Source organism: Notamacropus eugenii, chromosome 2, assembly GCF_028372415.1.
Source record: "Notamacropus eugenii isolate mMacEug1 chromosome 2, mMacEug1.pri_v2, whole genome shotgun sequence".
In the NCBI taxonomy this organism is placed as follows: Eukaryota; Metazoa; Chordata; class Mammalia; order Diprotodontia; family Macropodidae; genus Notamacropus; species Notamacropus eugenii.
Window position 1 is genome coordinate 327,255,112 of NC_092873.1, and position 72,089 is coordinate 327,327,200.

At 38.7% G+C, this 72,089-nt stretch overlaps 1 protein-coding gene and 2 pseudogenes across 1 annotated transcript; all 3 read right to left on the reverse strand.

The window, feature by feature from the left end:
* Nucleotides 1-8,756: 8,756 nt before the first annotated feature.
* LOC140528011 (uncharacterized) lies at nt 8,757-44,640 on the reverse strand. Its single transcript, XM_072645416.1, has 5 exons — nt 44,333-44,640; nt 25,186-25,352; nt 17,782-18,093; nt 10,371-10,655; nt 8,757-9,167 (listed from the first exon to the last, which is right to left on the reverse strand). Exons 2-5 carry the CDS (start codon nt 25,259-25,261, stop codon nt 8,977-8,979), a joined length of 864 nt encoding a protein of 287 aa, XP_072501517.1. The 5' UTR covers nt 25,262-25,352; nt 44,333-44,640; the 3' UTR covers nt 8,757-8,976.
* Nucleotides 36,105-37,091, reverse strand: LOC140528012 (exosome complex component RRP43 pseudogene; annotated as a pseudogene).
* A 9,812-nt stretch (nt 44,641-54,452) lies between the features above and the next one.
* LOC140523029 (GDP-mannose 4,6 dehydratase pseudogene) lies at nt 54,453-56,163 on the reverse strand (annotated as a pseudogene).
* Between the last annotated feature and the right edge of the window lie 15,926 nt (nt 56,164-72,089).

The window sequence follows — 72,089 nt, forward strand, 5'->3', positions numbered from 1 at the left end:
TATCCTCTGGGATAGATCTTTCCTGTTGGTCTTCCAGGTTACCTTTGGCTAGAAATCTCTTATACTTTGTTGTTCTGTGGCTTCTGCTGCTCTAGAATTTGTTGAGAGTCATTTTTACAGGTATTTTGTGGGCTGTAGGGGAAGCACCAGAGTATATGTGTCTTTCTACTCTGCCATCTTGTCTTCCTGGTGCCTCTATTCTTTATGCCTTTTCCTTTGTTCTATCTTACTCTTGATGAAGGTGTGTTGGAGACAGAATGGCTAGGCTGTATGTGACTTGGTGAATTCTGAAAAGTCAAGAAAGTAATCAGAAACTAGAGTCCATACCCGAGCTTAAAATCTACTCTGTTTTCTTGCCTTCATTCAGGACTTTCGGAATGCCATCCCTGGGCTAAGGGATCCCTTTCTCCCAGGTAAATTATCATGCACCATAGATTTGCAGAGACATCTTTACCTACCCTATGTAGTTGTTGTTATTCATCCTTCATTTTCAAAGAGAACCAATGACATCATGAAGTTGATGTCTTGATTTGTGCATGAATTAGATTTATGTGAGGATTTAAGTGCAAAGTCATCAGACTCACTCTCTCTTCCAGAATCATTGACATCTAGTGGCAAAACAAAAATCAAGACTGGTGGTGACCCAAGATGTAGAAGATACCTTGGTATCTTCAATGTCTGAACAAATGTAGCACCAACGTGATATTTACAGTGCCTATGCAACTATGAATATGCCAGCACAATTCTGAACTGTGAAATATAACAGACTCTCCACATGGAAGACATAATGAAAGCCAAATCCATCATAGCAACAAAGAAATCCATATATAATAACAATGCAGAGGGGAACATCATCCCCAAGCCTTCCCTCTTAAGCTATCCACAAACCAGCTCCCTTAAAAAAAAAAAATCACAAACAGGCTTCCTTAAACAAAATCACAAACAAGCTCTCACACTCATGCTAGCTGACTGCGTGCTTTTTCCCTCTCAGTTCTGACTGCTCTGACCAATTTCCTCTCAGCTCTGCTCCATCCTTTCAGTAAAACTCCTACCACCATAAGCTCCATGTGACTCAGACTTCCATGTGACACAGACAGGTCACGTGAGCCTTTTAATGAATGGTAAAGATCTTCCCATTTAAATTACCATTACATTCTTTAAATTACCTTTACACCAAGCTCTACTGCCTGCTTCAATCACCTTCACGGATATTGGAATAAATTGTTTTCATCCATTCATTCCCCTGGGGAAGTCTTCATATGCTTCGGGTAGACCCCTCCCCCTCCAACTCACCAATATATTTGAATCGGTAGTAATTAGTTGTAGTTAGACAGCATAGAACCCCACAACTCCACCCCTTGGTCTTCCAAACCCTCTGTTAGAAAAAGTAATTTGAGTCATTCCGGGGGAAGAGAAGTCTTCCAATTGAGGGAGACATGAGTCATTTCCCTGGTCTTTCACGGGGCCTTCTAAGGAAACAAGGGTCTTGGGGTCCAACTGCCTCAGTGCAGGGGCTGGAATAAAGAAGATCCATAGAAGGTCAATAGAGTCTATATCTAAAAGTGCTCATATTTATTGGATTCCTTCCTTGGTTAGAGCCAATAAATCACTGGATTAGAAAGTCATTCCCCTTCCTAGAGTAGTGCCAATTCCACAGGGACATGACTTCTGGGATCTGGGACACCAGTCATAATGTCAAAGCTATTGTTTCAAGAATCTATTTCAAGAATCTATTCAGTGTTAAATAATGTCAACGTCCTAAGGATGTTAGAGGAAATGGAAAACCAAGCTAATGTAATGGTGGCAGGCCCAATCTCAGACCTTCTTCATGGTGGAGTGCCCTGATCAATGATAAGCCTATGTGGAAATAAAATATGGTCTATGAGAGCTTTGATGGTGGCTGATGTGGTAGCAGACTTGACAGAGTTCAGGGGAAGCTCTGTTGCCCGTTAAAGGCCTCAGGGGCAGAGAATATTTTATCCTCATCAGATATCACATCAATGTGTATGAAGATCTCATCTGTTCCTCAAGGCCCTCTTATACATCAGCCATGTGGCTCATAGCTCAGCTCTCTAAGAGGCCTTACCAGGACCTCCATTCCTTAGGGGATTTCTATTCCCAGAGTGATGGATGCCAAAGTCTACTTAGGTATGCCTTTCTTGTATTGTGTAGAAGACCAGTGAACCAGGCAAAATTGTCAATCAATTCTCAAGAACCAGATTCTCTTAGGAACTATTACTAGGACTAGGTCAGGAAGACAAGAGGTCAAATCTAGCTTAGACCTGTACTGGCCGTGTGACTTTGGAAAAGTCACTTAATCTCTGTCTGTTTCAGTTTCTTCAACTGTAAAATGTGGAAGACAATAGTACTTCCATGCCAGGGTTGTAAGGAGCAAATGAGATAATATTGGTGGTGGCCCATTAGGCTCATGGAGAAGGTAGGATGTCAAAGGTAGAACTGGATATCTCAACCTTTGGCAGAGTTGCAACTTGTTCATGAAGAGCACTAACATCTGAGGGACCTGGTCAAGTATCATATTGATTATACCATTTCCATTCAATAATGGTAGCCTGCTCTGCTCTACTCATTTTTTAGGGTAACCATCTTGCATCATCTAATACATGATAGGCAACTCTAGATGAAAGTTAATAATAAACCCTGTTATCATCCATTCAGTAGCAATTAAGGTTCAGTAAATGGGCATATTAAGTGCCTGCTTCAGGGAGCCTGCAGCTCCAGTAATCTAATGGTTGTTTGATCTGGCCACCTCTTGACACTTGCCAAAGGTTCCAGTCAGCTTTGTCTTTACGGACAGATATTTCCAAAATCAGAAACTCCATGTGATGATAAGGATCCAGGGGAAAAGAAAATTGGATGACTCATTTTAGGTCATATAGGATTGTATTGCAATGCAGTTGGGAGGAGTCTTTTTTCCACTGTCTACAAGGCTAGAGTCTTCTTCCAAAGGAGTCAGCACTAGCCTCCCATCACTGCATTTATGTCTGAAGGAGCATGGCAATTCTTTCATTTACAACTTCTGATAAAAGAACCATGCTGTAAGGAGAAGGGGACCTGCAATCCCAACCATGATCATGTGCTCATTCCCCAAATAAACCTGGAAATTAGCCTTTTCATTCTTTTCCACTCTAGGTGCAAGAAGCTGATTCTCCAACCTTGAGGAATTTCAAAAGCTAGGAGGACAAGCCACAGTAAATGCCACCTCTTAATTCCTTCTGTTTCTGTCATTTCTTATACATAATTATGATTAGTCATTGTCTCTGATTCAAAGATTTAAAGGAATTTCTAAGATTCCAAGTATAACAATAGAAGGGAATCTAAATAAATTGACTTTAAATTGAAACTGCTTTGAGTGGGCATAGGTGTTGTGTGTGTTCATCCTTTGTTGCCAAAGAAGACATCAGAGAAATAATGACATGACTTGCACTTGACTTTGTTTTGAGTGAGGGAGGGCTGGGCAGGTCACCAAGCCTCACTTATTCTCCAGAGTCATCTGAATACAATGACCAGATATTCATCAGGATGACTGGAGATGACCCAGGATGAAGCAATTGAGGTTAAGTGACTTGCCCAAGGTCACACAGCTAGTGAGTGTCAAGTGTCTGAGGTGAGATTTGCAGTCAGGTCCTCCTGACTCCTGCACTGGTGCTCTATTCACTGCACCACTTAGCTGCCCCTACAGGGCATAGATGTGAGATTAGCAGGAACACACAACTCCCAAAAATTATTTAAAACAATTCTTCAGCTGGATATGATGCAATTTTACAAGGAGTTGGAGCCTTTTTCAGTTACATAGAGGGATTGAAACAATGATAGACAGGAAAAGGGTGTACAGAGGTGATGTAGTATTTTTGTCTCTGTCCTCAGATATCTAAGATAGAAACAGACTCTAGGTAAAGAGTTTTTCTTTAAGTTTTATTGATGATTTTTTAAAAATAACATAACTGTTTGCCAGTAACCCTTATCCTCATTAAGCCCTCCCTTCTAACAAAGAGCTAAAATGGACAAAATGCAACAAAATTGATAATACTGCACCTAATAGTGTATGCAACGTTCCACTCTTGTAATCCCTTACTTCTCTACTAAAAGGATCAAAATGTGTTTTATCATAGATTTTCTGGGATCAGGATTGTGGACCTGGAATTTAGAAAGCAATATCTGATGAGTTCTAAAGTTTCTTCTAGCTCTAACATTCTATGACATAAGAGAGAGTAGTTGAAAAGTTGAATTTAATACTGATTTCTTTTCTTTTTAAAAAAACAACTAATTTTTTTTACATTTAAAAAAAATTTTGAGTTCTAACTTCCCTCCCTCTTATCAGTTCTTCACCTACCTGTTAAGGACGCAAGCAATATGATATAAATTATGCAGGTGAAGTCAGGCAAAACATTTATTTATTAGCCATGTTGCAAAACAAAAAAGAAGAAAAATAAAGTGAGTGAAAAAATATGTTTCAATCTATACTCAGAGTTCATTAGTTTTCTCTCTGAAGATAGGTAGTATTTTTCATCATGAGTTCTTTGGAATTGTCTTGATCAGAGCAATTGCTCATAATTGATCCTTGCTACATGGTTGCTGTGACAGTGTACACTGTTTTCCTGGTTCTGCTCATTTGAGTTTGCATTAGTTCATATAAGTCTTCCCATGTTTTTCTGAAACTCTCCTCCTTGTCATTTCTTAAAGCACAATAGTATTTCATCAAAATCATATACTACAGTTTGTCCAAACATTCCATAATTGATGGATATCCCCTCAATATCTAATTCTTTGCCACCACAAAAATAGCACTATAAATATTTTTGTACATATATGTTCTTTCCCTTTTTCTTTGATCTCTTTGGAAGACAGACCTAGTAGTGGTATTGCTGGGTCAAAAGTTATGTACAATTTTACCGCTCTTTGGGTATAGTTCCAAATTGTTCTCCAGAATGGTTAGACCACTTCACAACTTGATCAACAGTGCATTAATGCCCCAATTTTCCCACATCCCCTCCAGTATTTGTCATTTTCTTTTTCTGTCATGTTAGCCAATGTGATGGGTGTGTGGTGGTTTCTCAAAGTTGTTTTAATTTACATTTTTCTAATTATTAGTCATTTAGAGGATTTTTTCATATGTCTTTAGATAGCTTTGACTTCTTTTGAAAACTACCTTTTTATATCCTTTGAACATGAAATGGCTTTTTAAAACATAAATTGGGCTCAGTTCCCTATATATTTGAGAAATGAGGCCTTTATCTGAAAAAAATTTGCTGTAAAATCCACCCTACCCTCCCATCCCCAAGTTTCCTGCTTCCCTTTTAGTTTTGGCTACAGTGGTTTTGTTTGTGCAATTTTTAAAAATTTCACATGATCACAATTATACATTTGACCTCCCATGAGCCTTTCTTATTTGGTAATAAATTCTTCCTTTATCTCTAGATCTGATAGGTAAATTTTTCCATGTTTTCCTAATTTGATAATGATATTATCTTTATGGCTAAATCATGTATCCATTTTGACGTTGTCTTGGTATATGGTATGATGTGTTGATTTTATGCCTAGTTTCTGTCAAACTGCTTTCCAGTTTTCTCAGCAATTTTTGTGAGTTATTTTATTTTAATTTTATAAAAATGTATTTATTTTTATTTTTCACCAGACACTTCCGCAAGATTTTGAGTTCCAAATTCTTCCCACCTCTCCCTTCCACGCACACCAAGACAGAGTATATTCTGAGAACCATCTTCCCCTATCTGCCCTCCCTTCTATCACACCCTTTCCTTCTCTTATCCCTATTTTCTTGGGGTATAGAAATCTATCTTGCCCTACATTACCTGTATTTCTTATTTCCCAGTCGCATGATAAAACAATTTTTAATATTTGTTTTGAAAACTTTGAGTTCCAACTACTCTACCTTCCTCCCTCCCCACCCATCCCCACTGAGAAGGCAAGCAATTCAATATAGGTTATACATGTGTAGTTATGCAAAACACTTCCATAACAGTCATATTGTGAAAGACTAACTATATTTCCCTCCATCCTATCCTGCCCTCCAATTATTCTATCCTCTCTTTTGACCCTATCCCTCCTCAAAAGTGTTTACTTTGAATTACCCCCTCCTCCCATTTGCCCTCCCTTCTATCATCCCCCCTAGTCCTCGCTTATCCCCTTTCCCCTACTTTCCTGTAGTGTAAGATAGATTTTCATACCAAATTGGGTGTGCATGTTATTCCTTCCTTAAGCCAAATGCAATGAGAGTAAGGTTCACTCTTTCCCTCTCACCTCTTCCCTTCCATTGAAAAAGCTTTTTCTTGCCTCTTTTATGCGAGATAATTTGCCAATTCTGTTTCTCCTTTTCTTTCTCCTAATATATTCCTTTTTCACCACTTAATTTTATTTTTTTTAGATATCATCCCTACCTATTCAACTCACCTTGTGCCCTTGGTCTATACGTATATAATCCCTCCAACTATCCTAATACTGGGAAAAGTCTCAAGATTTACAAATATCTTTCCATGTAGGAATGTAAACATTTCAACTTTAAGTCCCTTATGATTTCTCTTTCCTGTTTACCTTTTCATGCTTCTCTTGATTCTTGTGCTTGAAAGTCAAATCTTTTATTCAGCTCTGGTCATTTCAACAAGAATGCTTGAAAGTCCTCTAGTTCATTGAATGACCATTTTTTTTACCCTGAAGTATTATTCTCAGTTTTTCTGAGTAGGAGATTCTTGGTTTAAATCCTAACTTCTTTGACCTCTGGAATATCATAATCCAAGCCCTGCAATCCCTTAATATAGAAGCTGCTAGATCTTGCGTTATCCTGATTGCATTTCCACAGTATTTGAATTGTTTCTTCCTGGCTGCTTTCAATATTTTCTCCTTGACCTGGGAGCTCTGGAATTTGACTACAATATTCCTAGGAGTTTTCCATTTGGGATCTCTTTAAGGAGGTGATTGGTGGATTTTTTTCATTATCTAATTTAATCTCTGGTTATACAATATCAGGGCAGTTTTCCTTGGTAATTTCTTGAAAGATGATGCCTAGTCTATTTTTTTCATCATGACTTTTAGGTAGATATTTTTAAATTGTTTCTCCTGGATCTTCCAGGTCAATTGTTTTTCCAGTGAGATATTTCACATTGTCTGCTATTTTTTTTCATTCCTTTGACTTTGTTTTATAATTTCTTGATTTTTCATAAAGTCATTAGCTTCCATCTTCTCCATTCTAATCTTTTAAGAATCATTTTTCATTGAGCTTTTGGACTTCCTTTTCCATCTGGCCAATTCTGTTTTTGTAGGACATTCTTCTCCTTATTGACTTTTTGGATCTCTTTTGCCATTTGGGTTAGTCTATTTTTTTTAAAGTGCTATTTTCTTTAGCATTTTTGGGGGTCTCCTTTTGCTTCACTTTCATTTCTCTTCCTAATTTTTTCTCTATTTCTCTTACTTGATTTTCAGAATTCTTTTTGAGATCTTCCCTAGTATGAGACCAATTCATATTTTTCTTAGAGGTTTTGGCTTTGCTGTCTTCTTCTGTTTATATACTTTCGTCTTCCTTGTCACCAAAGTAAGATTCTATGGTGTGATTCTTTTTCTGTTTTTTGCTCATTTTCCCATCTATTTACTTGACTTTTGAGCTCTTTATCAAGGTAGTTCTCTGCTTCCAGTGGAGGTGGTGGTGGGTATACTGTCAGCCACTCTATCCCTCCATAATCTGTGGGCCTAGAGCTCCAGAAACAGTTGCCATTGCTGCTGTTGCCACTGCCCCTGCTGCTGTAGGCTCTTCCCCCTGACCCCTGCCATTCTGGGACTCGACCACTCTACTCTCTCACACAGGTCACACTGGTTTTTTCCACTGACCTTCCAATTTGTCCTTGATTTTTGGGGGTCCTGAAGTCTGGAAACTGCCACAGGTGCTCAAGATTTAGTGCCTGCTCAAGTCCTGTCTGTGCTGGCATGGTCCACTGTGCTATGCGCCCAGCATAGCATGATAGACACTTTCCATTAACATTCCAGGCTATCTTTGACTGGAGATTTGCTTCACTCCATCTTTAGCTCCAGAATTTTTTTAGTCATTTTTTAACAGATATTTGGTTGGGTTTCGAGGGAGAGAGCTAGCAAGTCCCTACTGTTACTCTGTCATCTTGGCTCTGTCCCCCAATTTTTGTGAGTTCTTGTCCCCAAAGCTTCAATCTTTTAGTTTACTAACTACTAGATTAGCATGGTCATTTACTACTGTCTATAGGGTACCTAATCTATTCCCTGATCCACCACTCTATTTTTTTAGCCAGTACTAGATTGTTTTGATGATTATTGCTTTGTAATATTGTGTGAAATGTGGTACTCCTAGGGTACCTTCCTTCATATATTTTTCATTTATTTCCTTCATATTTTTTACCTTTTTATCTTCTGGATGAATTTTGTTATTTTTTGTCCCTACCTCTATAAAATAATTCTTTGGTAGTTTGGGTGGTATAGCACTGAATAAGCAAGTTAATTTATATAGTACTATCATTTTTATCATTGGTTTGGCCTACCCATGAGCAATTAATATTTCTCCAATTGCATGAAAAGTTAGAACTCAATGGATTTCTAAGTGAATTTTGCCAAATATTTAAAGAATAATTAATTCCAATACTATATAAACTACCTGGAAAAAAAATAAAGGAGTCATACCAAATTCTTTCTATGATACAAAAAATGATTTTGACACCAAAACCAGGGACAGCAAAAACAGAGAAAGAAAACTACAGACTACCTAATGAATGTTAATGTAAAAATTTAAACAAAATACTAGCAAGGAGACTATAGCAATATATCACAAAAATCACACACTATGACCAAATAGGATTTATATCAGGAATGAAGGGCTGGTTCAGTATTAGGAAAATTATAAGCATAATTGACTTTATCAACAGAAAATATATAGTTTGGGGAAGTATAAGAGAAAAAAGGGCAGGAAGCGTAAGACAGAATGATTAGTTACAAAGTCTGAAGTATCACAGATGATGGAAGATGGTATGATTGGACTACAGTCTTGTATGCAGGTCTAGTCAACGACAGTTTCTTTTTCTGATATATTTTGTAGGTCCCAAACAGAGCCACAATCAGAACAACAATGATTATTCCAGCTATAGGCCATTGTATATTGTTTTGAACTGTCTCTGAAGTATCTGTAATGAAAGAGAAGCAAAAATGATGAGTGAGCCCTGGACTGGGAATTCAAAGAACTATATTTGCATCCTTACTGGGCCAAAAAGTTGCTGTATTACTTTGGGCAAATCATTTAATTTCTCTGGGTCTTAGCTTCCTCAATTGTAAGGTTCCTTTTCCAGCTCAAATCCCCTGTGGTTCCATGAGCCAAGAAGGCTAAGGACTTGGTGAAGAAATTTGTCCACCCAAAGTGTACTCTTCTCCTTCAATTCCTGACTTGTTGTTCACAAAAGAATGTAAAACAATTATGGAATAAATTTACTTTTTGAATAAATCCACTTTGCCTCGAAATATGATTGGGCTGCTTTAATAAGAAAGTAAATTGTATTTTTAAAAATTCAAAGATTAGAGTTAGAAATAGTTTAGAGAAGCCACCTGAAAGGAAGACCAAAGAACTAATAGAAATGGATATGAAGAAATCTCAATGTGTTAATTTTTTTGGCCTTTGGAAAAGGGCAGATTTAAGCAGAGATAAATGCTGCTAGTTGGTGGTAGCCAGGATATGTCAAGATAAGTCCCAATACTATCCATCCTGTTGGACTTTGGTATAGTGTGTGTGTGTGTCTATTGCAACTTAACTCATAGGGGTGGAGGTGGTGACAACCAATATAAATTCCTCCTGAGATGTACCATATCTCACTAATGTTTAGGGTGGGAGAATCAAATTCTTTACAGTATCATAGTTGGATTCCATATCTCTGATATCATTGCCTTAGAATGGTATTCCTAGACTTAGGTAATATTTTATTGACTAGCCAACCAAGGAGAATCTGAGGGAGTTCTCATTTGGGAGAGAGGCTGGTACGGCAAAAATCCTTCATTTAGAGTTAGATGACCCGGGGCCAAATTCTGGTCCTTACAGTGATGATCTATATTCCCTTTCTCAGTCTCATTTTCTGTCAAATAGCAATGTGGGTAATAATATTCACTCAGCCTACCTCAGGAGGCTGTTATGAGAAAAGCAAACTGTGAATCTTAAAGTGCTTTAAAATTATTAATTATTAATATTTTTAAAAATTATTGCCTCAAAGTTTAGGATCCTGTGCCATATTTCTAAGCTTCTTTCCAGGTCCTATCCCAAATGCTACTGTGATTGCAATTGTTACCCTAAATGGTAAGAAAACTTCAAAAAGTTGCCTCTGACCCATTCTTCCAGACCTTACCTGAATTATTTCCAATGATAGGACTGGTAGTGACATAGCAAGTTTCTCCACAAAGTTCTGGGAAGCCCTTCTCATTCACGACATGACAGCATGGTGGATTACTATAGAATCTATCATTCCAAAGTTGAGAACTGCTGAGATTGAATAGGCCTGTGGCATCTCGAATGGATGTGTACTCTGTCTGTCCTGTTGTCAGGCTATTGGACCAGACGATTCTTCTCCCTGCCTTTACCAACATTGCTTGGCAGATCAGGCTGCCATTTTTCTTGGAGATCGTAGGGGGTTCTAGAAGAAGCAGAATCACATGAGGACAAATAAATGCCAGGAGGAGGAGTCCCTCTCAGGAGTGACAGGGGATTTAGACAGCAATGCATTAGGGAACTCTACTCCTTCTCTAGCCCATGATATCAACAACAACATTAACACCAGCAATGATAACAATGATGACAGCATTTCTATAATAAGCATTTATTATATATTATAATAATTATATTATAAGCATTTATATAAAAATATAATATATAAGATTTGCAAAATGCTTTACATACATTATTTCATTTGATCTTCATATCAATCCTGCCCATAAAGTGGATGTTCTTGTTATCTCCATTTTATGGATGAGAAAACAAAGGCTTAGAAGTTAAATAACTTGCCCAGGTCCAGTGCTCTGTCCACTGTTCACCTAGCTGCCTTCAAGAACTAGGTTTTGCCATAAAAAAGTAGCTTGGTCTAGAGGGAAAGGCAATGACTTGGGTTCCATTCTAAGTTGGAACTCATTGCATGACTTTTGAATTCACCCCCACCCCTACCAGTGTTTACAGAATGCTTACTATGTGCCAGGCACACACAGAGGCAGCTGTGTGGTACAGTGGATAGAGCATTGGCTTTGGAGTCAGGAAGATCTGAATTAAATTTCAGACTCAGATATTTACTAGCTATGTGACCCTGGGCAAGTCATTTAGCCTCTGTTTGCCTTTATGTACTGCAGAAGGAAACAGCAAACCACTCCAGTATCTTTTCCAAGAAAACCCCATGGACAATTTTGGGAAGTTCTAGTCCATAGAGTCACAAAAATTGGACACTACTGAACAACAGTGATGTGCCAAGCAATATGCTAAGTTCTTGACGATGATTATTTCATTTGGTCACATGATAATTTATGTAATGATTTATAATTAATTCATTGTGTGACTTTGAACAAGTAACTTTGCCTCCCTGAGCCTGGATTTCTTCATCTGTAAAATGAGGAGGTTGGATTAGATGATCTCTAAGGTCCCTTCCAACTTTGAAATTCTGTGAATGAGAAGATGGGATCCTTACTCTTGAGGGAACTTCCCATTTCATTGTGGAGACTGACCACCACCACAAAATGGCATGGAAACATTTACAAAATACTATATCCATGGAGGAATGGAAGTTAGTCATGGCAGAGAGGAAAGAGCACTTGATTTGGGGGCCAGAGGACCTAACCTTGCTATGTACTATCTATGTGACTATCGCATAAGGACTCTTGACTCTCTGGTATCTCCTGTCTGATGGGTTTCTATAACTGAAGCTGTTTCCAAGAGAATTTGTATGGTTAGTCTTCTTGAGAGTAAGGAGATTCCTGTAGGAATGTCCTCTGGCTTAGAAAAAATGAACTGATACAGGGGCAGTTAGGTGGAGTCAGGAGGACCTGAATTCAACTCCAGTCTCAGACACTTAGTAGCTCTGTGACCCTGGACAAGTCACTTAACCCCAATTGCCTCAACAACAAAAAGAGTCGACAAGCCTGTTCCACCCCCTTCCCCCCCTCCCCTTCTCCCCTTTGCTCTTATACTTTCCTTCAAGAGTTGGGGGAAGGGAGAAGGGGGCAGTAAAGGGACCTCTCTTCTCCTTCCCACCCAGTAGTTAATAGTAGATGACTTTTAGCAGAAGCACCCAGCAAGTACTAATTCTCCTCTGATGGCAGCAACATGTGGGCAATAGCAGAATATCAAGATTTCCTGTAGAAGCACATGGCAGAAGGAGATATGTGTTTGCCCATATGAATCAAGGAGGGAACTCATGTCTGTGGACCCCAACCTCCTGTGCTGAAAATGAGGTATTTTGACTTCCTAGACCGTGTGAACACAGAATCAATTTTTCTAGCATAGAAGGGAGATTTGTTGGATAGTGCCAGCTCTGGGTGTTGCCTCAAGAGTAACCCTAATTTCAGAGTTTTAGAATTGGATCTTCTGGAGGAAATAGAGTAGCATGTCTCTTGGATAAAGAAAAGGATCATTCATATGGTCCCCCACAGCTGGAGAAGCAGTGACAGAGATTAAAGCCACACATGGGAGGGTAAGCAGTCAGGACCTTCTGTCCCTCTCCCTTAGTTTCCTACCCTTGACTTTACAGTGAATTATTTGGATGATCTGTGAAGGGAAAGGAATTGCATGTACAGATGCTTCAAATTATGTTTACCTTCAAGGGGGCTCAAATAGTAAGAGGTTCTGTGAGTCCAGGGGACAGTGTAGGACCCTGTGGGAGAGCTAGAGCTTTACTGTAACATTGTTATATGGCCTTGATGGCAAACCTAAATTCACTTCCCTTTTAAGAAGACCTTATGGACTGTTCTAAGTACTTTAAGTGTTTTCTGTATTTGTTTATGGACTCCTGTGAATCCTTTACTGCTGGGGATGGAAGCTCAATTCCATGTGGACAGTCTCGGGCGGGTAAAGGTGTTGCATTCCTTCCTCTGGCCCCATAATCTCCTGTATTCTCCCTCCAAGGGGCCGTCCTGATTCTCTGCCAAAGAGTACACTTTCGGGGCCCTCGAGGGGCCCCTCACCCCGTTTCCCGACTTCCTACATTGTCTAGCTAGGTGACCTGGCTTTCCACATGAAAAACAAGGGTCCTGGCCCCTCCCTGTACTTATTTCTTTCCTACACTCTTTCTTAAGGTGTCCCGGTTTTCCGCAGTTAAAACATTTTTTCTCCAAAGAGATATTACTTAAGGCTGCGGCCAGGTACTTCCCTTGCACCTGTGCCAAGTAGACCTGACTTCCTACCCTGTCACATCTTTGTATCATTTCTTCAACAGATGCATTCTTTGGTAGTCCCAGCATTGCCTTTTTGCAGTCATGATTACAATTCTGCCTCAGCAATGTCCTCAACACTATCTCTGTCCCTTGATTCTCCTCTCCCATGTCTCGGCCTACTGCCTCCTGCAGCCTGGCCACAAAATTAGTAAATGGCTCAGTGTTTCCCTGCGTAATCCTAGTCATGGGAAACTCTCTCTCTTTCTTAGAGGCTATAACCTTCCAGGCGGCAACAGCCATTCCGGCAATCAAGACATAATCGGCGGCCGAGTACTGTAATTGATTTCCTGTAGCCTCAAACTGCCCTGTTCCTGTAAATTGCTGATAAGCCTGGAGGGCCTGAGCCCCCAGCCCACTGATAGTGCTCTTTACCCTCTGAGAAAATTCTGATACCCAAATCACATTCTGCCCAGGGGTAAGGCAGGCTCTAGCTAAGCTCTTCCAGTCATTAGGAGTCAGAACGAACTGACCACTGAGAGTCTCAAGCATGGCTATGACAAAGGGTGAATTAGGGCCGTGCTTGGTACAAGCCTCTTTGAGAGTCGCTACTCTCTTCCACTCTATAGGTATGTGGCTCCTCCGAACCCCACCAGGGACACTGGGGTCCGCTATTTCTAGCACAGGAAATGTCCCTATGTCTTCTCCATTCTCTATAGCCTTTCGTATTCCCTTTTCCAAACTGGACTGTGGCCCTGGACTGTCTGACCAATGGAGCATGCTATAAGGAGGCGCAGAGGGAAGACACGGCGTATGCTCCCCTGCTTCGCCTTTCCCATCAGCTAGATGGAGCTCCGAATCTATTTTTTCTCTACACTCCTTAACTTTCTGCTCACCAGGGTTCTCCCCTCCCCTCTCTCTGCTTCCACTCTCATTCCAATCCCGCCCTGGCCTCTCTGACCCTTCCAAAAGGCTCTTAATTACACCGTATATCAGGAAATCTAAATCCTCCAGCTCCCTGGGGCATTGTTGCTCATAAGCGGTCATTTGTTCTCCGACCGCTCCCCATCTTTCTCTTGATATTCCTGTCTGCTCGAGCCAAGGAGAAACTTTCCAAATCCTTTTACAAAATTCTCGGAGGTCGTTTAACTCTATAGTGACCCCCGCCTCCCTGCATTCCCTGTAAAGTATCTCAGCCCAGACCTCCTGTTCCTCTGGCTTTATTACTGGCAATTGATTCCCCATCCCTGCCCTTTTCCCATGGATGTGGGAAGCTACTCTCACTCTTTCTCTCCTTCCGAATCTAGGATTCGGGACTCGCGTCTTTCACAGCCCCTTCCGGGTGTTCCCAGGCACCCAGGATATCTGCGCTCCCTGTCCCTGTTCGGGCGCCAACTGCCAGGCCTAGAGGCCTGTGGGCTACCCGAGTCTTCTTACCTCACCTCTATCGGAGGTCTTCGGCTGGCCAAGCCGGATGCTCATATGAGAGAAAGGACGTTCCAGAGTCGAACAAGGGTTGAGCTTTATTCAGGGTTCTGGTTACAAGTGCAGGGAAAGTCTTCCTTAGGAGGGAGAGAGAAAGATCTCCCAAGGAGGCAAAGATCTTACAATAAGAGATTGGAAGTAGAAGTATAAGTGGGGAGAGAGGGGGAGGGGAGAGAAGAAAGAGGAAATGCGGAGCCTTCTGTCCACACACGTGGCCCCTCCACCCAAGAGAGCTTTCAGGCTTTCCTGATCCTACTTAAGCTCTCCAGCCGCATAGTTTGCATCTGAATACCGTGCTGTTAGATAACAATAGTGTGCCCAGATCCGGGACAATCTCGAGGGCGGGGAGAGCTCTCTCCCATCACGTTTCTCACGGGAAGAGGCGGAAATACACGAGATAGCTCGGTTCACCTCGATTCCCAGTCGTTTCCTGGGGGGCCTCGTGAGAACTCTAAGATTTAGAAGTTCCCACCTTTACCCGCCCGAGACTGTCCACATGGAATTGAGCTTCCATCCCCAGCACTTTACCTCTTTTCATTTTCTGTGAGGTAAAATAATGGCTATATCCTATATATATCTCCATTATCTTGAGTGCTTATGTGAGAGCTAGAGGCCCAGGTAAGTCATAAACTCTAGGTTAGAATATATGAGTCAAAGAGAAAATGACCTTTTGGGGAGATTTAGTTGTTCAGTCATTTTTCAGTCATGTCTGATTCTTTATGACTCCATTTGGGGTTTTCTTGGCAAAGATACTGGAGTGGTTTGCCATTTCCTTCTCCAGCTCATTTTACAGATGAGGAAACTGAGGCAAACAGGGTTAAGTGATAGTAAATGTCTGAGGCAGGATTTGAACTCATCTTCCTGATTATGTGTATATATATATGTGTGTGTGTGTATAATTAAAAATATGTATAAATGTGTATGTATCTATATCTATAGATTATAGATATAATCATCCTTATTCCAAGCTCAGTGCTCTATCCACTGCATCATCCACTTGCAGAACAGATACAGAATCACAGACTGACAGCCTGAGTCACCTAACTAAAGCCACCCAGCTTTTAGAACACCATATCAAAAGCTCCTCTGTCCAAATCCCATTGCTGCCAAAACTGTTTCAGTTTGAAAGGCTTTACCAGTTACCTGTGAAGACTCTCTCTCTGACCACAAGGGTGTCAATGAACTTCTTGGCAACACTACTCCCCACTAAAGAAGCAGTCTAGAAAACCTGAGTTCAAATCTAGCTTCAGGGAAAAGGACCCACATGCACAAAAATATTTATAGCAGCTCTTTTTGTGGTGACCAAGAACTGGAAATTGAGGGGATGCCCATCAATTAGGGAATGGCTGTACAAGTTGTGGTATATGAAAGTAATGGAATACTATTGTTCCATAAGAAATGACAAGTGAGCAGACTTCAGAAAAACCAGAAAAGATTTATATGAACTGATATTGAGTGAAGGGAGCAAAATCAGAACACTGTACATAGTAACAGCAACAATGAATTACAATCAACTTTGATAGTTCCCAGCAAAGAAAGGATCTAAGACAATTCCAAAAGACTCATGATGGAAAATGCTATCCACATCTAGAAAAAGTATTATGGAGTCTGAATGCAGATCAAAGCATACTATTTGTTCTCTCTCTCTCTCTCATTTCTTCTTTCTTGTGCTTCCTCCCATTGGTTCTAATTCTTTTTTACAAAATGACAAATGTGAAAATGTTTAATATGAATGTATATGTGAAGCCTATATTAGATTGCATACCATCTTGGGGAGGGGGCAGAGGAAGAAGAAGAAAATTTAAAACTCAAAATCTTATGGAAGGGAATGCTGAAAGCTAAAAATTAACTAATTATTTAAAAAATCCAGCTTCAGACACTTACTAACTAATATGACCCTGGTCAAATCATTCAGTCTCGTTTTTCTCAGTTTTCTCATCTGTAAAATGGGAAAAATAATAGCACCTCTCTCCCAGAGCTGTGAAGATAAAATGAGATATTTATAAAGTACTTTTGCAAACCTTAAAGTACCATGTGAATTGCTAGCTAGCTTTTATTAGAGGAAACCCAGTCCTCAGATGGGGTGGGTGTGGGGTGGGCAAGGGGAGTTGTTCCAACTAAACTGAAAGATGATTCTCATTGCTATCTGAAAGGGCTAGGCTTGTGTTATGCCAGGAGAAGAAGGACACCAAAATAATGGGGCTCAGATGGGTGGCTAGACAGCTGCTTATGGCACTCATTCCCAGGACTTAAAGGAGAATCAGCCTGCTCAAGAATGCAGCTATGTAATTAATGCACACTCCAGGACTTGATTATCTGAAGTTTTCTGAATAATATGACTCAGCAAACAAAAGAAGAAATTTTTCCCCTTGAGATAAATATCTGTCATTGCTTTAGATTATTAGGTGTCTGAGAAGAAACTCCCCCAACCAGGATAACCAGTGATATCTGTTCTGTCTTTGAGATGAAAAGCTATAGAGAGGAGGTAGAGACTTAGCCTTGGAATCAGGAAAATCTGGGTTCAAATCCTGCCCATGACATAAGCTAGTTGTGTGACCAAGGGCAAGTCTTTAAACCTGTCAATATATTCAGGAAACTTTAAGACCACAAGCTACAAATGAGTTGCCCATCAGAGGAGGGAGTTTCCACACCAAAGAAGTCATAGGTCCAGATCACTCAAAAAGTTACCAGTACTATAGTTATCTATATTGAGGTGTATAATAACTACATGTAAGCCCTAGGAGGTCAGGGATCTGTCACATCTAAACTTTGCATCTCCCTCACATTGTGCCTACTGTATATACATAGTAGGTACCGAATACATGCTTGTTGAATTGAATAGCTGATTTTCCAATGTAATAGAAAAAGATCTTATAATATTCCCTAACTTTATATATAAAAAACTTCCCATTCCTGACTTTTCCTCACCTGAAACATGTAGTGTAGTGAATTTATTTGAGGATCCTCCACCTGAAAGAACCCACCGGTAGATTCCACGATGGGAAAATTGGGTATTCTGAATTACCAGTGTGACTTCTTGGTTATTCCATTTCAGATGCATCCCATGCTGAAGGGGAAACTCTCCTACCGTGGTTGAGTTGAAGAGCAATGTTTCATTGTCCTCGTCACTACGGAAATACAGTTCTATATCATCAAGGACCATGGTGCTGCTGCAGATTATCTCAGCGCGGCCATTTTTGCAAACTGATACTTCTTTCTGGCATTTGAACGTTGCAAACTCTGCAATAAATGAACAAATTCCAAAATCATGTCATCATTATCATTACCATCATCATCATCATCATCATCAACACTTACCATGTACCAAGTCCTGGGGATATCAAGAGGCATAAGGCATTTACTGTCTCTGACCTTGAGAATTTGCTTTCCAATAACAACACATAAGTTCAGGGTCAAATGGATGATTGACACAGATATCACATACTCAAAGGTCAAAGGGTAGGAAGATGGGAGGAGCCAAGATGGCGGAGTAGAAAGATGCACATACGCTTAGCTCTTACCCCACAGCCCATAAAATACCTCTAAAGAAGAACTCTCAACAAATTCTAGAGCAGCAGGAGCCACAGAACAATAGAGTGGAGGAGATTTCTGTTCCAGAGAGACCTGAAAAACTGACAGGAAAGGTCTGTCACGCACTGGACCAGGAGCAGAGCCCAGCCCTGCCTTGGCCACGGGGCACCTAGAGGAGCAGATCTGAGCAGGCTTTAGGGATGGAATCTCCAGTGGCCACACAGGCCCCTCAACCCACAGATGCTAAAGGTCAGTGAGAGGGTCTTTTCAGCTGGCTGAGAGGGGAGCGGGGTGTCCACATGGCTCAGGCCCCCTCAGGAGGCAGCAGCAGAGGAGGCAACAGACAGGGGCTTCCAAAGCAGGCAGTAGCCCACATCCATTGTTGAAGGTCTCCTTGTAAACCCCCTGAGGGAACTGAGCCCCTGCAGTCCTGCCCTGACCTGAGCAGCTGAACTTAATCTCACACTGAATAGCAGCCCTGCCCCTGCCAAAAACCCCTAAGGCTTGGGAGCAGCTCATTTGAATCTCAGCCCCCAAGCACTGGCTGGGCAGAACTGGGGGTGAGGTGGTTGTGGAGAGGAAACTCAGAAGTCAAGTAACTGGCTGGGAAAATGCCCAGAAAAGGGGAAAAAAATAAGACCATAGAAGCTTACTTTCTTGGGGAACAGGTGTCTCCCCCCATCCTTTCAGGTGAGGAAGAGCAAGGCATACTGTCAGAGGAAGTCAAGGCCTCTGCCTCCAAAGGGAACTTAAAATGGGCTCAGGCAATAAAAGACCTTAAAAAACAAGTTAGCAGCTTACTAAAGGAGAACCAAAAAAAATGCTGGGGAAAATAACAGCTTTAAAAATAGGCTAACTCAGTTGGAAAAAGAGGTCCAAAAAGCCAATGAGGAAGGAGGTTTTAAAAAGCAGAATTAGCCAAATAGAGGAGAAGGTTCAAAAGCTCATTGAACAAAATAATTTGTTGAAAGAGATAATTGAGTTCAGGGAAATTAATGACTATGAGTTAAACCAAGAAGTTAGTAAACAAAACCAAAAGTTTGAAAAAATAGAAGATAATGTGAAACAATGCATTGGAAAAACAACTGAGTGGAAAATAGATCCAGGAGAAAGAATTTAAAAATCTTTGGATTACCTGAAAGCCATGATAAAAAAAAAAGAGCCTAGACATTATCTTCCACGAAATTATCAAGGAAAACTTCCCTGATATCATAAAATCAGAGGGCAAAATGGATATCGAAAGAATCTACCCATCACCTTCTGAAAAGACCCAAAAAGAGAAACTCCTAGGAATATTGTGGCCAAATTTCAGAGTTCCCAGATCAAGGAGAAAATACTGCAAGCAGCTAGAAAGAAACTATTTGAGTACTGTGGAAATATAGTCAGGATAACACAGGATCCAGCAGCTTCAACATTAAGTGATCGAAGGGCTTCGAGTGGGATATTTCAGATGTCAAATGAACTGAGATTGAAGCCAAGAATCACCTACCCAGCAAATCTGAATATAACACTTTGAGGGAAAAAATAGTTGAATTCCAAGATTTCATGTTGAGGAAAAGACCAGATCTGTATTTAAAAATTTGACTTCCCAAGACAAGAATCAAGAGAAGCATGAAAAGGTAAACAGAAAAGAAAAATCATAAAAGACTCTCTAAAGCTGAACTGTTTACATTACTACATGGAAAGAAAATATTTTTAACTCTTGAATCTTTTCTCAGTATTTGGGTAGTTGGAGAGACTGTACATACATACATACACACACACACACACACATAGATAGATAGAGAGTACAGGGTGTGTTATATCAGAAGAGATGATATACACACACACACACACACACACAAATAAAATAAAATAAAATAAAAATTAAGGGGTGAAGGAGGAAAATTCCGAGAAGAGAAAGGGAGTAATGAAATGGGGCAGGCTGTAACTCATAAAAGAGATAAGAAAAATCTTATTCAATGGAGATAAGGGAAAAGGGGAGAGGGGGAAAAAATAAAGCTACTCTCCCCATGTGTGGCTGAAGGAAGGAATAACATGCTCACTAAATTTGATATGAAAATGTATATACACCACAGGAAAGTAGGAGAGCAGGCGACAAGTGGAGCAAGGGGAATGTTAGAAGGGAGAGCAAATGGGAGAAGGGAGTCACTAGAAATAAACACTTTCAAGAAGGGACAAGGTCAATTGTAGGGGGGAAAATAAGAGGGGTATAAGGTAGGTCAGAGGGCAATATAATTAGTGTTACACAACATGATTACTATGGAAGTCTTTTGCAAAACAACACATATTTAGTCTATTTTGAATTGCTTGCCTTCTCAGTAAGGCTGGGGAAGGAGGGGGGGAGGGAGAGAAGATGGAATTCAAAGTATTAGAAACGAATGTTGAGAATTTTTATTGTATATAATCGGGAAGTAAGAACTACAGGGATAGGGGTATGGAAATTTATCTAGCCCTGCAAGAAAAGAGAGAAGATGGGGATAGGAGAGGGGTGGGGTGTGATGGAGGGGAGCGTACATTGAGGGAAGGAGTAATCAGAATGCAAGGTATTAGGAAGCAGGGGGAGGGGAGTGATGGGGAGAAAAATTGGACATGTTACAAAGTGAGGTAAAAGCAATTAGTATTAAAACAATAGACTGAATTAATTACTGAGAATAAATCAATGACATCTTCAGTTTGGAGAAAAGAATTTCAGTCTAAATTTCCTAGAGGAAGGTAACCTCAGGTAAAATTTGGCATTGATGGAAAAATCAAGGTTTTAATGGCAAATTTGATTTTATGATTGCCATTTAATCACGAACTAAAACATGTATGGAAAGGCATGTAAGCCACTTAAGACTTGCCTCAAAAGAGGTCAAAGTGAAACTATAATCATATTTGAAACCTGGTTATTGGAACTTGCCATTTTTAGATGCTATGGGATTATTAAGCAACTATTCTTCTGAGTCTAACTTCAGGTATGGGTAGCAGGAAAGGCGATCTGAGCCTCCAACACATGATGCCAGTAAGCTGATGAGATGCTGGTATGAACTGCATAGGTGATCTCAAGGGAAGGGTGGGAGAGTGGCTGTTCAGCATGGGCTGAGGTGGGATTCTCCTGACTCAGTTTCCCCACTGACATTTGGCAGACTTTAAGCCTGACTGAATGCAAGTGGATAATCTAATCCTGCCTGGAACTGACATGAAGTTGGGGAGATATTCTATCCCTCCAATGTCCTTACTATTGGTGGCAATTTCCTATAGTTAAACGGTTTGTAAGCTTAATACTAGATCTATTCAATTATAGATTATGGGTAGGGGAACATCTGAGGTTGTCTAAAATTAAGCTATTAGGCATAGGACTTTAGACCAACAACAATAAGTTAGGATCCTTTAATTCTTAGGAATAGTATGGAGACAATTAGGTCAAGAGCTTGTGAAATTAGCAACATAAATATTATTTGTGTCTCAGTTGGTTAATGTTTTTAAAAAAAATTTCTTTTGTGGTCCATATTGTAAATGCTTTAAAAAGAAGTATCAACTGACCAAAAGTTTGAATTGCTGTATCTGTTATAAACTGTGTTAAAAATAAATAATAATTTTTTAAAAAAGAGTAGAAAGATCTCTGAGATATGGGGTTAGGGCAGCTTGGAAAGGCTTCATGAAAAAGGTGGACCTTGAATTGGCCTTGAAAGATTCTCAGTTACCGACAAACAGGAACATCTTAGAAGCTTCTGAATGAAAATTTCTATAAATGATTCTGGCTCCATCCTTAAGCCTTCTTGACTCCTAAAACATTTGCAGATTCTTTCTAATTTTTTTTCTTTTTTAATCCCTATTCACTTCCTCTCATCATCAAAAAAGAAAGGAAGGAAGGAAAGAAGGAAATAAACAACAGTTTTATCTAAAATTATTTTTATATATTCTATATAAAAATTATGATGAATCATTAAAAGGTTAAAAGAAAATCACCTCTCCAGATCAAAAGCTAGCTTTAGGCATCCTGAATCCTTAAACGAAATTAAGTGCAAGAGGCTAAAACCATTTTTAAAAAAAGAATTTGTCATTTTCACAGAAAGCATATTGAAAACATGAAATGTTTATCTGTGTATGTATTTCTGAGAAAATTCAGTCTTTTTACAGAATTATTTATCCATGAAAAGGCTTATCACACTGAGATAAAAAGATGAGGGGAAGGAGAAAATAACAGAGAAGGAGAAGAGACAAGGAATGAAGCATCCTTCATTTCTTGAGCTAAGAGCTCCAGCACCCTCTCAGTCTCTTCCTTTTGTGATCCAGGTGCTTTTCACTCTTGGCTTCTGTCCTAAAGCAGTTATTTATTATTTGAGTTCTCAGCTATCCCCTTGCCTTTGCCTAGATCCCTTCACAAAGATGTGTAAAATGCTTAATACAGTCTTGGCTACATAGTAAGTACTCAAAAAAAAGATTATTCTTTCCCTTTCCCCTCCTCTGTAAAAATGGACTCTAAATAACAAAATAATATGATGTCTAAATGAATATAAAGGAATTAATCAGCTAACTTTAAGATCACTAATGCCCTCCTCTGTGCTCTGTTCTATACTGGAGCACAACAGAACTCAAAAGTCCAAAGAGGAAGCTTTCAACAATGGCAGCTAAAATGGGGAGCAATGAAAATAGGCAGTCCTTTGTTGGGCTAATGAGATTAGGTTTGAAGAAGACTTACTAGTAAGTTTTTTGTTTTTTTTTTACAGTTGAGGAAACTAAGGCAAACTGATTTGTCCAAAATCACATACTAGTACATCTCTGAAGCTGGATTTGAACTCAAGACTTCTTGACTCCAGGCCCAGCATTCTATCCACTGCACTACCTAGCTTCCATATAAGAATGCAACTAATAAATAAGTAGTATTTATATAGAGCCTTACGGTTTCCAAAGTGATTTACCAATATTATCTCATTTGACCCCTACAAGGACAGAAAGGGGTTAAGTGGCATTATTTGAGGACTCTAGAGGCATTTTTCATCCAAAGTCCTTCAGAGTTGTTTTGGATTATTGCATTACCTCAAACAGCTGTCATTCCCAGCTGATCGTCTTACAATACTACTGTTACTGTGTACGGTGTTCTCCTGGGTCTACTCATTTCAATTTCCATCAGTTCACATAAGTCTTTCCAGGCTTTTTTGAGAGCATTTAGCTCATCTTTTCTTAAATCACAATACTATTCCATCACAATCATATACCACAAATTGTTTAGTTATTCCTCCCCCCCCCGCCCCAGTTGATAGGCTCCTAATCTCTTCTCACTGTTTTGCAGAGGTAGGGGTCCATCGGCGTGGATCATTATTTCTAATGTGAGATTTTTTTCTGTGTTTCTATTAAAATTAAGATTATCTGTGTTCTATGAGGCAGCACAAGGGGCAATTGGGTAGAGGCTTCATTGTCATTAATAATCAGTAGCAAAAGAACTACTCTTAGACTTAGTGTCAGGGAAAACTTCCAACCAAATCGAATTATACAAAAACATAATAAAATTGCTTTGGCAGGGGTCACACTTCACTTCATTGAAATTGTTCATGCAGAGGCTGTATGACACCTTGTCAGATTCATACTGGTAGGGTTATACGTATCTCTAGGCTAGATTGAGATGGCTGGAAGATCCCTTCCAAATACAAAATTATGTGAACAAATTTCACCAAGTGCCTAGTGTGTTCTCAGGATACAAAAAAAGAAACATTATCTACCCTCAGGATGCCTACATTCTACTGTTCATGGGTAGGTGATGGTAGAGGTGGGCCAGGCCTGTGATTTCACTCACTGGCCTGTTTTAGCTCTATAAAACATGGCAACTGAAAGTCCAGACCAAAACTTCATCAGGAGACCTACAGACCTATGTCAGACTCTGAGTCTTGGATTCCAGGTCCCCAACCCTACTCAAAGATTGGAGAACATCCTTCCACTTTTTGACCTGCAAAAATCTATTTTTTTTTCTCCCTGGATCCCCTGCCTCCCTGATATACCTGCTTGTTTTTTCATATTTAAGTGTTCCCCTTGGTTTCTATTTGATTTCGTGTTGAATTGGCTATGCTTCTGGCTTAAACTCCTGAAGAGGGAACTGTGTATTTCAGAAGATGAAGCTCTGACCAGGGTTCTGAGCTCTCTAGGCTGTCTTAGTATGACAGCGCACCAGCAAAGAAAACACCTGGTCATGAGACAAATCATGAGAGAATATGTGTCACAGAGAGATATGAATATAGAAGAACAGTATAGGAGAGGTGGGAACAAGGTAGAGAAAAGCTCACTACAGAATCAGAGAAATTATCTTCCTTTTATAGATGGGGAAAATGAGACACAGAGTGTGAAGTGACTTACCCAAGGTTGCACAGTGACAGAAAACAAATTCAGTCTAAACCATTTCAACAAGTTTTTAAATGCAAGGCACTGAACCTGGGTCTTCTAACAGTCTAGGAAGTTTCCAAAACAAGTATATTCTCCTGGAGGAATAGTGACATGGACTGAGTCCAAAACTGAATATGTTCTATCCCTATTTCTGGATATTCCAGGTAGGGTGAAGAAGGCCTTCTTCACATGGTATAATGGACAGAGTACTGAGCTGAGAATTGGAAAGACCCAACTTAGAATCTCATTTCTTCTTACAACCTGTATGACCTTGGATAAATTACTTTATTTTTCTAGGTCTCAGTTTCCTTATCTGTAAAATGAAGGAAGTAAATTAGATGATTTCTAAGAATTCTTCTAACTCTCAATCATGCACTTTTTATTCTCTCCCCTTATTCTTTTCCTCAGCTGTTACTATGCAGGGAAGATGGAGAACAAAGATACCTGAACTTTCCATGGCACTCAAAAAGGTCAAAAGCCAGAGGGCCTCAGCTGTTCTTAATAAGAAACCAAAAGCCATCAGGTCAGATCAGCTGCACCAATAGGTGGAGATGATGGGGTATCAGGACTCAGGAGTTAGTCTTCTTTGTCTCTGCTTCTCCAGGCACCTCCTGGAAAAAGAAAAAGTCAGTGAGACAAAAGTTCTTACAAAGGACCTTTGCACATCCCCATTATCAACTAAGAAGTGATCACTCCTTCCTAAGGAGATACAGTGCCCTTTCACATTCCAGTGGTCATAGGATCATAAGATTCAGAGTCAGAAAGAACTTTTGAGATTACCTAGTCAATATTTTATAGGTGAAGAAAGTGAGGACCAGAATTGGGACCTATCCTCTACCTCCTTCCCCCTATCCATTACCATTGATTACCCATACTCATTTTACAGGTGAGGAACCTTGGACACCTAGAATTTTGACTCCTCTTTTATCTTGTATCTCCTATCTATCTATTCATGTTTACTCACCCTGCTCCCACATTCCAATAGAATGAGAAAAGAATGGAATCTTGTGGTGTTAAAGCTATTTGAAGATGAGAAGCTATGGTAGACAGACACAACACAAACAGAGGCACAAACAGAGACAAAGAGAGGGAAACTGAGAGACAGAGAGAAAACAATGACCTTTGTCAAGATCATTTACAAGGCAGATTGAGGCTGTCAGGTCACATAATGTCCAAGGTTACACAGGACAGTGATTTGAAACCAGATTTTCTAACTTTGAGGCCACTGCTCTTTTCAATGAGTTTATTACTGAGTCATTTCCAGTGTTTCATGAACCAATTTGGGATTTTGTTGGTAGAGATACTGAAATGGTTTGCTATTTCCTTCTCTAGCTCATTTTACAGATGAGGAAACTGAGGCAAACAGGATTAAGTGACTTGCCCAAAGTCACACAGCTAGTGAGTGTCTGAAGCCAGATTTGGACTCAGGAGGATGAGTCTTCTATTCCAAGCCTAGTGCTTTATCCTTTGAGCCACCTAGCTGTCCCCAGGTAGAAAGATTTCCCCATTTCAAAGGGAATTTAGTCCAAAGGTTGAAAAGATCAGCTCCTTCCTAATGCAAGATCAACTTGAAGATAGGTACCCTTTTGACAGTAATTTAGCAACTCAGAGCTTGTAATAAATTGACTTTCTTGACTGTGACACGGAATTGCTTGGGGAAAGGATTGCATAATTTGGTGACTCTTAGCTTAGGCTGAATTGCTTCTCCAGAAGGAGACTTGAAAGCAAAACCTAACCCAACTAATCACCTGTGAGGCAACTCATGCCCCCACCCTAAAGTCTGGGAAGGTCCTTAAGCATTGCTTATTAAGATGAAGCAGAAACACCTAAACATCCAGTAAGATTCCACCCAAGGTCTAAGATTCATGACTCATGGGCCCAACCAAGGTGGGAATGTCAGTGCAAGAACCCTTCATGACTCAAGGGAAAGTAGTTTAATTAAATTTTGCTCTTAAGAAAAACAAGCCTAAAAGAGGATAAGTGGACAAGTCAAAAAAACAAAAAAAATTTTTTAAGGTACATTAAGAATACACAAGTGGGGTAGCTAGGTGGAGAGTGTTGGGCCAGGAGTCAGGAAGACTCATCCCCCTGAGTTCAAATTTGGCCTCAGATACTTCCTAGCTGTGTGACCCTGGTGGGCAAGTCACTTAACTCTGTTTGTCTCAGTTTCCTCATCTGAGGAAATGAGCTGGAGAAGGAAATGGCAAATGACCCCAGAGGTTTGCTCAGAAAGCATTCTTTGCTAAGAAAACATGACTGAAAAGTTACTGAACAAGAAGAATGCCCAATGGGAAACAATTTACTTTCTCCCCATTACTCTGGGTCCAAGGCACAGGATCTGATAGTAAAAGAATTCACAAATAAAAGGATGGAGTTGAAACTCAGGCGCTGTCTGGAGAGGAGCAGAGTTTACTACCCCTGAACAGAGGAGAGCTACAAATGAGCTATGTTCCTACAAAGAGACACTCTCTGGGTAGTAGCAACACATACTACAGAGAGTTCCCAAGATTGAGCCTGGTCTATCTGTTTAGGACTTCAATGCTGAGACTTCATGTTACAAAAACAAAACTCATTTTCAGTTAAAAGTCAGAGAAGGCTATGAACTCCTTTCTTTTCTTTCCTTTGATGAAAGTAATGTACAATGCTTCTGGCAGAGTGAATGATTCTGGGAACGCTTGACTGCACCCTGGGAAAGTGTGAGTTAGGGGAAACAAAATACAGAAGAAGAGTATCTACGGGAATGTGCTAGAACTAGCAAATAATAGGGCTGAAAGGTACAACAAAAGTCCAATTCCTTTATTTTATAAGTGAAAAAATAGGTTTTTGAGGAAGTGACTTGCCCAAGGTCATTCAGGTCTTGTTTTTGTTTGGGGATGGGGGAAACAGGTTTTAGAGGCATGATTCCATTGTTGTAGGGAACTCCTGGTGAGGAAACTCCCTCTATTGGTACAGACTGGTGACTTTTCTGAAACTTAAATTTTAGAGAATTCTCTGGGGAATTGAGGCTCTGAAGGAAAGTATGGAAGAGAAGAGGTATTTGACTACCAAAATGGAGGTCTATAGAGCTGTTGTGCTGAACTCATTGTTGTATGCCTGTGAAACATGGTCAGTCTACCAGTGCCATGCCAGGAAACTGAATTGCTTCCATTTGAATTGTTTTAGGAAGATTCTGAAGATCATCTGGCAGGATAAGGTGCCTGACACAGAGGTCCTTACTTGAACTAAACTGCCAAGCAGTCAAACTATGCTTCAGACAGCTCAACTCCAATGGGCTAGCCATGTTGTTCAAATGCAAAATATACGCTTGCCATTATGGAAAACTTACACAAGGTAGGCGATCACATGGTGATTGGAAGAAATGATACAAGGACATTCTCGAGGTCTCTTTCAAGAACTTTGGAACTGATTGTGTGACATGGGAGACACTGGCACAAGACCATTCAGCATGGCATGACCACATCAGGGAAGGTTCTGTGCTCTATGAGCAAAGCAGAATTGAAACAGCTTGAAGGAAACACAGGATGAACAAATTCAGAGTATCCACCCCGAATGTTCACATGGACTATCTGTGCCCAACCTGTGGTAGAGCATTCTGAGCTCTTATTGATCTGATCAGCCACAGCTGGACACATTGAAACTTGACTTTATCATAGTGATATCATTTTGGTCCTCTTCAAAAGTGGACAACAATCTTATATGTATCAGCATGTATCAGAGAGAAGACTTCTCCTGCTAGCACTTAGTGACTCCAAGGCTAGTTCTCCATTGATCATGCCATCATTCTCTCACCAAGGATTGATAAATCAATTGTATCAAATATTCAAAGAACAATTTATACCAGATTAATAAAACCTATCTTCAATAATTGAGAAAGAAGGAATTCAGAACAAATACATCTTATGAGATAAATATAGTCTTGATGATCAAAACATGAAGGGTTAAAGCAGAGACTATATGTATGTGTATGTATATATATATTATTTATATGTACATACACACATATATAGAAACATATGTATACATACATATATACTATAGACCAATCTTGCTCATGAATATTGTTGTAAAAATTTAACAGAATTTTAGCAGACAATAGCAACATATATGTAAATATATACATGAATGTGTATACATACATATACATACACACATATACATATATAAAATTATCCACTAAAACCACATCTAATTTATACTGGAGATAGGATGATTGAAAAAATTGCAAACATAATTAATAATGTAAACAACAAAACTGTCTCTATATAGAAAAAACATTAACAAAACAGACAAAATAGTTAATATTTCTAAAAATCAAATATGTTGAAGGGTCCTTCTTTAATATAATAAAAAAATTCTGATACCAAAAGTTACTATTATCAGCACTGGCAGAATACTGGAAGCTTTTTCAGTAAGCATAGGAGTAAAGCAATGAGATCCCTTTTCTCAACTATTTGACAAGGTTCTAGAAATGTTAGCTTAAACAATAAGTCAAGATGGGAAATTAAAGTATAAATAACTGTAAAAAGGAAATAAAATTTTTCTCTATTTGCAGATGATTTACTTAGAAAACCTCAGCAGATCAGTGAAGAAAATAGTTTAGATAATAATGGCAGTAACAAGATACATAATACATCCACAGAAACTAGCAGCATTTATTATACAATACTTAAAAAAAAAGAAAAGAAAATGAGAAATTCAGTAAAAACCTGTAAAATGTACAAAATGCATTTTATAAAAATAAACATTTAAATAATTGTACAGATCAATGATATTCATGGTTAGGTCATAAAACAAGACAAAAATGGCTATATTACCTAAATTGATTTACATATTCAATTCTTTACTAACACAATTGCCAAGGCATTTTTTTCTAGAACTAGACAAAACAATAATAAAATTCATCTGGAGGAATGAAAACTCTAGCTTGTCAAAGGAAAATTTTTCAAAAAGGAGCAAAGGGAATCATAGTATTAGCAAATTTCAAACTGTTTTATAAAGCACTAATACTAAAAACTATGTTACCTATTATAAAATAGTTTTAAAAAAAGATTAGATGAGCTAAAGCTAGAAGTAAGCCAATATAGCAGTCTAATATTCAATAAATTCAAAAAAACAAACTTCTGGGAGAAAAGATTCTCCATTTGACAAAAACTGGGGACAATGAAGATAGTTTGAGAGTAATTAAATTTAGACAAGTATCTTAAATGATAAATCATAGTCAGCTCCAAATGGATATGTGACCTAAGTATAAAAGGTCACCTTAAAAAAACTAGAGAATTGGGAGAATCTTTATCCAAATAGGAGAGAAAATCCTAAATAATAAAATACAGTTTCAGTTACAAAATAGCACAAAGTTTTATATGAATAAAATCAATATACCTCCTACAAAAAGAAAAATTGCTAGGTAGAAAAAATTATTTGCATTGTTTCTGTGACAAAAGTCTGATATCCAAGATATAAAAGGAATTGTCAAATACATAAGAATGAGTCATTCCCCAAGAGATAAGTGGCCAAAGGATTTGACCAGTTTTCAGAAGAAAAGCAAAAACTCATTAATCCCATGAAATTAATCCCAATTCACTAATCAAATAAAAAAAACTATAAAGTGCACAAGATAGAAATATTTTTAGAAATAAAAGATTTAAATAAATCTAGGGATCAATAATATTCGTGGTTAGGCCACACTAAAACAATAACATGGTCATACTATCTAAATTTATTTATAGATTCAATTCTATACCAATATAATTCTTATATCAACCAAATTCACAAAATGATTTAAAAAAAACAGAGAAATTAATGGGGTAGGTAGATGGTAAAGCAGATAGAGCACTGAGCTTAGAATCAGGAAGACTCGTCTTTATGAGTTCAAATCCAGCCTATGACCCTTGGCAAGTTATTTAACCTATATACCTCAATTTACTCATTTGTAAAATAAGCTGAAGAAGGAAATGCCAAACCACTCCAGTATCTTTGTCAAGGAACTCCCTAAAAAAAAAGGCATCAAAAAAAGTTGGTCATGCCTGAAACTACACAACAACACTTAAGTACTTAATATTATGGAATATATATTTAATCAGGGCAGACTTCTTGGAGAAGGTGAGGTTTGTTTATTTTGAGGGAGGACAGTGCGGCATGGATTTGCTCTTATAACCTAAGATCAAGAGCTGGAGAAGACTTGGAGATCATCTGGTCTAGTTCTTAACTTTGTGTCATGGACACCCTTTGGAAGGCTGGGAAGGCCTATAGACTCCTCAGAAGAATGTCTATTTCCTACATTCATAATAGAATGCTAAATTTCAGTCAGAGATTAGTGAAAATAAAGATGTAATTTTTCATATCCAAGTTCATGTACCCCTTGAAATCTATCAACAGACCCTCTTGAGTGTCGATCAGTCTCATTTTTAGGAGCCCTGATCTAGGACAACTCTTTAATTTTATCAATAGGAAACTAAGATTTAGAGAGTTTAAGTGATATGTTCAGGACTTGTTTTGGAATGTATTTCATTCCACTTATCATTCAAAAAACCTTCATTAAGCATGTATTATAAACAGAGCATGTTCTCAGTGCTGAGGCAAAACACAATTTTTCCCCTCATGGAGATGAGAGTTTAATAGCAGACTAATTTTGTCCCTGAAACCCTTCAGTATGACCGACTGAGCCGAGTTGGGAAAGCTGGATTTCTGACCAGCCGCTGGTGGGTACTTACCTAAAACCACATATATTATCACCTTGGATAGTGCTATCAGGTTCATTCCCCATCCCCAAAAGTTTCGCAGAATGTTGGAAATCACCAACCAATTAGACGTCATTGCTCTGAGCAGGGCAGAAACTGTGGTGTCTCTTGTGTGCTGGGTTGCCCTGGTCATGAGTAAGCATGGTTTTATGTTCATGAAATCCACTGACCTGCCCTGTGCCCAAAAAAATTGATTGTAATTGTATTACCCAAGGGAGACTGAACTCTTTTAAATTACTCATGTAAGTCAAAATATTAAAGGACTTTGAAAGGAGGGGGTTGGGTGGTTTCCATGTTGATGTGTGTGAAAGTGTAGGAGAGTGTGAGGTTGTTTGCAGCTAAGTAGGCAGAAAGGAAAATGAAACATTGACAACAGGCCAGGATTTAGATCTCTGATGTCATTCTCCTAAGGAGATTTGACTTGCTCAGCTCTTCTCCAAGATAACCTTATGCTGACTGCCAGTCCCAAGTGGGTAGAAAGTATCAGACACAGATAAGACAAGTCCCTTAACCTTTATCTGTCTAATTTTCTTCATTTGTAAATTGGGGTAATAACCCAAAGAGATCAAAGAAAGAATAAATTTCTTCAAAAATATTTATAGCAGCTCTTGTTGTGGTGCTAAAGAAATGGCAACTGAGGAGCTACCCATCAATTAGGGAATGACTGAACATGGGATCGTAGAGTAGTAGACTAGAAAGTAAGTAGACTAGAAAGGTAATAAGGTGCCACATGAAAGACTTTGAACGCTAGAGAATTTTGGATTTGAGCCTGGAGATAACAGGGAGTTGCTAGAATTTATTGAAATGGGGGATAGATAACAGGGTCAGACCTGTGCTTTAAGAAGATCAATGTGATAGCTAAGTAGACGATAGAGTGTGGAGACACTGGAGACAAAGACCCCAACCAGCAGGCTATTGTCCAGGCAAGAGGTGGTGAGGGCCCTGGATGCCTTAAGAGGCAGTGAGTTTAAAGTCTGTTTTGGAAGTATTCATGCAAAAACTGGAGGACCATTTATTGCTTATGTTGTAGAGGAAATTGTCCTTAATGTCTGGGCTGGACTAATATTCTATGATCTCTGAGGTATCTTTCAGCTCTAAAAATCTCAAATTCTAGAATCCTAGGGCTGTGCAGAGAAAAATCTCTGAGTAGCCTTGGAGTTTCGTACCAATGCACAGTGAAATATAATTAAAAAGCATTTTCATGGGTAATATTTCACTTAATCTTCACAACAACCCTGTAAGGCAGGTAGGACAGGTACGCTCGTCTCCATTTTAAAAATGAGCTATCTACAGATCAGAGAAATAAAATGATGTGCCAACTGCCCTCACAGGGAATTAGGGGCAGAGCTGGGAATCAACCCCAGATTTTCTTATTTCAAGACCTGTGTTTTTGTGGTGTGGCATTGTTCAGTTGTGTCTGACTCTTTGCGAATTGGAATTTTCTTGGCAAAGATACAGGAGTGGTTTGCCATTTCCTTCTCCAGCTAAGCTTACAGATAAGGAAACTGGGGCAAATAGGGTAAAGTGGCTTGCCCAGGATCACACAGCTAGTAAGCGTCTAAGACCAGATTTGAACTCAGGAAGATGAGTCTTCCTGACTCAGGACCTGGCACTCTAGCCACTCGTCCAGGGTTATACAGCTAGTAAAAGTGTGAGGCCAGATTTGAACTCAAGTTTTCCTGACTCTAGGCCTAGAGCTCTAACCACTGAGTTATCTAGGTGCCAAAGCTAATCTTTCTCACCTGTGCTCTTCATCCCGAGCTCATTATTACTCTCCTTCTCTGGAACCTGGATCTTTCAGTTATCTCCTCTCTATAGCTTCATCTTCATCTTCTCTATTGGTTGAACCTTCCCTTCTGCCTACAAACTTACACAAATGTCCCCTATCATGAAAAAGTTTGGTCTGTGTTGTAATGTTCTTGAGCTACTGTCTTCATCACATCCTGAAAGCTATTTCCAGGCAGGGAACAACCTGCCTTCTCTTGGCACTCACCAACAGTTATTCACTGCATGAGTAGCAATTTGGAACCAGGAGGCAACTGATAATAGGCCAATAGGTTCCAGAAAGAGGTGAGCAGACGAGAATGGACAGTTTGTTGGCAGACGTCACTGGCAGGCTTTAAACAGAGAGGGAAGAAAAAGAATAAAAATGGAAGAGGATAAGAGATGAGATTACAGGGTTCAAAGCTGGAAGGAACTTTAGATATGGTTTAGTCCCAATCTTTCATTTTAAACATGAACAAACTGAGGAGCTGATACGTTAAAGTGACTTGTTCCAAGTCTCCCAGGTGGCAGAGCTGAAATTCAAATCCCTGTCCTCTGATTCTCTGCTTTGAGAAAGAACAGAAGGAAAAAGAAAAAGGAAAGGGTAGAGAAGAGGGAAGACAGGTTCTATCTATGAGAGGGGGGAGAGGAAGGGAGGAAGAGAGCGAGAGAGATTTGAACTCAGATATTCCTGACTCCAGGCCTAGTGTTTTCTCTACTGAGCTATCTAGTTGGAGGGGGAAGCAGGGGAGGAGATAATGAGTCAGATTTGGACATATTTAATTTAAGATAACTCGGAGACATCCAATTTAATATGTCCAACTGGCAGCTGAAGTCACCAAAGAGGTTAAAGACTGGATAAGAAAATGTGAGAATCATCAGCATAGAGGTGATAATTGAATCCATGAGAGCTAATGAGATCACAAAGTGACAGTATAGAAGGAGAAGAGGAGAGACAGAACCCTTTAGGACACCCACAGTTAGTGAGCATGATCTGGAAGAGGAGCCAGCAAAGGAGACTGAGAAGGAGCAGTCATATAAGTAGGAAGAGAACCTTTTCAATATCATGTGAACATTTCTCCAGTCCTGTACTTAGGGTAACAGGGTCAATGGCACAAATACAAAAGACTTCTCTAATCTCTCTTTAATTTTGTCTTGGTCCATTATACTTGGTCTCTGGGGAACACAAACAAACACTTGAGATGTATAGAAGGCCCATGTGCTGCCAGCTTTTGCAGTACTAGAAGGTATATGATACAAAGGTCCCTTTGGGTTTGGATGGAATGTGCGCCTATAGCAACTTTACTAGACTGATTTTACCTTCTTCATTTTCACACTATGTATATCCTATACAAACTGGCCTGCTGGCTGTTTCCTATACTTGAAATTCCATTTCCTGCCTTTTCAAAGATGGTCCTTTGCCCAGAATGCAGTCCCTTCTCACCTGTGCCACTTTAAATGCCTAGCTTCCTTCAAGTCTCTGCTACCACCTGTAAGAGGTCTGAGTCCCTTCCCCCCAGATACTAGAGCTCTTCCTCTCCTAAAACTACTTTGTTTTTACTATGTATTTTCAAATTAATTATTTAAAATGAAACCCAAGATTAGTGTGGAGATAAGAATAAAGCACAAGTCACATGAAGTACTGAGCCCACCACTGGGGGCTATATATATACACATCTTTGTTCTGGATCTTTGAAACCAAGATGTCATTCTTGACTTTCTCTCAGCCCCCACATCCAGTCACTTGCCAAGTCCTTTTAGTTTCCTTTGTAACATCTCCCCAACACACCCTCTTCCCTCCTCTGACGCTGCCACCACCTTATTGTAGGCCCTTATCATCTGAGACCTGGACTATTATAATAGCCTGTTGGTGGATCTCCCTGCCTCAAATCTCTCTCCACTCCAGTCTGCCCTCCACTCAACTGGCAAATTAATCTTGCTAAAGCACTGGTCAGATCATGTCACTCTGGTGGCTCCTCATTATTTCCATGATTAAATTATAAAGTCCTCTGTTTGGCATTCAAAGCCTTTCATAACCTACCCACCTCCATATATTTTTCTAGTCTTCTTATATTATTAATACTCTGGGATCTAAAAACCCTGGCCTTGCTGTCCCCCAAACACTCCATCTCCTTACTCGATATTTTTGCTGTCTCCTGCACTTGAAATTCTGTCCTTCATCTCCATCTGCTGGCCTCCTAAAATATCACCTTCTTCAAGAAGCCTTTCCCAGTGCCCCTTAAGAACAATACCTTCCCTCTGCAGATTATCTTCAATTTGTCCCATATGCATCTTGTTTGTAAACAATTGCTTGCATGTTTTCTCTTTCATTAGACTTCCCTTGGGAGCAGGGACTATCATTTGCCTTTCTTTGTATCGTTACTGTTTAGCACAGTGCCAAAAGAATAACAGGTTCTTGAGAAATGCTTGTTGATTGAGAGATTAATACATTGAAGAAAGGAAGTAAAATTAACAATGGTAGCCATCCAAAAATAGAACAGGTTTATCTCTGGTGGGAGGATCATGTGTTTAGAGCTGGAAGAGAATTTCTTAGAGGTCATCTAGTCTAATTCCCTCATTTTACAGATGAAGAAACTGAGACTCAAAGAAACCAAGTATTTTGCCCAAGGCCAAACAGGTAGGAAAATGACCAAACCAGTATTCCGTCTCAAACTGACTCCAGATCCATTGTTCTTTCCCTGCATAAAATGGTGCCTTGTTCTTCAAGGGAAAGCTGGATGACTACTTGTTGGGTACGTTGTGAGGGAAGTTTCTTGCTAGGTTGGAACAGATGTCCTCAGAAGTCCTTTCCAACTCTGAAATCTTAAGTTTGTGAAAATTCAGGATTCTTTTTGTTTTTAGTATTTGATATTTGGTATAAAAGATTTGTGAGCACTGTAACAAATACAATTTTCACAAATCCATTTTGAAAAATGTGTGCTGATTATTTATTTTGGTTTCATACTCTTAATTACTTCATCCATCAGTTTTTATTTACTTCTTTGTGTCTTGCAACTGCCTTTCTCCTACAGTCCTGAAGTTTAGCGCCAGTTAGCTCACATCCATCTGGTTTGTGTAGACAACACAATTTGCCTTCCTCATCCATTATAACTGTTAAGGTTTCTGTTGCCAAATGTCCCTTTTCTCCCATAGGGTCAACTATGACTAAAGTGTCATCAAATACAGAGAATGATGTGGCAGTTGGATGTGTTCTAATACTCAAGTGCTTTTTCTTTTTTAAATTAACTTCAGCTAAGTCACTTTCTTCATCTACAGTAACTGCTGGCAATTTGACACTTCTTAAAGCTAGTAACAAAACAAACATGCAAGTGTTCAAGACCTTCCCATCATAGATAAGGCAAAGGAAATCACAATATAGAACCCATGCAAGCTTTCCAGGGGACATGCACAAATCTTCCCTCTGTATTATCTGTGAATTTTTAATGACATCTGCAATGAACCAACTAGACACTTGGGCCTCTTCCTTAGGAGGTCCAGACTAAAATTTTGATGAATGCAGAGGTGGTAGATCCCCATGTGGAACAATATAATCTTTGAGTGAATCTACTGGAGGTACTGCAAACTCCACTTAAACTCCGCAAATTACTGTTGTGTTTCTCAACTTCCCAACTAAAGCAGAACCAACTGCAGTAGTAATTGAAGCGAATTCCCCAAACTCCCTTCCATCTGAATGGAAATTCTCTTTGAAAAAATCTCCTATTATACTCCAATGGTTCCATTATTTTGAATCCAGCTGCCATGTTTGACACGAAAATTCAGAATTCATAGCCCATCATGGCAGTGTCACTATACTGCTCCCTCTGGGGGCAATTTGGCCTTTACCTCAGAACTGATCTGTATACCAGATGTCAGCACTGGCCTGAGTGCAGCCAGAATCAGATGAAAATGTAATTGGCAAATATTTAATAAAATAAGCAAAAGTACGATAAAACAGAGATAATATTACGTTTTAAAAACTAAGTCAACATGCGACTTGCAGGGATACTTATATGTAGGTTAACGGCCACCTACCCATTTCTCTTTGTGTTTGACTAGACTGCTGTATACTGTTTTCTGGCCACCATCAATGTCAGTCACCTTTTTTAAAAAAATATTTAAAAAGATATTTTAACATGTAATTAGGGGGAAAAAGAAAAAAGTAAAGAAAAAAGAAAAATTTAAAAGCTCCAGTGCTATTCCTCAATACTAACTATGCCCAAATATCATTCTGCTTTTAACTAGATGCCTCCGATATAGCAACTGTATTTTATCTCTGGCTTATAGTCCCCAACCTTATTCCTCTGTACTTGCATCTTGACCTGTTAACTCTGTGCTAACACAAATAGGTCAGGATTATTCCCTGGCTGCCAAGAAGAAAGAAAAGCAAACTGACTGTGGAGGAGATCCCAGTGCAAAGGTGATCAATGAGGCATGGAATTTCAGAGCTGGAATGAGCTTTTTAGGTCCCCTAGTCTAACTCCTCACAGGTGGAAATTGAGCATAGATGTAAAAATCAAGGGAAATATGGGGGGGGGGGGTGTGGATTAGCACCATCTTTTGCCTCCTGTCTTTGAGTCTTGGCTAAAATCTCTCACTTTACAAGAACCATTTCCCTGTTCCCATTAATGCTAGTATCTTCCTTCTGCTGATCATTCCCAATCCATCATATATACACACCTGTGTCACACACATGCATATTCATCATATATCTATCTATATTTAGATACATACACATCTAGATCTATCTTGTTTGTTCATAGTTGTTTGCATGCCATCTTCCCATCAAATTATGAATTCTTTCAGAGCAGGACTGCGTTTTGCGTTGTCTGGCACTTGGTAGGTGATTAACAAATGTTTATGGACCAAGGGACTGATAGTACTGGTCACAGTCTAAGTCTTGTGGACAAAGCCATAAAAACCATAAAACACAATCCCCATGAGTCATATGTATTTGGAAAATACTTTCAGTGATCAACAAAGTCTGGTATTCCTTGGAGCTCTGTGGATGGAACACAAGGACGTGGCAAAGCCATCAGATGGATACAGAGAAAAAGGTACATAGCAGTGAAATGAATGCCGATCAAGAATCTGCAATATGGAATAAGATAGCTCTGCCCTTTCCAGGAACAAAGATCAGACTATCTGAAAGCTTCTGTAGACTGTCATTGAAGCATAGTGGAAATGGAATGGGGAAGGGAAAAAGCATTTAGATGGTACCTACTATGTGCCAGACTCTATGTTAAGGGCTTTACAAATATGACTGGAATTGGAAGAGCTGGATTTAAGAGTCAGTTCTGTCATTTACTGACCAAGAGATCTTGGATCAATCATTTAGCATCTCTGAGGTTCAGGCTCCTCATACAAAAAGTGGGGATAGTAACATATACACTACTCATTTATTTCAAAGTTGCTGTGAGAAAGGAGCTTATGTAACATATATGATCATATAGAATCTGACTTTTTAAGCTAATGCAACACCAGCGCTCAGAGAGCAAGGTGACCTTCAGGAACCAGGCCAACAGAAAGTGAAACAAGGATTTATCCAGCAGTCAATTCACATTTGGACATGGCCTTCTTGACGTTTTGGACCAATGCTATATTGGAAAAGAGCAAAGAGTGTGTTCCTGAGGTGTTGAGGGGAAGTGTTTGCCATATCTTTGTCATAAACGTAAAATCAATTTCATGTCAAGTGGATAAATGGAACACAGGCTGTCACTGAAGTCTTACAATGGAAGGAAGAAGAGCCATTAAGGGCTCCAGGCAATGGAAGTGGAAAAGAAAGACTCTATAACCCCCTGGGGTACTCTAGATGCCTGAGGACAAATGTAGCATGTTGGATCTAGAAGAATGAGATAGGGAATGAACTTCCTACACAAGTATCACACCTTATCAGTTGGATCCTTCCCTCTTGCCTACAAACATACTCAGATCACCTCCATCCTAAAAAAAAAAAAAAAAAAGACTTTTTAATTTGACTCTAACTTCCCCACAAGTCATCATCCTATACCTCTCTAACCTTTCAAAGCAAAACTCTTAGAAAAGCTGCATATACACTCACATAATAATAATATTGACAACAATAACAATAATATTTATCAGCGCTTTGAAGTTTACAAAGTGCTACACACGTTATCTCATTTGACCCTCACAACAACCCTGTGAAGTAGGTATTAATGACTATTGTCAACATTTCACAGACCAGGAAACTGAAACTGAGAAAGTTTACATGACCTGCTCAGGATTACACAGAAAGTTAAATATCTGAGATAAAATTTAAATTCCTGTCTTCTTGACTTCAAGCACAACACTTAAAAACAAAAAGAACAGCACTTTATCCATCTGGCTGCATCATGTCCTGATTCATTGTCTCTGTTTTATTATCTTCAAACTTATTTCTCAGATCATTGAAATCTGGCTTACTTCCTCACCACACTGCTCTTTTTGATGTCACCACTCATCTCTTTATTGCCTTGGACATTTTTTTTTTGAGGCATTCAGGTTTAAGTGACTTGCCCAAGGTCACACAGTTAGTAAGAGTCTGAGGCCAAATTTGAACTCAGGTCATCCGGACTCCAGGATCAGAACTCTGCCTGTTTTGCCACCTAACTGCCCCTGCTTATGTTATTACAATTTGTTTAGTCATTTTCAGTCATGTCCAATCGAGTCTCTGTGATCCCATATGGGATTTTCTTGGCAGAGATACTGGAGTGGTTTACCATTTCCTTCTCCAGATCATTTTAGGCAAACAGTGTTAAGTGTTAAGCTCAGAGTCAACACAGTTAGTGTCTGAGGAAAAATTTGAACTCAGATCTTCCTTTTCAGACTCATCACCTATGTCCCATCTGCTCTGTGTGGGTGTACCCCAGGACTCCATCATGAGCCCTCTTCTTTTCCCTCACCACACTCTTCCTTGGTGATATCATTAATTCCCATAGATTCGATGAGCACATCTAGGAAACAATTCCTAAGGCTACATATAGAGACCTCATTTCTCTCTTGAGCTCAAATCCTGCATCATCGACTGCTTGTTGGATGTTCTGTAGCATCTCAAATTCAACATGTCCAAAGCAGAACTCATTAGCTATCTCCACACCTCATAACTTCCCAATTTCTGTGAAGGGCATTAGCATTCTTCCAATCATTCTCATTCATTCTTTCCTTTCTTCATAATTGTTCAGTTATCTTTCAGTTGTATCCATCTCTGTGTAACCCCATTTGGGGTTTTCTTGGCAAAGACACTGGAGCGGTTTGCCATTTTATTCTCCAGCTCATTTTACAGATGAGGAAACCAAGGCAAACAGGAATAAGTGATTTTCCAAGGGTGACACAGCTAATAAGTGTCTGAGGCCAGATTTGAACTCAGGAAAATAAGTCTTCCTTCTACCAGGCCTGGCACTCTACATACTGCACCATCTAGCTGCCCTCTTTCCTTTTCCCTTCCCCCCCAGTTGAGGTTTAGGGGTGCTAGGACTCCAAAATAACAATAAGAGAATCCTGCAGGAATAAATTGAACCCAAGCCTTCTATTCAGCCAAAGAAAAACAAAGTTTATTAAAGATCTGCCATATTGGGTAGACTCTTAAGGAATCTGAGCCTTTTCAATGGTAATGTAAACAGGTCAGAGAGAATCTGAGCATTTGTGATGCTTGTATTGATAAGCAGGCCAGAATGAATCTGAGTTCTTTCATGGAAACAAGATGGATCTTACATACAGAAAGACTGAGGGAGGGATCTAGGGGTGGCCAAGTAGTCTAGGGTGTCTGGAAGAGGGGGGTATAGGAAGGGTCTTGATGGGAGTGACCAGTACCCTGTGGTGAATAAAGGTCAAATCTAGGGAGGATCTTGATGGGAATGGGTAAGTAGAGGTCAGACACCCACCAGGAACCACGAGAAAGGATTTGGATGGAATCAAGGGTGGGAAGTAGCTAGAGGCAAGCTGGAGGTAACAGAGATTTGGGCACAGTGATAATAAAAAGTTTATGGCCCCAGTTGAATGCCAGATTAAGTAGGGAGATTCAAGGAGAGTTCAAGGGGGCTCCCAGAATCTCTACCCTATCACCCCCAAATCCAATTAATTACCAAGTCTTGTTGATTCTATCGCCACACAGACATCTTTCATTTTTTTGACTTTGCATCCTTAGCATCTAGCACTGCTGAATTGAATTGAAATGAATTTAAACAGGAAGGGATGCAAAAGGGACCACCATGTTCAATGTAATCAAGGGAGAGAAATATTAACAACTGGGAGGGATTAGGGAAGTTCTTGAAAAATTGTAATATTTAACAAAAATTGAGTAATCGTGACTTGAAGTCAAGGATACCAAACAGACCTATTAAAAAGTCTAATGGATTTAATGATACCCCAAAGAATGGCATTTAATAAATAACTGATGGGGTTTGAAAGGAAATTGATTTTAAATGGCAGGTGTGAAGCAATGACTGGACTCACATCCAGAGAGGATTCTTGCATTGGTTGCTTTATGCAGTCAGAGGCAAGGAAAGTTCCTCTGGGCCAAGATAGCTGCTACCCCCAAAATTCACAACTTAGAGGAAAAATCAGGCCTCTTGAATAAGGGAAGGAACCAAGGCACTGTAGAAGCAGTAAGACTCTAACCCCCTCAAGATTTTCCCAACCTGTGGTTTGGCCCGGTTAAGGATTCCATCCCAGGTTGAAGGAAATTTCACCCTGAGAAAAAGAAGACAATAGTTCAGACTTCCCTGGAAATAGCTGGGAAAAGTATCCCAAATAGACCAGTGCTTCCAGCTTCTAAAGCTCTTGGAGGAAAGAAACAAACTCTTGTGAAACACCTACTATGTGCCAGGCACTGAGCTACTTTATAAATATGATCTCATTTGGTCCTCACAGAAACCCTGGAAGTGGGTGCTATTCTTATCTGTTTTATAGATGAGAAAACTGAGGCACAGAGTGGTTAAATGCCTTACGCAGGGTCACACAGCTAGAAAGCATCTTAAGTTAAATTTTAATTCAGGTCTTCCTGACTCCAGGTCTAATTCTCTATCCATTGTACCTGTCTCTGCTACTGATCCCTTTGCCCCAGAACTACCTGGAATATCCTTAAGTACCTTTAAACCAGTAACCTCCAGGTGCTCTAATTAAACCCTGCATTTCCTCAAATACCAGCCTTCCAAGTAAACAAGATAGGATTTCCCCATTCAATTTTATTTTCGGTTTTGGTTTACCATAGACAAAGAATTTTCAGGGAATTCTCTATGTTTCTTTTTTTAAAAGTGTGATTCAGGGTGCTTCAATTTAATTCAACAAACACTGATTAAGTAACCATTGTGCCAGGTACTAAACTAAGTCTAGCGGCTACAAAGCAGACAGCCCTCAAGAAGTTTTTTTGGGGGAGAGGGGTGTAGAGAGACAAAACATGTACATAAATCAATATAAGGAAAATTGGATGGGAGAGTGTGCTAACAATTGCAAAAATCAGGAAAGATTTCATAAAGGAGTCAAAAAAGGAGACCCTCTCAAGGTGTTTTCATTTTACCAGTGTTATAATAACTTGATCCATTTGCCCAATCCGAAGACACACTTCTGTGAGAACCCTAATTTCTTGCTAGTTTTCCCCTTTGCACTCACCCTACATACTTCATTTTACATGAGGGTAGGATCTGTTCCTTCCTTTCCTCCTGTGTTCCTTCTTTCTTACTTCCTTCCTCTCTTCCTCAGATACAATACAGGCACATAACAGGCACTTAAATGCCTATTGATTAGTTGATCTCATGTATTATTCTCTAGCTATTTCATGTTCTAAGCAATAGTATACTCAAATATCAGACTTCACAGCAAAAAAAAAAAAAAAAGGAACCATTCCCTAACCATTTTTTTCCACTTTCAGTTAATAGCTGACACTGGTATACTCTAGGAAATCACTCCTATAGTGTTTTTGGTATGTTTCAAGTCAACTTGTCACTTTTCAGGTGCCATACAGGTTATTGTAAGGAAAACTCTTAGGAAAAACTTTAAATGTCTGTTTTCTCATCATCCTTATTCTTTCATATCCTGTACAGTGCACTGAGACTTGAGAAATAGGAAAGGGAGTTTTGAGTGGATTTTTATCTCCCCAAGTGGTTGTCAGTTGTGACAAGTTGTCCTCCCCCTAGGACTTTTACCTGGTCCCTTAGCAAGCCCTTACAAAGAAGAAGATCTGAAGCATTTCTCTCCCTCTCTGTGTCCTAAGAATGGCATTCCCGTAGGTCTTATAAGGTTGAAGTCAGCGACCTAGACAAGTCTTCATAGCATCACCATCCCCTCTCTCCATTCTCACAATAGCAACACTCTTTATCTTAATTTGCCTTCTTATCATCCTTCAAGAGGAAGGACCGCCAGTTGTTCTCGTTTCCATTGCACAGATCGTGAAACAGGCACAAAAAAGAGCACCTTCGGTCACTGAGTCCATCGGTGCTTTCTCCATTTAAGCTATATCTCTCTAGCTTCTCCTCTTTTCTACCAATCACATGCCATCCCAGACCACCGTTTAAACTTCTTTACGTGGGATTTTCCTCCCTTTGACATTTACTTGATGTAAACAAAGGCGTTCCCATAGCCAGCGCAGACAGCTCCAAATCTTAAGACTTGCCCCGCGTTATGCAGTCACTTAGTTTCAGACGGGAGGACACGACCCCACTATCCTGACTCCCAAGTCAATTTTCTGTCAGTCAAGCCCAGCTGTTTCTAACATAGAATCACTTAATTATTACAGTAATAATGCTCAGTGAAAGAGAAGAAACATTCCAGTGCAAGCAGAAGAATGCACGTGAGCAAGCCGGGAAGCTGCGGAAATACTTTCCTTAATGTCCAGTGCTGAATGCCCCTTCAAGGAAGAAGCGTCCACACTATCCCTGGCATTTAGGAAACACCTGCCACACACTTTTTTTTCTTTCGAGAAAACATTGCAACACAGAGACAACATCCCCTTCCCCTTCCCCTTCCCCACTTCTGTCCCAGAGAAATCTCTTTCCTAAGAAGAAGAGGGGCGGGACAGAGAACAGTGATCGAGGAGAGTCTTGTATTGCGGGCAGCTGACGCACCCACTGGGTGCAGAAATAAGGGTCCAAGTGTCGTACCTGGGCATGAGAAAAGCAAACAAAACCCTGAAGTCTGGCTTCCTTAAGTGGGTGGCTCTGGCAAGCAGCGTCCGTTGCGAGCAGCGTCCGTTTTCCGCGGCAAGAAAAATGCCCTTCAGGTTTTCCAGCACCAAATGGGAAAATGAGACCCACTTGCCTCTCTTCCTACCACTCCAGTGAGAAGTTCCCCTACCCCGCTTCAGTTGCTCGCCCTTCTACTTCTACTACCCGCCGCCAGTCCCCACGCCCTCGATCCGCCTCCAGGAGTCAGAGATCTGGGGATTAAAAGAGTAATTAAGTGGAGGGAGGGAGGAGCTAAGAGCCCAGGGAATTTTTAAGCACAGAGGTGGAGTCGCGCTCACTGTGTGGTCTAGCTAGAGTGCGAAGACATCTATTCTATTAAGTGTCACGACTTCTAGGAAGTGCCGGAAGTTCTTTTAAGTGTTGATGACTATGGAGAGTTTATACAATTTATTTCATTAAGGGTTTTTTTCCTTCTGTTTCTTAATGATGCAGTTTGGTTTCTTACAACCCAGCTCTTTTGGGTCTCTCTCCCCCCCACCCAGAGAATACTCCCATGTCACAAATACTAATTTCGCCTGACCCAGTTGGGCCCTGCAGCCCCTTAGTTCTCTATAGATGGTAGGGAAGCTTTTATCAGCTGTCTTTTGGAACCAAGATTTGTTAAACTGAGTTAAATAACCTTCTGCTGTTGTTTTCATTTACATTAGTGTGATCGCTGTATATCTATTTCCCTTGTTTGTTCCCATCTGGAATAATGAAATAGGTTCCTAAGGAAGGTCTGAGGCAAGAAAGGTTTGATGGCCAACAATGAACTGATGATGTTGGCCCAACAAAAGGCAGCTTGTGGTTTGATTAGACCAATGGGGTCCAAGCACAGATAAAATAGCTAGGGGATCCTTTGAGTTTTTTTCCCTTTTTTTAGTCAAGTATGTCAGGAGTCCTAGTATGATGAGATTTGGGTCAGGTCTTGACAAAACTATTTCCAGTCAATTGGACAGATGTTTTCAGATCATGTGTTCCTCATTAGAAACTACGTTCATCTGATGAAACATTGAAAGGCAGGGAGGTGTTGAAATTTAGGCAGCAAAGGAAAATAAATTGCAGAAACAGAGTCAGTTGTCCTTCATTTTCAGAGGGCCAAAATGACATTACTATGTTGAAGTCAAGGTAAAGTGTGTCTGACTATGGCTCATCAGACCAACACAAGCTCAGAAGGTTCCACATAAGGGCTCCACAAATAATCCGCGTGAACATTTGGAGTAGACATATCTCTAAATCTGTGCCATCTCACATTTCTTTTGAACTACCACAATGCTGTTTCACTCATAGAACATAGAGCCTTCTTTGATGCAGGCATGCCATGCTTTGCCTTGTCTCCCATTGATTCCAAAGTTCTTCAGAGACACTTTGAAAGGGTCCTTGTGTTGCTTTTTCTGGCCTCTTTGCCAGCACTTGCCTTGTGTGAGTTCTCTGTAAAATAGTCCTTTAGGCAAACATACATTTGGGTTTTGAACAGTGTGGCCAGCCCATTGGAGTTGGGTTCTTAGCTATAGAGTTTTAATGTTTGGCAGTTTAGCTTGAGAAAGGACCTCAGTGTCTGGTACCTCATCTTGCCCAGTGATCTTCAGAATCTTCCTAAGACAATTCAAATGGAAACAATCCAATTTCCTGATCTGGTGCTAATATTCTGTTCAGGTTTCATAGGCACACAGCAATGAAGTCACCACAATAGCTCTGCAGACTGTTACCTTGGTAGGCAATCTAACATCTCTTCTCTCACACACTTTTCTTTGGAGCCTCCCAAACACTGAGTTAGCTCTGACAATGCCAAGTGGAGTGAACTTAGCCACATTATTCAAAACTTCTCCATTTGCTGTAACTAATCCTTCCACATGTGGATGGTGTGGTGCTGGCTAGTGGAGCACCTGTGTTTTCTTGGTTATTAATTGTTAGGCCAAAATTAACACAAACAGCATAAAATTGATCCATACTTTGTTGCATCTCAAATTCATAGACTGTTTTGAGTGCACAAGCAAGAAACAGAGCCACTGAATGGATGAAGAGACTTAGGAAGATTTTTTAGATCCTGCCTCTGACACAGACTGGCAGGGGAGACCAAGTCACTTAACCAGTGAACAAACTTTCTAAGAACATGATTTACAGTGAGTTGCTAAGCTGTCATCAGTAGAGGATGTCTCCTTATGACTTTCCTAACACACATGAAACCACAGCTATGAACCGTCTCTTAAATAAAAGCTATTATCAAGGCATCCCATAGGTCCTTCTCCCTCTTTTGTTTTTTTTAATGAATAATGTCTTTCATTTTTATGTTACCTACATTGTACCCTCCCAGAGAACCATCTTTTTAAAAAATGTGCTTACTTTACTAGCACTTATTATCTCTCCTTCCCACCACCTCCTGCCTCATTGAAAAAGAAAAAAGAAAAGGAGAAAACTCTCATAAAATATGCATAGTACAGCAAAACAAATTCACCAACTGCTCATATCCAATGTGGCAGAAGGTAGGTAGCATATTTCATCTTTAATCCTCTGAACTGGTGGTTTACCACTGCAGTGATCAGAATTCTAAAGTCTTTCAAAGTTATTTTTCTTTATAATGTCATCAACACAGAGCCTGGCACCTAGAGCTTAATAAATAGTACATTACTGACTGAATGCACATATTATTTTTCTAGTTCTGATCACTTCACTTTGCAACAGTCATGGAGGTCTACCCAGTTTCTTGTAAAATTGTTTATTTCATCATTTCTTATGACACAATAATATTCTACCATATTCATATACCATAATATAAATGTATACTATATAATATACATTTCCTTAGTTTGTAAGTTGGGGTTACTATGAAAAGGTCTGCTATAACTCTTTTGTACTTACAGTCCTTTTCCTCTTTCTTTGATATAGGAGTGATATTGTTATGTCAGAGTATGCACATTTTGCTGACTTTTTGGCCACAGTTTAAGTTGCAGCTGGACTAATCCATGGTGCCTCCAATATTTGTCATTTTTCTCTTTTGTCATCTTTGTCAGTCTGATAGGCGTGAGGTAACACCTCAGAGCTGCTTTAATTTTCTTTTACATAGTTATTGTTTCTATGATTTTTTCTTTGACCCACTCATTATTTTATATTTCATTGTTAAGTCTCTAATTTTGTTTGTGGTCCCTGAATCAATTTTTAATTTTATTGTGTTATGGATTGTAAAGGATATATTAATTATTTCTACCTTTTTACATTTGTTTTGTAATTTTACATTTTTACATTTGTTTGTAATATTTCTGTGCCCTAGTACATGGTAAATTTTTGTATAAGTTCCATATGGTGCTCAGAAATATGTATATTCTTTTGAAGTCCCATTTAGGAGATGACCTAAGTCTTTTCACTTTAGTTTCTCCAGAAATTTGTTCAGTTCCATATTCTCTCTTTTGTCAATCTTTCTGTTAGTTATCCAAAACTAAGAGAGGAATATTGACATCTACTGTCACTATTGTATTACTTTCTATGTCCTCTTGAAACTCAGATAGTATTTCCTTTATGATTTGGATGCTAAGGCATTTAGATCATATAAGTTTGTTGCTGATATCACTTTGTTGTTTATTATTCCTTTCAATATAACATAATTTCCTTGTTTATCCATTTTAAAAATGTTTTTGATTTGTTATATAGAAAGATTTCAACTCTTGCTTTTTTGAATTTTTCCTATTGCCTCAGTTTGATTTCAGTATGGCTTAAATGTTTCTTGTAAGCAACAGTTTGTAGGGTTCAATTTTCTTTTCCAATCTGTCACTCTCTTATTGTATTGAATTATTTAATCCATTCACTTTTAAAGCTGTAAAAGTACAGAAAAGGAAAATGGTAAACGTTAGAGAAGATGTAGGAAAATTGAGACACTGATGAACTGTTGGTAAAGTCCTAAACTAACCCAACCATTTTGGAGAGTAATTTGGAACTCTGCTTAAAGGCCAACCAAACTGTGCATAATCTCTGATCCAGCAATACCACTACTGGGTCTGAATCTCAAAGAGACCATTAAATAGGAGAAAGGACCTACATGTACAAAAATATAGCAGCTCTTTTTGTGGTGCCAAAAAATTGGAAATTGAGGGGATGCCCATCAACTGGGGAATTGTTGGACAAACTGTGGTATATGAATGTAATATAATACTATTGAGCAATAAGAAATGATAAACAGGATGATTTCAGAAAAACCTGGAAAGACTTATATGAACTAATACAAAGTGAAATGAGCAGAACAGGAGAACATTGTACACAGTAACAGCAACATTGTGTGATGATCAGTTATGAATGACTTAACTCATCTTAACAATACAATGACCTAAGACAGGGGTGGGGAACCTCTTCATGTTGGAAGGCTGCATTAATATGTAGCTGTAATCAAATAAGGCCACATTCAAAAAATTTCAATTAGATATACTTTAAAAATATACATTATTTTGTAAAAATCTAGCTACTATGTACTCAATCATTTCAAAAAAAGAAAATTATTAATTTTAAAGATAACTAACCTTTTAATGTTAGTTGCTTGTTTTGTCTGCTTTTTGTGGGAAAGCATTTGAATTCTTGGTTGCAGCATGGAGGTCTGCAGTTGATCCTAAAGATGGGTATTAGTCATTTGTGACCTTAAGGGCATTTTAATTTGAGTTATGTAGGAAAATGTAGACTTGTAGCAATATGTGGTTGAAAAGCAAGAAAGCCTTTTAGGGGGCATATTGTCAAAGGCATGAATATTCTACTGCATTTTTCCATATTTCAGTTGGATCTTTCTTAGCATCAGATGAGGACTTAAAAATGTCATCTACTGAGAGCTTAATGAAGTCCATCAATGGTTCTTTAGATGCCTTGGTGAAATCAACTAGGTGAGGCTGAAATGCTAATAATATGAGTGTGATGTCATGATTCTCCATCTCAGTGAACCTTTCATTGCATTCTTCAATTAATAGGTCTATAACAGCTGCATATTCTTCCAATGCAATATTCTTTGCATATATGATCCTGCTCATCCATGACCTTTGCTAACTAGGGAAAATGTTTAGGAGATACTTCCTTTTCAAGAAGAAGTGTTTTGAAAAAAGATCACTTTTTCCTAAATGCTTGGATTTTTTTCCCCCACATATCATATATAGACTTAGTTTTACCTTGCAAAGAAATATTCGTTTTGATTTGATATGATATCACACAGAAATGCAGCATTCCTATAGAAAACTTCTTTCAATAATTCACATTGCTGATTCTGTTCTCCATAAAATTCAACTGTCTGTTCTCACTGAGATAAGATTTTGACTAACACCTATCCCTGTGATAGCCAGTGGACTTTAGAATGATATGGCAAATCCACACTGACGACCTCATTGTCCAGTTTTAACACGTTACAAAATTGATGATACCATGTTGGATTTGCACAAATATAGTTAACAATACTTATAAATTGTTGCAAAATATCACTTAAAATAGTTTTAGCCCAGAGATTTTGCTGATTCAAGATACATTGAAAAGAAATGAGAGCTTTTAGAACATTAGTACTATTTTTGCCTGTACAAAAAGCCCTTCATGTTTTCCTGTCATGGAAGGTGTGCTGTCTCTACACACACACACTAAATTTACCAAATTCAGTCCAACTTCATAAGATTTATTTTGAAAGCTGTTGAAGATATTTATTCCCCATTTTCTGTTCACAAGAGTTCCCAAAGTGAGTAACTCTTTGTAGCAAAGAAAATCTGTCAATGGCCCAAATGAAGTATAAAACCTGCACCGAGTCAATAGTATCAGTTGATTCATCCAAAGTAATTCAATAATAATGTTTTCCTTTTGAAGTATTGCATGAAATTGTTCTGTTAAGTTGAAGGTTAGTTCATGCTGCAAATCAGTTATGGTTCTCCTTGAAAGAGACAGTTGTTTGAAACGTTATCGGGGTGGAAACATCCTACAACTTTGAAAATGCATTCTTTCACAATTTCTATGTCACTGAATAGCTTCCCTTTCCCCTCCCTCCCTAGTATATAAGCTACTTTATAAGTTGCTTCAATGGCTTTATCTTCAGTTCTTATTGCTGCTTGAAAGAATTGTCTTTGTTTTTGCTTTTCATCTTTTAATTTCTGCAACACATCCTTTCGCACCTCTCCCTCTAATTTAAAATATTTGTGGACCTTATATGTGTTGTAATGCTGATGAGCACTGAATTTCTTTAATGTTGGTATTGCAGTATCACAAAGCAAACAAATCATCTTGTCTTTAGGGGAAACAAGATAATATTGCAATTCCCAATCCTCATTAAAAAAAAATCTCTTTTCTTCTTTCAGCATTCTCTTGGTCTTCTTTGACATGACGGGCTGTTAAGCAGACAATTAAAAAATACTGTCAAGCTGTGTAACTATTCACAAATTCCACTTCAAACAGAAACACAGTGCACTGTTGTCAAAAGCTGATAACAGCCTGGTGAACTCTACCCCCATAAACTCTTTCCAACCAGCCTCATGCAGTGGTGGTGACAGTCAGGTGGGGGGAAATAGAACTAAATAATGAGCATAGCAGCCATCAATTTAGCCCTTATGGTTTACTAATGTTCTAATTGTGCCAGTCAATCTGAGAGGATTATTTCATTGAAATTTATTTTACTTTTTGGTATTTTAAAGTACATTCATTTTAAAAATAAAATAAAATATAAAAGAGGAAAATGTATTAATAAAAATAAAAGATTTGTTCCATAAAATTTGGGTTCATTTAAAAGGCAACACTCAAGAACCTAGAAGGCCATATGTGGCTTTGAGATTTCAGGGTCCCCTCCCCTGATCTAAGATAATTCCAAAGAAATCATGATGGAAAATGCATCTACATCCAGGGAAAAAACTAACATACTCTGAATGCACATCAAAGCATACAATTTTTCACATTTTTTTCCTTTTGGTTTGTTTCTTCTTTCACAACATGACTAATATGGAATTTTTTTACATGATTGCACATATATAACCTATATCAAATTACTTGCCTTTTAGGAAGAGGGGAGAGGAGGGAGGGGGCAAATTTTGTAACTTAAAATTTTGTGAAAATGAATGCTTAAAATTGTCTTTACATATAATTAGAAAAAATAAAACACTATAAAAATAAAGTTATAAAAGTTATATTTATATTTTCCTCCATCTGTCTCTAATATTGAATTTTTAAAATTCAAGTTAAGATTTTTTTTTTCTCTTCTGCTGTATTATTTTCCTTCAGTTATTCTACTTTTTTTTTTTTTTTTACAGTAGATGTGTTCTCACTGGCTCTCTTGCCCTCACCTCTAATGCCCTCTTCTTATTTGTTGTCTCTTTGCTTTTGGGATTCTATTAGCTCCTTTTTCTCTCCTGCTTTTATCTGGTAATATAGTTCTTCCTTCTCTCTTTTTTCCTCTCATTTAAGTCAAGTAGATTCCTTCTCCCTCTTCTCCCATTCAATTGGTCCTATTCATTAGTTTTTAAAATTTCATTATTGCACCTCTTTCAAAAAGGATATCTCTCGCTTTCTTCATTATTCATCCTCTTTTTCTTTCTACTCTAGACCCTCATTTTCTGACTCATGATTCCTATAATTATCTGGTTTCTTTTTTCTTTGTATTCTTCATGCAATCAAAGCTTTCAACGTATCTATTTTAGGCTCTCCCCTTTAGGCTTTCACTGACATTGCCTTGGAGAACTTGTCCCATGGATTTTGCTTTTCCACTGTGCCTTATTTGCAGAACAGTGACAATTATTAAAAATGCCATAGAAGACATAGAAGTCCCAAGGTAGGACTTCTGGGCCACCTTGTCTCTGATTATGCAGCCCACCACTGATCTATAACCTCCCCTAGTTACCTTTTTTTCTAATCCTTCCACATCTGGTTCAAAATTTACTTTCTTGGGTCAATGCTCTTCCACTCCCTCAGTTCCCAGTTGACCCCAGGAGTTACAGATTCCCAACCCCACCCCCCACCTTCAATATAGGACAAGAAGATTTTTTCAAGCACCAAATGCCCCATATCTTAGCCAATGTAATGTCTCCATCTCCCTTCACTGATCATCTTTCTTCACCCAAAGGAGCATTCATCAGTAGAACTCTCTCCAAACACCAAAGTAAGGCCTTCTTCAAAACCCTTCCCTTTCAGTCTTTCCTCCTCACTCCCCTGTAGGCTCTTCTCTTTTTGAGACTACAGAAATCACGTACTCACTGCTAGGACTCTTTTTGAGCCAGATGCATCACACAGTCCTCTTTCTCCCTGCTCCCCTCTCTCCCCTTTCATGTACCCTCCCCTATTGTAATGTAGTCCCACAAAAAATTTGTTTGGATTCACCTGTAGGCAATGTCACCAGATTCTATCCATAATGCCCCCTGTTCACATTTTCACTGGTACCTCCACCAGAATTCCACCTTTACTTCTATCTCCTTACGTACATTTAGAAAGAAGTCTCTCACTGGTCTCTCAGTTGTTGCTCCATTCATGTTGTTGTCTTTGTCTGTTGCATTTAATCACTTTTCCTGCATTTATTTCTGTTGTTTCACATGTTCAAAAAGCAAATAATCTCTTCAGTTCTGGTTTTCTTTCTAAAAATGCTTCAAACTCTTCTTTATTGTTGAATGACTATCTTTTGTTCTGTAAGTTCAGATTTGCAGGATAGGTCACCTTGGTCGGCATCTTGAGCTCCATTGCTCTTCAGAACATTTTATACCATTCCCTCTTCCTTTTTCTAATGGATGTGGAATAGTCTTGTATTATTTGAATGCCCTTTCCTTTGTACTTGAAAGTCTTCCTCCTGATGACTTGAAGAACTTGTTTCTAAGCTGGTATTTATTTAACCCTTATGTATTTCAGAGTTTGCAGCCTTGGTGGGCTTTTTTTTTTTCTAGAGGTGATCTGTGAATTCTTTCTATTAGAATTTCATTTTTTCTGTTCAGAAGTTCTTGACAGTTTTCTTCTATTATTTCCTGCATTATGGTGTTAAAAATTTTTGTCCTGAAATGTTCCTCTAGGAATTCTATGATCTTAGGTTCTCTCTATGCATCCTATCTTTTAGATTACTATCTTTTCCTTGTTTTATGAGTATATTTTCTTTTGATGTTTTTTGCTTCTTTTCTTCTTGATTTCCCTTCACTTCTGTGTATTTGAATCCCTATTCTATTGTTCTTTAGTGAAATTTGCCATTGCAGATTTAAGTTTTTCTGTCTTGCTAATTATTTTTGCTGGGCAGATCATAAATTTTGGTCTGTTGATTCTCATTTCTCTTTTGAACTACATAGGAACAGTGTTCCATGTTCTCTTCAAATTCCACAGGGTCCTCTCTCAACAAATATTGGATCATTTTTATTTATTTCTCAGCAATTTTTTAACATTCATTTTTAAAATTTTCAGTTCCAAATTCTCTTCCTTCCTCCCACTCCATTGAGAAGTTCAAATGGATATGAACACTCAAGAAGTGAGAGATAAGGGAAAATGAGGGGGTAGGAGGGAAATACTGAAAGTACCAAAGATTCCAGGAAGAAGAAATATCAAAGACCTTGAATATAAATTGATAAATCAGCAGGAAAACTAACAACAATAGAAGGAAATATAGCCTCTGTATCTAGCAAACAAATTCAGACATCTGTGAATAAATACTGTAAGATATCTCTAGTTAATAAGTTGGTCAAAGGATGCAAACACTCAGTTTTTTAATGTAGAAAGACCAGTTTAACAAGAAAAAAGGAGACAATTTAAAGGCCCCACAACTTCTATTGTCTTACAACATAATTTTAATTAAAATGAATTTATGATTAAATCATCCTATTGATTACATAAAATCCTTCAGATGAAGCATCTATAATGAGATAATATGGAGCCAAGCATTGGAGTGGTCACAGTTTTGATTTTCCAGTCTTTCTGGGAGTGATTCTTTTTTTTCCAGACAAGGAGAGACAATATCAATGGTACTGGAGAACTGGGGGAAAAAATCAGTGTTGAGTGTGACTAAATCTTCTCCTCCACCACATCAATTGTCAGTTCTCCTTCTGCAGTCAGACGCACTTCACCGATTGATTACAAGGGAAAAATGAACCTTCCACCCTACACTCCTGAGGGTTGGCTAAGGTGATGATATCTCTTCAGGAGACCAGCTGCCCTGACAGGAACCAGAAGTCAGCATAAGCATTGGGGTTGTGCTTCATGAGAGTCACCTCAGCCTCAACCATCTCTTTCACCAGTTCATCAAAAACAACTGGGGTTTCCAGTGTGGTTTTTGTTTCATTTTGGTGCAGTCTCCTTGTAGAAAATCCACTTTAGTTGGCCGGTAATACTTGAGATCTACAATCATGTGGATCTTGCCGGTGGCCTTACACTGACTCACATCATTCTCATTCTTTCCTTCTCACATGATAGTTTTCCCAATAAAAAAAAACACCAAATGATTTTTCCACAAATTCATGGATACTGTAAACTTCACCAGCAGCCATGACCAAGTCTTTTGGCTCATCGATCTGCTACATTAGCTACATAGCCTCAATGTAGTCCTTGCTATGGCCCCAATCTCTCTTGGCATCCAGATTCCCCAGGCTGAAACTCTCCAATTGTCCAAGGTGAATCTTAGCAACAGATCAGCTCATTTTTTAAGGTACAAAATTAACTCCTCTTCTGAGATTCTCATGATTAAAAAGAATACCGTTTACAGCAAATAGGTTGTAGGCCTCAAAGAAGTTCACCACAATCCAGTAAACATAAAGTTTTGCTGTTCCAAATGATGACCAGGTATAAAAAGGTGTAGTCTCCTTTTGTGATATTTCTTGCACCTTCCCATAAAGTTCCCTTGTTGAGGCTTGTTAGAACTTTACAGAATTGATAAGGCCACAAGTTTTAATTGCATCAAGAAGTCATAGAGTGCCAACATTATTGACATCAGCATTTCATTCAGCAAGGTCAAAAGAAATTTTGACATGACTCTGGGCTCCTAAGTTGTAGATTTCTGTAGGTTCCACTTCATTAAGTGTCTTCACAAGGCAGGTACTGTCCATGAGATCTCCATATGCAATTTCATATTTCCTTCAATATGAGCATGAGGGTTCTTATAGAGATGCTCGATCCACCCTGTGTTGAAGGAACTTGATCGACATACAATTCCATGGACCTCATAACCCTTTTACAGCAGGAATTCAGCCAAATATGAGCCATCCAGAGAGGGAAGTCTCAACTTCTGGGTTTTAGCCAGGACACTCCTTAATGGCTTCCCAGAATCTCTCTGGCCAAAGGAGCACTTCTAGTGAGTAAGCCCCAAAACATTCAGTTTTTAGAAGAATAAATCAAAGCTACAAAAGTCATCATACAAAAAAAAGTATCCATTGAGAAGGCAAATAATATGATACTCATTCTTGTTTTATGTAAATTCATATTACACAAATTTGATTTTACATAAAGAATTATGAAATAGATACTGCCCCCCAAACCCTCATACACACCTATGTTAATTTTTCTGTACAGTACTGTGCTCTCCCTTCACTTCTGTCCCTTGGCTAGGTGCTCTATTCTCCCTTACCCCCTCCCCCAACCAAAAAAAAAACCCTCTAAATGAAAGCAGAACAGATATGGGACTGATGGAGGGAAGAGTCAGCCACTGTTCAAAACTGCTGCCAAATTGGCTTGAAACCTCCTGTGTCAAGAGAGAAGACCTTTACCCTCCACCCATATGTCCAGCCCCAAGGGTGGACTGAAGGGTCTGCCTTCAGTCCATCAGTGCTCAGATACCCATGTCTGTCCCTGGCCCCATGTATTACCTTTCCTCTCCTGTCTGCGCCCATGTTCAGTCCCCACACATTTGCTACCCAGGCTGACCCTACCTTGCCTTCCTCCTCCAAGGCCAAGTGGTGTCCTCCCTCTCTTCTGCACTTCTAGGGACAAACTAATGTTACATAAAAATCACTTTATGTAGAGGTCTATAGAATGGTTGACTTACATAAAGTGAAAACTATCTGTATACATGTGGTCATGCAAGACATTTACATATTAGCTATGTTGCAAAAGAAGAAAAATAATAAAGAGAAAAAAATAAACTTCAATCAGCATGCAGAGTCCATCAATTGTCCTCCCATAGGTGGAGAGCATTTTTAATCGTATGTCATCTGAAATTGTTGTGGATTATTGTGAATCATATCAGGCTAGCTAAGTCTTTCACAGTCCATTATTGTTACATTATTGCTTTACTATGTACAATGTTCTCCTGGTTTGCATCAGTTCATATAAGTATTCCCTGGTTTTTCGGAAACCATTCACCTCATCTTTTCTTACATAGCACAATATAGTCCTTTGCACTTATATGCTACAACTTGTTCAACTATTCCCCAATTGATAGGCAGCCCCTCGACTTCCAATTCTTTGCCATCATATAAAGAGCTGCTACTAATATTTTTGTGCAGATGGATCCTTTTCCTCTTTATTTGGTTTCTTTAGGATTACAGACCTAATAGTGGTATTTCTGGCTCAAAGGGTATGCACAGTGTTTTAGTCCTTTTGGCATCATCCCAAATTGTTCTCCATAACAACTGGATCAGTTCAAACTCCACCTACAGTGTATTAGTGTTCCAATTTTTCTACATCCCTCCCGCATTTGTTATTTTCCTTTTCTGTCATATTAGCCAATTTGATAAGTGTTAAGGGGATATCTCAAAGTTGTTTTATTTGCATTTCTCTAATTATTATGATAGAACACTTTTATGTGACTTTTTTTGTGGATTGGATTTATTTTCCTGAAAGCTGTATGTTCATATGCTTTGACTATTTATCAGTTGGGGATGTTTTTCAGTATTTATTCATATATGCTTGAGTTTGTTCACTAGATATGGAGACCATATTTCTTTGTGTTGTTACTAGTTTTCCTGCTTATGCTCAAAGTCTTTGAGTTTTCTTCTTCCTGAAATCTTTGACACTTTCAGTATTTTTCCCCTTATTTTTCTTATCACTCTCACTTGTTGACTCCTTCCTTTATGATAATGATTTCCCTGGGAGCTGGATCTCAAAGTATCTCAGCTTCTTCCCACATTGGGTAATTCACAATTCCTTATCTATAAAATGGGACTATATGATGTTTGTATAAGCCTACCTCACAGAGTTGTTGTGGGGATTAAAAGAAAATTACTAATTTAAAGCATTTGCTTATTGATCATTATTTCTTGTTAAAGTGTCTGGTTTGGGATAAATAGTCTTACTTCCTGTTTTTTCAGTTCAAGGATAAGAACTTGACAAAGTCACATAAACAAGGAAAAAGAGAGAGGTTATTTTGTGCCTTATTCCTTATTCAGAAGACCTGAGTTTTGGTCCCAATTCTCTTGTTTTGGCTCCCAGCTTTGAGAGGGAACATGAAAGATGGCGACCCCACTTCAGATTGCTGAAGGGAAAAACTCTGGGAAGAAGATAATATGAAAAGATCTGGCAATCTCTCTCACATCCCTGTCCCCAGCTAGAGATTTCAAGGAACTTCCCCTTGGGAGAGATCTTGGACTATCACCCATGGTTATGCTGAATTATCTCAGTACAAATGGGAAAGTTCCTTCACTCTGCATTGTCTATTATATATCCTCCTATATATCCTTTATCAGATTTGTTTTCTATTGACTTGGATAGATGAGTTTCTTTTGATACCTGCTGTGTAAGTCCACTGGGAATCTTGGGTTTAGTGGGAGGGAAGTCAAGTCTTAGAAACAGAGCTTGGGGTCCTGCCTCCCCCATTGATGGAACAATGATCAGAAGTTAGATTGCACCTAAAAACCACATCCCTGAGATGGAGCAGATAGATACAATTCTAACCCAGTACTTTCTCTCTCTAACAAGAGCAGAGTGGTGAAACTTCTGGCTTCTTGCTTCCCTTCCTGGCAGGAATTAAAGTCTCCCTTGGAGAAGGGTGGAAGGAAACATAGCTAGAGGTGGCTGTTCTGCCTACCTGTTCTGCCTGCCTTACACACAAGTAAAAGATTCAAAAGGGGATCCACATGGTACACACAGAAGTCACCCTTTTCTCTTTGATCCCAAGCTGGCTTGCAAAATATCATCTACTACATCTAGAGCTTTTGATGGACTTTAGGATAACTCTCTGTGTCCATCTCTGTCTCTCTCATCACCTTGAGCTTGCTATGACAAAAGGACACCAAAAGATTTTTGATCTCCTGGGGTGGAGGGGAACGGAACTGGTACTACTAATCAAACAAGGAGGAACAGTCAGTAGCATTCTTTGTATTCAGTGGGATAAATGGGAGCAAAAAAGAAACAGGGAGTAAAGACAAGGGAAACAAATCAGATACACTGAGCTTCTAGTTGCAGCAGGGCATTATTTGAAACTTCCCTTGAGTAGAAAAGTTAAAGCAAAACTCTGGAGGAGCAGAGCAATTGGTGGATGCATCCTCCCTTGGTCCATGGAAAAAAGCATAAGGTCCCTATAGGGGACTTGGTCATCTCACCAGCATCATCTGAACCAGCACAGAAGCCCTCTCCCTGTCCTCAGAAACAGATGTAGAGAAGAAAGTCAGAATACCCTGGCACAAGCATTTACTGAGTGAAGCTAAGAGCAGGGGAATGATGCGGTATAAGTCCTAGTTCTGTCTTCTTTGTTGTTCAGTCATTCAGTCATGCCTGGATCTTTGTGACCCCATGGACCACAGCACACCAGGCCCTTCTATTCTCCACCATCTTTTAAAGTCTATCCAAGTTCGTGTTTATTGTTTCCATGACACTATTTATCCATCACATCCTCTGCTACCCCATCTTCCTTTTTCTTTTAATCTTTCCTGCCATTAAGATCTTTTCCAATGAGTTCTTTCTTTTCATTATGTGGCCAAAGTATTTAAGCTTCAGCTTCAGTATTTGATTGTCCCAATGAATAGCTTGAATTGATTTTTTTAAGTCTTGACTGATTTGATCTCCTTGCTTTCCAAGGGACTTTCAAGTCTTCTCTCACACTATAATTTGAAAGCCTTGACTTTGTGGTGTTCAGCCTTCCTTATAGTCTGACTCTCACAGTCATAGAATGTTACTGGAAAAACTATAGCTTTGATTATACAGACCTTTTGTTGGCAAGATGATGATGGAATCCTAATAAAACTGCCCCTAACCCCAATAATTTAACCTCCTTATAGACCACACTGAACAGCAGACCCAGTGCCCCTACCTAGCCATTCACATCCCACACACACACACACACATTCAATATTTTAACTGCTTCATACATGCCTCACTACTTACTAGAATGTGATAAGACCTTAACCTGAAAGGGCCAGGGTCTCCCATTGCATCCTGGGCCATCTCTAGCCATCCTGATGAATATCAGGCCACTGGACCCAGATGGCTCAGGAGAAGAAAGTGAGGTTGGTGACCTTACACAGCCCTCCCTCACTCAAATCAAAATCAACTGAAAGTCATGTCATCATCTTGATGTCATAGTCCTATTTGAGAACAAAGGAAAGACACAACAACTAGAACAGGTGTGTCCATGAACTCATATTTCTCACAGAACAGCAGGCATGTCCATTGATCTAATGGAATCCCAGCTACTGCCTCTAGATAGTCACTGCCCCCAGACCCATTCCTCATGTTTCCTACAGAAACAGCAGGTTTGTCTATGCACTCAACTCCAACCATATCCATTCAGTATCAGACCAGACCACAATAGTCAGCCAATTAGAAAGCAACACCACCAAGGTGCTCAGGCAAGATGTGGACCCTAAAACAATAGAAGAAACTTTCCCTAAGTAGGCACCTGTGCAGTAATAGTAAAGAACTGACCTAGCGTGAACTTATGATGTAGAGAAGCTTATTATAATATCAGTATCAGACATACACCCCCCCCCCCCAAATGAGTTTTTCTGCATGCATTGAGGGCAATCTCATGCACAGTTCTACTGTGGCTGGGACCCCTCCCCTATTACCTAGTCCCTCAACAAACCCCTCCTGCCTTTTTAATATTCACAATTTCTGTTATGTAATTGCACCTTTACCCTATAAAAATCCATCTTACTTTCTCTGAAATTGCTGGTTCCTCTTGGAACTTAGCCCATTTCTTGAGAGGTGTCAATCACAACAATTTTTGGTGTTTTTTGGTGGGCAGATCCTACACCCCAATAGTGATGTCTCTAATTTTTAATATGCTATCCAGATTTACCATAGTTTTCCTTCCAAGGAGCAAGCATCTTTTAATTTCATGGCTGCAGTCACCATCTACAGTAATCTTTGAGCCCAAGAATATAAAATCTGACTGCTTCCATTTCCTCTTCCTCTATTTATTAGACAGGATCTGTTATCAAGTTTATTTGTTTGTTATATGTTAAACTTCAAACCAGCTTTTGCACTCTGTTTTTTCATCCTCATCAAGAAGCTTCTTAATTCTTTTTCACTTTCTGCCATCAGTGTGGTATTGTCTGCATATCTGAGATAGTTGATATTTCTCCCAGAAGTCTTAATTCTAGCTTTTGATTCATCCTGTCTGGTATTTCACATGATGTATTCTGCATATAAATTAAATAAATAAAGTGACAATATACAGCCTTGTTGTACTCCTTTTTTAATCCTAAACCAATCAGTTGTTCCATGTTCAACTCTAACTGTTGTTTCTCAGCCCACATACATGTTCCTCAGGAGACAAGTAAGATGATCTGATACTCCCATCTCTTTGAGGACTTCTGTTGTGATCCACAGAGTGCCACATAGATACAGATAGTCAAAGGTTTTAGTGCAGTAATGAAGTGGAAGGAGATGTCTTTTCTGGAACTCCCTTGCTTTCTCCACAATCCAGTAAATGTTGGAAATTTGATATCTAGTCCCTCTGCCTCTTTGAAAACCAGCCTCTTCTGGATTCACATATTGCTGAAGCCTGGCTTGCAGAATCTTAAGCATTCTTGCTTGTGTGTGAATAACTTAGATTTTTAACTTTGAAGAGCCTCGGGTTCTTTATGTATCAAGTTGGACTAAATGATCCTTGTGTAAGCCTACCTCACAGAATTGTGGGGATTAAATGAGAAAATTACTAATTAAAAATATTTTCTTACTGATTGTTATTTCTTATTAAAATATCTGGTTTGGGATAAGTAGTCTTAGTTCCTGGGGCTTTTTTTTTTTTCAGTTCGAGGATAAGAACATGGCAAAGTGAAAAGAAAACCATCACAAAGTACTAAAATGGACCCATGTCAGAGGAGGGAGCAATTTGAGGTTGACACTCATGGGGAGGGACAGGATCAAAAGAGAGAATAGAAGTAATGGGGGACAGGATAGGATGGAGGGAAATATAGTTAATCTTATACAACATGACTATTATGGAAGTCATTTGCAAAACTACACAGATTTGGCCTATATTGAATTGCTTGCCTTCCAAAGGGAAGGGATGAGGAGGGAGGGAGGAAAAGAAGTTGGAATTCAAAGTTTTAGGAACAACTGTCAAGTACTGTTCTTGCCCCTAGGAAATAAGAAATACAGGTAAAGGGGTATAGAAAGTTATTTGGCCCTACAGGACAAAAGAGAAGATGGAGACAAGGGCAGAGAGGGATGATATAAGAGAGAGCAGATTGGTGATAGGGGCAATTAGAATGCTCGGTGTTTTGGGGTGGGGGGAGGGGAAAAAGGGGAGAAAATTTGGAACCCAAAATTTTGTGAAAATGAATGTTAAAAGTTAAATAAATAAATAAATAAAATACTTAAAAAAAAAAAATTCCCCATACCAATTAAACCTCAGCTCTAGTTGCTATCACTATTATTACTGATATTCATCTGTCAAACTGAGTATAATAATACATGAAATTTCACTAACCTCCTTTTCCAATACCTCATTGTGCTTTGGAGATGACTCACTCTGGCTTCTCCAAATCTCCTTGATTAGCCTGTGAGCTTCTCCAGAGAGAAGACTGTTTTTTGTTATTTTTGCCTTTCTTTGTATCCTGAGTACTTAATAAATGCTTGTTGAGTGACTGAAAAAAAAATGGACCCATGTCACATAAACAAGGAAAAAGAGAAAGAATATTTTGTGCCTTATTCCTTTTTCAGAAGACTTGAGTTTTAGTTCCAATTCTGCCACTAACTAGTGATGTGATTTCAAGCAAATCCCCTCACCTCTTTGAACTTCAGTTTGCTGGATTATAAAACAAAGTGTTAAATAAAATGATTTATATTTCTATGCTATCAAATAGAATTTAAAATAGAAATTTAAATAGAAAATTAAATTTAAATAGAATTTAAAATAGAAAATAAAATAAAATAAAATTTCTATTTCTATTAAATAGAATAATTTCCCAACACTGAGGTTCTATGGTTTTGTACTTGTGTGATTTCATCAGGATACACTAGAATGAACTTACAGGCAAAAATTCCCTAGACTCAATCTCTCGAGCAGAAATATTCTCTTAGGAAATTCATTATGAGTTTTCCTTCTTCTAGAAGGGAGTTTTACTTTAACTCATGATTCACTGCCTTATCCTTTGCTTCTTCTCTTAAGATGCTAGTTTTTGTGAAAATGAACCTATTTTCTCTTAGACTGTTGTTCATGAGAACAAACCCCAAAATCTGAAATAGTTTTAGAAAGGAGTTTATTGGGTTGTTTTGTAGGGCAGGTGGCCTGGTAGATAGAATGCCAAATCTGGAGTCAGAAAGATTCTTCTTCCTGAGTTCAAATCGAGGCTCAGACACTTACTAGCTGTGTGAGTCTGGGAAAGTCATTTAACCTTGTTTAGGTCAGTTTTCTCATCTGTAAAATAAGCTAGAGAAGGAAATGAAAAACCAGTATCTTTGCCAAGGAAACCTCCAAGGAAATGGAGGGTCACACAGAGTCAGACACAACTAAAAAATGACTAATAGGCTTCCAGAGCTCTCGGCCACAGATGGTGGGGGGAATTGAGTGACTGACTGGAGGGGGATTGCAGGGATCTCTTTGCTGGCATGGAGGCAGGATTTTCTTGCTTTGCCTGTACTTAGATCTGGGTTGCAGTCCTGGGTGGCAGTCCTGGGAGGCAGTCCTGGGGTGAGGAGGAGCACTGGTATGGCAGAGCTTGTGGCGGCAGTGGAGAGGGAATCTTCCTCACAATTACAAAGCAGAAAAGAGTGCTTGTGGTCAGAGTACAGGCCAGAAGAGGAGTAAACACCTCTCCTTTGATCATACCACCTAGAAAGAACTGAAAATTTACAAGTCCCTAGAATTATCTCTGAAAATAGCTGCACAAAACCCCTGAAGCTTGGGACAGTACACCTTCCACACTGGAAGCAGAGCCCTACCTTAACAAAGAGCTAAAAAGTCAAGTAAGTAATTGGCTGGGAAAATGAGCAAACAATGGAAAAAACCTCAAACTATAGAATTCTTACCTTGATGATTAAGAAAATCAAAACATACAACTAGAAGACAATGAATTCAAAGCTCCTGCATCTAAAGCCTCCAGGAAAAATATGAATTGGCCTCAGGCCATGGAAGAGCTCAAAAAGAATTTTGAAAATCAAATAAGAGGAGGTAGAGCAAAAATTGGGAAGAGAAATGAGAGTGATACAAGAAAAACATGAAAAAAGTCAACAGCTTGCTAAAGGGGACCCAAAAAAATACTGAACAAAATAACAGCTTAAAAACTAGATTAACCCAAATGGCAAAAGAAGTCCAAAAAGCCAATGAGGAGAAGAATGCCTTAAAAAGCAGAATTGGCCAAATAGAAAAGGAGATCCAAAAGTTCACTGAAGAAAATAATTCCTTAAAAATTAGAATGGAGCAAATGGAAGCTAATGACTCTATGAGAAAACAAGAAATTATAAAACAAAACCAAAAAAAAGTAAAAAAAAAAAATAGAAGACAATGTGAAATATCTCATTGGAAAAACAACTGACCTGGAAAATAGATCCAGGAGAGATCATTTAAAAATTATTGAACTATCTGAAAGCCATAATCATAAAAAGAGCCTAGGAATGATCTTTCAAGAAATTATCAAGGAAAACTATCTTGATGTGCTGGAACAAGAGGGTAAAATAGAAATTGAGGGAGTCTACCAATCACCTCTTGAAAGAGATTCCCAAAGGAAAACTCAGGAATATTGTAGCCAAATTCTAGAGTTCCTGGGTCAAGGAGAAAATATTGCAAGCATCCAGAAAGAAATAATTCAGCTCTTTTGGAAACATAATCAGGATAACACAAGATTTAGCAGGTTCTACATTAAGGGATCAGAGGATAATCCCTTCAGGAGGAAAAAATTACATTCAACAAAATAGAGAATTTTGTCATTCTTGGTGAAAAGACCAGAGCTGAATAGAAAATTTGACTTTCAAATACAACACTCAAAGGAAGCATGAAAAGGTATACATGGAAGAGAAATCATAAGGGACTTATTAAAGTTGAACTCTTTACATTCCTACATGGAAAGATGATATTTATAATTCATGAAACTTTCTCATTAGTTGGAGGGAATATATATATATATATATATATATATATATATATATATATATATATATATATATATATATATATATATATATACAGAGAGACAGAGACAGAGAGAAACAGAGACAGAGAGACAGAGACAGAGAGAGAGAGAGAGAGAGAGAGAGAGAGAGAGAGAGAGAGAGAACAAGGTGAATTGAAAATGCATTAAAAAATAAAATTAAGGGATAAAAGAGAGGAATGTACTGGGAGAGGGAGAAAGAGAGAAGTAGAACAAGGTAAATTATCTCTCATAAAGGAGGCAAGAAAAAGCTTTTACACCAGAGGGAAGAGGGGAGAAGGTTAGAGGGAATGAGTGAAACTTACTCTCGTTGGATTTGGCTTAAGGCAGGAATAACACACACTTAAATGGGTATGGAAATCTATCTTACCCTACAGAAAAATGTAGGGAAAGGGAATAAGAGGGAGTCATAATAGAAGGGAGGGCAGATTGGGGGAAGGGGTAATCAGAAGCAAACACTTTTGAGGAGGGACAGATTAAAAGAAAGAATAGAATAAATGGTGGGGTGGGATAGGATGGAGGGAAATACAGTTGGTCTTTCACATGACTATTATGGAAGTGTTTTGCATGACTGCACATGTATAACCTACATCAAATTATTTGCCTTCTCAATGTGGGTGGGTGGGAAGGGAGGAAGTGAGAGAATTTGGAACTCAAAGTTTTAAAAACAAATGTTAAAAATTATTTTTACATGCATCTGGGAAATAAGATATCCAAGTAATGGGATATAGAAATCTATCTTGCCCTGCAGGAAAATAGAAGGAGAATGGGATAAGAGAAGGAGTGGGGTAGGGATAAAAGGGAGGGCAGATAGGAGGAAGGGGTAATCAGAATGCATGTCATCTTGGGGTGAGGGGAGAGATGGGGAGAAAAATTGGAACTCAAAATCTTGTGGAAGTGAATTTTAAAAACTAAAAATAAATTTTTTTTAAAAATGACTAAACTACAACTTGGTAGAGAGAGAGAGAGAGAGAGAGAGAGAGCCAGAAAGAAGGATGACTCCTTCTCTCTACCAAACAGCTTAAAAAATTTCTTTCTCAAATTATTTCTGATTTTGGAGTTTGTTCTTAGGAATGACAATTCTCAAGGCTCTAAAGATTTCTTACAATGATCCAAATGTCCTGGGGTATCTCTGAGGTCAGTCTGACCACCACATTAAACTTTTGGGGTAAGATGATTTTTCTAGCCACATAAAGCTAGATTAAAAATATTAATAAATGGTAAATAATAAACCATAAAACTAGAAGACCATACCTACATAGGGAGCTATGGCCAGGACTATGGCTCTGTGTGTCCTTGGACAAAAAACTCCCCTTTTTCTAATTTTCCTCAAAATGAGATGATTGGATCCATATTCACTAAGTTCTCTCTTAGTTCTAACATTCCATGGTCCTAAAATATATTACTTATTCCACATGAGTTATTCCAGAGCTGTAAGCTAGAGAACTGTCCTAAGTCCAGGGTCTGACTCTGAGATGGGAAAGTCAGAAGCTGGGTCACACTCTGACCTCCTCCCTGCCTTCTGCCCAACGTGCTAATGATGGAATCCTAACAAAGCTGTCCCCAACTCTAATATTCTAGCTTCCAAATATGTCTCATTGAACAGCAGGTTACATTTGACCACACAATCTGACTTTAACCACACCATGGTTCCCCAGACACAGCATCCCAAATATGACTTACTAGAACAGCAGGTTTGTGCATGTGATGGAATCCTAGCCATTGCCTCTAGCGAGCCACTGCCCCCAGACCCAATTCTCATATTTCTCACAGAAACAGCAGGTGTGTCCATGCACTCAACTACAACCACATCCATCTAATCTCAGGACAACAGCAGCCAACCAATCAGAAAGGAGCATCACCAGCATGCTTAAGAAGGATGTGGACCCCAAAACAATAGACTTTCTCTAAGTAGGCACTGTGCAGTAATAGCAAAAGCTGTCCTTTAGGTTAACTTATGACATAGGCTTATTATAATATTATTATCACACATACATGCCCCCATCAGTGGGTTTTTCTGTATGCATTGTGGGTAATTGCATGCACAGTTTCACCAAGGTTAGAACTGCTGCCCATCACCTAATCCCTTAACAAACTCCTCTTACGTTTTAATATTCATATATTCTGCAACGATGTAATTACATCTTAACCCTGTAAAAATCCATCTTGCTTTTACTCAACTGCCATTTCCTCTTGGAACTCATCCAGCTGGAGAGTGTAATTCTCAACATATACCTTTGTTTGGACTGGAGTGATCTGAGTCTGTGAATTCATTCAAGATGACCCCCACAGCACACCATGAAACCTCAGCACTAAGGTAGGAAGTCACCTTGTGCAGAATCAACGAGATGGAGAAGAAAACCAGAAAGAAATAGGAGTGTCCAAAAGAATAATGGAATGCCTTGATTGGTAGCAGGTTTTTCAATATTAGAGGCTGTCAAGGGGTGGGAAAACCACTTGATGCAGATCTTTAACCAGGAACTTCAGTTTTTCTGTGAGTTGGATTAAATGACTTCTGAGTTCTCTTTTAACATTGAGATTCAGGGACTGCACAGGCTTTAGGGAAAGGGACGGGGATTCTGGTTCTCTTCTCCTCATTTCTCTAGAATTTATTTAGTGTTTTAAAGTTTGCAAGGTCCTTTACAAATATTTATCCTCCTAAGAACCTGGAAGGTACTATTATTAATCCCATTTTACAGTTGAAGAAAGTGAGGCAGCCAGAAGTTCAAAGACTTGCCTAAGGTCACACAGTTAGTGTCTGAGGCCAGATTTGAACTGGACCCTCCTGACTCCATTATATAGATAGCATTCTACAGACACACAACCTAGCTGCTACAACAGTTCAATCAGGGAAAAAACCCTTTTGATTTATGCCCTGGAGTACTGGCCTGTAGATAAGAGCACAAACAAGAGATTGCGTGGAAAGAGCAAAGTTCAGTGGAAAGAATAAGGTACAAATATACCTTCTCAGATGATCCAATGACCAATGAAGGACTCCAGGAAGTCAGGGGGTGGCCCATTTACAGGAAATCAGTTGATGTGCAAAGAGATACTGCATCTGTAGCAAAGATGGTGGACAAAAGTTTATAGCTTGAAACCCACAGGACTACAAATCACTGAACAGGAAACCAACAAATCTGTGAGATGAGCTAATGGTGTGATTGTTTGGATGAAAGAGCAAAAGAATGTCACTTGGGTATTCACTGGTCAGATGTGAATGAGTGATGAAAATCAGGCGCTGGGTTCAGGAATCCTAAACCAGGCATTGTAGGGAAGAAAAGAGAAATCGGAGTTCCAGTGCTTTGGAAGAATCTCAACCAACACAGTGAGTCAGTAAGCATTTATTAAGTGCCTACTATTCCAGGCACTGAGGATACAAAGAACGGCAAAAGGACAGTCCTTTAGGAGATCACAGTCAAGTGAAAGAGACAATGAACAGACAAATACATGCAAACAAGCTATATATGAGGTAATTGGGAAATAATTGAGAGAGGAAAGATTCTAGAATTGAGGACTGGGAAAGGATTCCTGTAGAAGGTGGGATTTTAGTTGGGACTTGAAGGAAACCAGGGAAGCTAAGAGGTAGAGATGAGGAGGGAAAGCACTCCAGGCAAGGGAGATAGGCAAAAAAAAAAAAAAAATGTCTGGAGCTAAGAAATGGAGTGTCATGTTTCTGGAACATCCAGGAGGCTTTGCTCAAACAGTGTGTGAAGGGACATAAAGTGTGAGAAAACTGAAAAGACTGGGGAAAGGGAGGATAGGTTACAAAAGCCTCTTGGTCCCAAATGAAGTATTTTGTATTGACTTTATAAGTAATAGAGAATCATTGGAGTTTATTGAGTATACAGACACCGTAGTGGGGCTTGCACTTTAGGAAAATCACTTTGGTGACTGAATGGAGCACTGAGGAGTCTTATTAAAGTACTTAGAAGCAGAATAGACCACTCCTTCCTACCACTCCAAATGCAGTGGGAGCCCATGCTGCCTAACAGGGGTGACAGGACACAGTTGAAATGATTAGAAAAGCAATCATTCCTTACAAAATATGTATACTTCTGGGAACATAAAGTTGAAGAATGAATACTCAGGAGATTAGCTGATGGTGGAAAAACAGACAGAACATAACTGGAAGGGATCTCATTCTATAAATGAGGAAGCTAACAACCAGAGAGGGGAAGTGATTTGCCTTCAGTAATAGGTGGAGGGAGTTAGTAGCCAAAGTGGGTCTAATATCTGAGCTTCTTGACTCTGAAAACCAGAGCTCTTTCTGTGACGTCACATATCCTGGAAGAAGTACAACTGTATACTTTTTCAAAGAATGTAAAAGACAGTTTGGAAGACAGAAGAAGGGAGGGCCTTCCAGGAGGTTACTGACCCCCAAAATTATTTTTGTGCTTGTAAAATGAGCATTGGCTTCAAATATAGAAGACTTGTTTGGAGATCACTAGAAGGCCATGGGAAATTAGAAGTGGCTTCTGATTTTTAATTACATGCTAGAAACTTCCCCTACCCTCTCCAACAAAAGGGAGCAAGGTTCTGATTTCTCCATTATGTAGACTAAAACTACATTTTTTCTTAGTTGCCCTTCACAGCCGTAGGCTTTCTCCGAAAGAAATTGCATCTGGCCCAAACCCTCAAAACACATTCTTGATTCAGATGTGAGGCAGATGTGCTCTTATGGGAAAAGAAAAAAGTATGCAGCCCAAAGATTTAGTCATCAAGTCCTCCCCTCGATCCTCCCCACTCCCTTCACTGCCCCATTAGAATTCAAGTCACTCCAACACCAAACTCTGAAAAACATGGGATATTTCTCACATGTCTTCATGGCAAAACATATTGTATCAAGAATTAGATGACTGGCATGCTGCCTGAAATAAGAAAGCAAATTCTCTTGAAAATCTTGAACAAGACGAGAGACATTGGTTTGTGAGCAGCCTTCATGTTAGGTTTCCTGTTTGTGAATCTTACCTGCTTGTCACTTCAAATTTTAGAATTGAAAGACATCTTAGGAGTCTGCAGTTCTACCTTCTGCCCTACATTGTGAATGCCCTCTGCAACGTTGAATCCCAGCTCTGCTGCTTCAAGGTCCCTTTGCATTTTTGGTTCCTCAGTTCCTTTGAAATTCTTGACTTTTTTTTTCTTCCAAATGAATTCTTTTTTCTAAGTTAGTAAAATATTCTTTTGGTAATTTGATGGGGATTTAATATATAGATTAATTTAGGTTAAATTGCCATTTTTATTATATTGACCCTGTCTTCCCATGAACAATTAATACTTCTTCAATTATCTAAATCCGATTGCATGTCGTCTCAGGGAGGGAGAGGGGAACGAGGAGGGAAGGAAAGGAAAGGAGGGGGAAAATCAAGGATACATGGAAGTGATTGTAGAACACTGAAAACAAATAAAATAATTTTTTAAAAATTACCTAAATCTGATTTTATTTATATAAAAAGTTTATATGTGTAAATTTTTTTTCATATTATTTCTAGGTTTGTTTTGGCAGGTATACTCCCAGATATTTTATACTATCTAGAGTTATTTTAAATGGGATATCTCTCACTATCTTTTCTTGCAGGGTTTTCTTGGTGATATATAGGAATGCTGATAATTTGTTATTTTGCTTAAATTATGAATTGTTTCAACTACTTTTTTAGTTGAGTCTTTAGGATTTTCCAAATATATCATCATATTATCTGCAAAAAGAGATAGTTTTATTACTTCATTGTCCATTCTAATTCCTTCTATTTCTTTTTTGTTTCTTATTGCTATTGCTAGGATTTCTGATACAACACCGAATAATGTTGAGATAGTGGGCATCCTTGTTTCATTCCTGATCTTACTGGGAAGGCTTCTAGCTTAATCCCAATACAAATAATGCTTGTTGATGGTTTTAGGTAAATGCTCCTTATCAATTTAAAGAAAAATCCATTTATACTTTTAAACTTTTAGGGTTCATTTTTGTTTTTTAACAGAAATGAGTTTTGTGCTTTATCAAAAGCCATTTCTCCATCTATTGATAAAATCATATGATTTTTATTACTTTTTTTAGTTGATATAATCAATGATGTTAATAGTTTGACTTATGTTAAACCATCCTTGCATTCCTAGTATAAATCTCACTTGGCCAGAAAGTATAATCTTTGTAATATATTGTTGCAATCTCCTAGCTAGTATCTTATTTAGGATTTTTGCATCCATATTCATAAATTAAATTGGGCTATAAATTTCCTTCTTTGTTTTTACTCTTCCTGGTTTACTCTTCCATATTTATTTCATAAAAGGAGGTTGATAGGACCCCTTCTTTGCCTATTTTTCCAAATAATTTATTTAATACTGGAATTAGTTTGCCCTTAAACATTTGATAGAATTCACTTGTAAATCCATCTGCTCTTGATGCTTTTTTTTCTTAGGAAGCTCATTTATTGTCTCTTCAATTTCTTTCTCTAAAGTAGATCCAACTGAATATTCTATTTCCTCTTCTCCTAATCTAGGTAGTTAATATTTTTATAAATATTTTTCCATTTAACTTAAAAATTGTTAAATTGGTAATATAATTGGGCAAAATAACTGCCATATATATATATATGAAATATATATAATATAACTGAGTAAAATAGCTCCTTATACCTGCTTTTATTTCATCTTTGTTGACTCTTTTCATTTTTGTTATTAATAATTTGTTTTTCTTCTCTCTCTTTTTTAACCACATCAACCAATGACTTATCTATTTTATTATGTTTTTTTCATGGAATCAACTCCTAGTTTTGTTTATCAATTCAGTAGTTTTCTTACACTCAATTTTATTAATCTCACCTTTAATTTTTAGAATTTCCAATTTAGTGCTTAACTGGGAATTTTTAGTTTATTCTTTTTCTAGGTTTTTTTAAAAAATTGCATACCCAATTTGTTGGTCTGTTCTTTCTGTATTTTATTGATGTAAGCATTTACAGATATATATTTCCCTCTGATTACTACTTCTGCTATATATATCCCATTGGTTTTGATATGTAGTCTCATTATTGTCATTCTCTTTAATGAAATTATTGTTTCTATGATTTGTTCTTTAACCCACTTATTCTTTAAAATTAGATTGTTGGTCTACAATTAATTTTTTATTCTATGCTTTCATGGTCCCTTATTAAATATAATTTTTATTGTGTTATGATCTGAAAAGAATGTGTTTAATATTTCTGTTTTTCTTCTTTAAATTTTTATGCTTTAATATATGGTCAACTTTTGTAAAGGTATTATGTACTTCTGGTAAAAGGTGTATTCCTTTCTGT

Coding starts and splice junctions, on each gene's coding strand:
- LOC140528011 (XM_072645416.1), bottom strand. CDS start 25,261: ATGGCTTTTGGTTTCTTATTAAGAACAGCTGAGGCCCTCTGGCTTTTG. Junction 18,094..25,185: donor GAGTGCCATGGAAAGTTCAG/GTATCTTTGTTC, acceptor CATTTATTGCAG/AGTTTGCAACGTTCAAATGC. Junction 10,656..17,781: donor CACTACACTACATGTTTCAG/GTGAGGAAAAGT, acceptor TGCTTCTTCTAG/AACCCCCTACGATCTCCAAG.